General features: G+C 39.5%; 1 protein-coding gene, 1 long non-coding RNA gene and 1 pseudogene across 2 annotated transcripts; all 3 read left to right on the top strand.

Annotated features, from left to right (window-relative positions):
• Window positions 1–33,459: 33,459 nt before the first annotated feature.
• LOC130466779 (auxin-binding protein ABP19a-like) lies at window positions 33,460–34,172 on the top strand (annotated as a pseudogene).
• An 11,824-nt stretch (window positions 34,173–45,996) lies between these two features.
• On the top strand, window positions 45,997–47,663 carry LOC130466778 (uncharacterized). Its single transcript, XR_008926931.1, has 3 exons — window positions 45,997–46,296; window positions 46,964–47,027; window positions 47,448–47,663. It is a non-coding gene; the product is annotated as an uncharacterized lncRNA (long non-coding RNA).
• Window positions 47,664–53,609: 5,946 nt separating this feature from the next.
• LOC110797668 (auxin-binding protein ABP19a-like) lies at window positions 53,610–54,509 on the top strand. Its single transcript, XM_022002773.2, has one exon. It carries the CDS (start codon window positions 53,686–53,688, stop codon window positions 54,310–54,312), a length of 627 nt encoding a protein of 208 aa, XP_021858465.2. The 5' UTR covers window positions 53,610–53,685; the 3' UTR covers window positions 54,313–54,509.
• The last annotated feature ends 17,580 nt before the right edge of the window (window positions 54,510–72,089 follow it).

Below are 72,089 nucleotides of genomic sequence, written 5' to 3'. Positions count from 1 at the left end.
TACAATTTGTGAGCAACAATCGCCCTGAACGAACTACCGCAGAGCTAACCTCCATACAACAGGAACGAGATGAAAGTCTTCGGGACTTCATGGCCAGATTCATGAAAGAATCAACTAACATCCCGAACCTGCAGCCAGACGTAGCAATCTTCGCCATGAAGCACGCACTCTAGGAGGGGAAATTCCGAGATAAACTGTCAATGAAAAACCCCTCCAAAATAGTTGACGTACTTCAAATGGCAGATGCGTTCATCAGAACGGAAGAGTTCAACAAGGCAGCAGCAAGGTTGAAAGGTCCCTCGGATACGAGGGATACCAAGATGAATCAGAGTAAGCCCGAGGGCAACTCGAGAAAGGGGAAAGAGAAGGTGGGCGCGAGAGAGGCAAGCCCAAAGAAAGACGGGAAGAAGGGTGAATTTCAACCCAAGTACACTAACTACACTCCACTCACCATACCCCGAAGAGAAATTTTCAGCCTCCACAAGGACGATGAAAAGTGGAAGCTACCAGACAAGCTCAGATCAAACCCCCTTCGTAGAAACAAGAACAAGTGGTGTGAATTCCACGATGACTTCGGCCATACCACCGAGGAGTGAAACTCGCTGAAGGACAACATCGAGGACCTCATCCGCCGAGGCTACCTAAAGCAATACTTGCTCGACCGAAGAACGGAGAGGGAAGAAAAAGAAAAAGCAACATCTGGAAAACTACAAGAGCAGGCCCAGAGAAGAGTCCATGAGACCGAAGGGCAAAAGAAAAAACCAATTCTCGTGGTGTTCGGAGGACAAAGATCCGGCCACGCCAGCAAGCAACACTTGAGGGCTCTCTCCCACCGAGTCAACTTCAGCACTGTAGGGGAGAACCAGCCTACACCCCCCGAACATGACTTTTACTGCTGATGATTGCCTCGGAACCCAGTACAAACACGACGACCCGTTGGTAATTGAAATGGATCTCAACAACCACAACGTTCACAGAGTACTGGTCGATGGAGGAAGCGCCGTCAACATCATCTTCAGAAACTGCTTCGAGCAACTCATCCTTGAGGAAGGAGAGGAGTCACTGACTAAGGTCAGTTACCCGCTGATCGGCTTCAACGGATCCGCAGCAATTCCACGAGGAAAGATCACCCTCCCCGTTACCATTGGCCAAGGCCTAGCGGCGAGAAACGTCCGTGAAGAGTTCTTAGTGATGGATTGCGATTCGGTATATAATGTCATCATGGGACGAACCATGATTCACAAGATACATGCAATCTCATCCACGTACCACCAGATGATGATGTACGTCTCGGATGCAGGTTTCGCCGAACGGATAAAAGGTGACCAGGAGGTGGCAAGATCAACCTGTCACACTACCATCCGAAAACCGAAGCTAGGAGACAGTCCCAAAGATGAGGATGAGAAAAGTATCCCCCCCGAAAGAGGAAATCATGCAAAGAGGAGAAAGGCGGGGCCGAGCAGTCTGATAAAACCCGTAGAGGTTGATGCTCGACCAGAAACCCTCTCTCCCGAACCAGATCAAGAAATTGAGAACGTCCCCCTGGAAGATGATTCAGACAGAAATGTCCGAATAGGCAGAGGCCTAAGCTCGGGACTCCGAATTGATCTAATCCGGTTGCTGAGGGATCACAAAGACATTTTTGCATGGTCAGCAGCCGATATGCCAGGGATAGATCCGGAGATGATCTGTCACAAGCTGGATGTCAATGTCGAGGCTCGACCAATCAAACAGAAAAAAAGGAATTACTCCTCGGAGAAGAACAAAGCTATCGCCGAAGAGGTGAAGAAACTGCAAGAAGCAGGTTTCATTGAACCATGCATGTACCCCAAGTGGCTAGCCAATGTGGTCATGGTCAAGAAAGCAAACGGCTCGTGGCGCATGTGCGTAGACTTCACGGATCTGAACCGAGCATGCCCGAAAGACTGTTATCCCCTCCTGAGGATAGATCAACTAGTGGACTCTACCAGTGGCCATGCATTGCTTAGCTTCATGGACGCCTTTTCAGGGTACCATCAAGTATTCATGCACCCCGACGATAGAGCAAAAACAGCCTTCATCACAAGCGCGGGAGCGTTCAACTACAGAATGATGCCCTTCGGATTGAAAAATGCCAGGGCCACCTACCAAAGGTTAGTTGATCACGTCTTCGCCGATCAAAAAGGAAGAAACGTCGAGGTTTATGTGGACGATTCCATAGTAAAAAGCGTGAAGGAGGAGGATCACATCAAAGACTTGGCCGAAACCTTCGCCAACCTGAGGAAGTACAAAATGAAGCTGAACCCGAAGAAGTGTGTCTTCGGGGTAAAAGCAGGAAAGTTCCTCGGATTCATGGTGAGAGAAAGGGGAATTGATGGCAACCCGGACAAGGTCCAGGCTGCATTAGACCTACCCGAGCCGAAGACAAAGAGAGACGTGCAGAGGCTAACAGGCAGGTTAGCCGCACTTTCAAGATTCATATCGAAAGCTTCGGACAAGGGGGCACCCTTCTTCAAAGCTCTCAAACCAAAAACCCTTCCAGGAGGAGAAGCAGAACCTATCAAAAAGAAAGGTGTCCCGAGGAAAGTGGACCCCGAGCTGACGTGGGAACAAGAGCAGAAGGATGCATTCCAACAGCTCAGGGCTCACCTGGCCCAACTGCCGACACTAGCCAGGCCGAAGGAAGGGGAAACCTTATACTTATACGTCGCAGTCAGCCCCGGGACAGTAAGCGCAGTACTCCTTCGGGAAGAAGAGAAAAAGCAACAGCCAATCTACTTCACCAGCCGAACTCTAACAGATGCCGAGACTCGGTACCCACTCATTGAGAAAGTAGCATACGCAGTGGTGGTGGCAGCCCAAAAGCTTAGACCCTATTTCGATTCCCATCAAGTAGTGGTGCTAACTGACCAACCACTGGAGAGAGTGCTAACTGACCAACCACTGGAGGTCGGGAAGATTGGCTGCATGGGCTTTCGAGCTATCTGAGTTCGGAATCAAGTATCAGCCGAGGACAGCCATTAAAGCACAAGCACTCGCTGACTTCTTGGCCGAATGCTCATATCAGGAAATGTTGGATGACACCAAAAGAACATGGGAAGTCTACACTGACGGATCTTCCACAGCGAATGGCTCAAGATCCGGAGTGGTGCTGATACCTCCAGTAGGACAAAGCATTGAATATGCCCTGAAGTTCGGTTTTAAGGCTGAAGGAAATAATGCCCTTGGTCCAAGTATGCATTCAATGTTAAGTCTAATAAATGCGGTTCAGTATTAATTAACAAGTTAATAATTCAGTGAGATCAAGTGAGCTGAATGCCTAGCTAGAGGCCGCTTCAGTTCAAGTGGAATTAATGATATTAATCCACAGCTTACTCTTGACTGAACCCGTAGGGTCACACAAATAGTACGTAAACGGATCAAGTATTTAATGGCATTAAATACTCCAACTATGGATATTCGGAATCGACGGATCTTGGTTTCAGTGGGAGCTGAGATCGTCACAGGCAAGAAATGAATACTCCGGAAACGATGATATTGCCGGAAACGGAAATATGGATCGTATCGGAAATATAAATATTATCCAAGTCGTAGATGTTGCCTGAAACGGAAACATGGTACGTATCGGAAAATATTATCGGAAATGGAAATATTGCCGCAATTGGAAATATTGCCGGAAACGGAAATATTGTCAGAATCGGAAATATTATCGGAATCGGAAAATAGTTCCGGAAACGGAAATATTAAATATTTGTTCGAAACGGAAATTAATTCCGGAATCGGAAATATTAAATATTGTTCGTATCGGAAATGAATTCCGGAATCGAGAATTTAATCGGAAGCGCATCGTACGAATTAGCATCGGACGAGGCCTGCCAGACGAAGGCCCAGCACGAAGCCGAGCCATCGCCCAGCAAGCCAAGCGCAACAACCACACGCCAAGCATACGACCAGGCCTAGCGCAAAAGCCAGGCCCAGCCGAAACTTGGGCGCGCGCGCGGGGCTGCGACGAGTGGTCTGGCGCTGTGCGTGGGCCGCAAGGCCTGCGTGCGGTGCTAGCGTATTACTCGAAGTGTGTTACTCGAATCCTAAGGCTACCGGGATTCGTCATATGATTAAATCTAATCCTAAAAGATTTAGTTTATTTAATTAGAGTCCTAGTAGGATTATAATTAAATAAATTAGTATCCTAATAGGATTCCAAATCCTTTTCCATAACTCTATAAATAGGTGCCTAGGGTCACATATTTACAACGAGTTTTCAAGTATTCAAAGTGAGTTTTTGAGAAAAAAATTCAGTCACACGTTTGCCTAAAAGTGCCGAAAATAATGGTACCTTAAGGGCGATTCTAGTTGGTCAATCTTAAGGCGGATCCGGACGTGCTGTGGACTATCTACGGAGGGACGACACTTGGAGTCCTAAAGACTTGTTCTTGTTCGGTTCGGGCGCAGCTAGGGAAGGCACGCAACAAAGAGTATGCATCTAAACTATGCTAAATGATTATGTGTAAATAATATGTATTCCTGGCTTAATGGTTGTTTCCGCATGATTTATGAATTGTCATATGTATCATAACCTAACAGTGGTATCACGAGCCTCTTATTATTTTCATAATCTAAATTGCATGAACATGGTTAAATATTACAAATTTGCAAGAATTAAAAGGGGTGATTAATTTTCGCAATTGTTAATTAATTGCAAATTGCGTTTATTTAATTATACGTACGCAGTTTTTCGGCAGTTTCTTCGTTACTCATCCAAATCGAGTGATTTTTGTGTCAATTCCGCATGTAAAAGGCATTCAAAAATTTTGACAAAAATAGTGTTTTTCTGCCGAACCCAGAATTCTCAAATTCGAAGCCTAACTATGACTTTTCGGAGGTTTTAGTTTTTCGAATGCAAAATTTCGTAAATTTAAGATGTTAAATTAAATATTTGCGATTCTTGTTGATAAATCTTGAATTTTTGATTGACCTACTGTATATGTTTAAAGAGTTTGAATGCCTAGCCTTGTTAATTATGCAATCTAATTTGTAATTATGATTAATTTGTTGAAAATTAGAATAATTTAGAATTAATTTGATTTTCATAATTAATTATAATTTAATTAGATACCTATGATTAAAAACCACCATAAAAATTGTAAATTTATGTTAAATTTTAAATTTTTATGACCTAGACTTGAATCCATGTTAATCGGAAATCAATTGAATAATAAATTTTCGATTTTTCGCCCTAAAATTATGAAATTAATATTATTTATTAATTTGTCATTAATTTTAAATATAAATTTTTAAATTTTATGCGATTCGTTCGTATAACTTGCACGCACAAAGCAATGGACGCTACGTGTTACCCTTAAGGGGTGTTGTATAGTGCGGGCATGTGACGACGAGCAAGGGAGCTCGTCGCCCATGCGGCACGAATGCAATGAGCAAGGCCATGGTGCACGAGCACAAGGCAGCAGCCCTGCCTTGTGTCGTGGGCTGTGAGCAATGGACGAATGGGCAAGGGGGAAAGCAGGCACAGCAGTCGCGTGTGGGCAGCAAGCAAGCTGCGCCACAACGCGCACTGCCTCGCACAAAGCGTGCGGAGCCTCGCGCGCAGCGAGCTCAAGCTCGCGTGCCACGAGTGCTACGCCCAGCGTCGATGCCTCGCGCAGCGAGCGATGGCTCGCAGGATCGAGCGCTGGCAAGCGCGCGCAGCAAGCCCTGGCGAGCGCGCGCAGCGAGCAATGGCCCGCACAAAGCGAGCGTTGGCAAGCGCGAGCAACGAGCGCTGGCGAGCGCGCGCAGCGAGCGCTGGCGAGCGAACGCAGCGAGCGATGGCTCGCGTGCATCGAGCGCTGGCGCGCGCGCAGCGACCACCAGCTCGCGTGATGTCTTGCGAAGGAGAGCAGCAGCAGCGATGCGACGCAGCGCATGGGCTGCGCGCACATGGCCAGCGATGGCTGTGTGTGTGTGGCCCATGGGCGTACGTTGCGTGGGGTTGTTGCGTTGCGATTGGATCGTTTTGAAATTTTAATTTGAAATTTTCAGTTTACGTAATTTTAATTAATTTTAAAATTAATAATTTAAATTATTTTCTTGGATTTTAATTTTTAATATTGTAATTATAATAAATTTTATTTATTCTAATTATTTTACTAAAATTAAAATCATGAATTAATTTAAATACGACTGAAATTAAATTAAACTTTTTGGATTCAATTATAAATTTATATGAGCTTTAAATTTTAATTAAATTTGTATGTTTCCGGTTAGACTAGAAATACATTTTTATGTTTAAAATTAGTAAAGCATATGAATTTATTGGTTTAAGTGGGAGCCCTTTTTAGTCATAAACTCTTGATTAGGTCTACAAATCCTTAAGGTTAAAACAACTTGATTAGAATTAATAAGGACTGAATAATTTGTAGATTATTGGTGCCCTTGATTAATTGCTGCAAATGTTTATGGGATGCATAATGTGTTTTACTAACCAGCTATGTGGGCCATTCATGATAATGAATGGGTGAATGGTGTTAGGTTATGATACATATGATAATTCATAAATCATGCGGAAAAACCATAAACCCAGGAAAACATATTATTTACACATAATCATTTAGCATAGATTAGATGCATACTCTTTGTTGCGTGCCTTCCCTAGCTGCGCCCGAACCGAACAAGAACAAGTCTTTAGGACTCCAAGTGTCGTCCCTCCGTAGATAGTCCACAGCACGTCCGGATCCGCCTTAAGATTGACCAACTAGAATCGCCCTTAAGGTACTATTATTTTCGGCACTTTATAGGCAAATGTGTGACTGAATTTTTCTCTCAAAAACTCACTTTGAATACTTTGAAACTTGTGTTATAAATTGTGAGCCCTAGCCTCATATTTATAGCGGTATGGAAAGGGAATCGAAATCCTATTTAGATACAAATTAATTAAACCTAGAATCCTACAAGAACTCTAATTTAATTAATTTATCAAATAGAATTAGGAATTTAATCATTAACCGAACTCTGCATGTTTTAGGAAACGTGCACGAACACAAACACTTGCACACACACGCACGGCAGCCACGATGGGCCCCCATGCGTGCGCGCGAGCAGCAGCCCACTCAGCGCCCGCGCGCGCTGCGCGCTGCGCGTGCTGTGCGCGCTGCGCGCTGCGCGCAGCCTGCTGGGCCTGGCCTTGCGCTGGGCCTGGCGTGGCTGTTTGTGCGGCGCGCTTGGCTTGCTGGGCGATGGCCTGGCTTCGTGCTGGGCCTCGTCCGGCAGGCCTCGTCCGATGCTTATTCGTACGATGCGCTTCCGATTAAATTTTCCGATTCCGGAATTCATTTCCGATACGAACAATATTTAATATTTCCGATTCCGGAATTAATTTCCGTTTCGAACAAATATTTAATATTTCCGTTTCCGGAATTATTTTCCGATTCCGGTAATATTTCCGATTCTGACAATATTTCCGTTTCCGGCAATATTTCCGATTCTGGCAATATTTCCATTTCCGATAATATTTTCCGACACGTACCATGTTTCCGTTTCCGGCAACATCTACGACTTGGATAATATTTATATTTCCGATACGATCCATATTTCCGTTTCCGGCAATATCATCGTTTCCGGAGTATTCATTCCTTGCCTGTGACGATCTTAGCTCCCACTGAAACCAAGATCCGTCGGTTCCGAATATTCATAGATGGAGTATTTAATGCTATTAAATACTTGATCCGTTTACGTACTATTTGTGTGACCCTACGGGTTCAGTCAAGAGTAAGCTGTGGATTAATATCATTAATTCCACTTGAACTGAAGCGGCCTCTAGCTAGGCATTCAGCTCACTTGATCTCACTGAATTATTAACTTGTTAATTAATACTGAACCGCATTTATTAGACTTAACATAGAATGCATACTTGGACCAAGGGCATTATTTCCTTCAGTCTCCCACTTGTCCTTAGGGACAAGTGTGCATTTCCTAATTCCTTTGTCGCTCGATGCTTGCTCTTGAACATAAGGTAAGAGTTGTCATCCTTATTATGTCCAGAGGTGTTCCTCGGTTTCAGAGTTCAACTGATCAAATAAACAGATAATCATAGCCTATGATTCATCCGAGCACGGCCATGCATTTCACAGTTTCTAGCTCTCCGAGTGGCCTTGTACAACTTTTAAGCATCTCATCCCGATTTATGGGAGGACAATCCCAATCTTGCGATCTTGAGATTAGACTTCGTTTGATAGGTGATTACCTGAGCGTTGCCTTTATAGCCTCCTTTTACGGTGCGACGGTTGGTCAACGTCAAAGCAACCAGTTCTCAAACAAGTAATCTCAAATCACTCAGGTATTGAGGATTTAGTGTCTAATAATTTAATGAAATTTACTTATGACAGACTTTCATCTCTTACAGTAAAGTTTCATAGGTCTTGTCCGATACTAGTCTTCCCAAAGTAAGTATCTATGCAAATGATTATGACATTGCCATGTCCACATAGTTCAAGAAACAGAACTACTAGTCATCTTGCATTCTAATCGTCTAACGTTTTCTATGCGTCCAATTTTATAGAAAACTCCAATTAGGGACCATTTTCAACCTTTGACATTCAAGTTCACTTGATAGACATTTCTTAGTCACAGGACTGGTCCTGACAGTCTATCTTGAATATATCGTCAAATTGAAGGGACTCATCATTTAATACTAAACCAAGATTAAATGGAATATGAAAATACATTTCATATATGATAAATGTTCAACCCCAATGTTTTATAACCATGGGCCTCAAACCCATCTTCTAAAACAATTCATGGAATTCAAAGCTATGCTTGATTTCCAGTGCTACAATGTGAGTGTTGCTTCTCACTTGTTGCATAGGTTTAGTTATCATGCTTTGCCAATCTTAATATCCTTTTCATCGAATGTGCTTCGAGATATGATGATAAGATCTTTTCGAGTTTGTTTATTATGTGATCTAGTCTTTCTTACTTCGATGGTAGTTTTACTCATTTTGCAATGAAGAACCATCAAGTTAGCAGACGTTTTTCTTGCTTCAAGAGTGGTTCTACGCATTTTTCAATGAAGAATCATCAAGCCAGCAGATAGGTGATCTACCCAAGTTCAGTGAAGAACTTTAAACAACCCTGTTTTATTGCTTCTTAGGCAATAATTACTTTTACTTCAACTTTATAGGTTGCTAGTGATGCTTTGTTTGGAATTACTTATCCAAGCAGTTCACAGATATGTGGAATACTCTCAACTATATCTTAGAACATAGAAATCATTATTTTAATTTCCCACGCAACAACTCATGGTCTCCAACCCATGTTGCCATTTCAAAACACGATGCTCTATAGCTCGTCCTTGCCAATGGTTAACTCCAAAGGGGTCTTGCTTGATCCTTTGCCAGTGTTTCTGCGTGTAGCATCAATATTTAGCATATCTTTATTTCCTTGAATCAAGAACTATTCCTATGTACCTTTTCAAGTACCATAAGTATTCTTGATCTCAATTTAGTTGATCTTCACTTAGATCAATAGAGATTGGTATATGTTCGTCATGGCTAAAGTCATACGATACGTTTTTGGCGATCCTCATATTATATCATACATGATAAATTCTTTTGCAGAATAATTCCCAATTGAATTCTATTCATGTAACTTTAGCTTATTCAATTTCAGCAGATACTGAATCCAGCTAAATTCTTTGACATATAATATAGGTTAAGAATCTCATTTAGACTCTTTGATGTTTAACTTAGTAAATGCTTATACATAGTTCAAACATCCTTTAGTTAGATTTATTCACATGGGTCGAATATCTCCAATGGAGACTTTCGTGTTTGATTTAGTAAATGCCATTACTTAATCCAAAACAATATCATAAGATTTCTGTAAATAGATCTTAATACCCAGTATGTACTAAGTTTCGCCATGGTCCATCATTGATGAATTATTTCAAATCTAAGTCATTAGCATTTGAATGTTATTTCACAATAGAGAGATATGTGTGTAATACACATAGGACCAATTAAGTTTTAAGTACTCCCACTAAACTTCTTATATATCTATAAGAATCATGTACATTTTATGAAACTAAAATACTTATTAGCTTCACTAAAATACATTTCTAATTCCCAATTGCTTGCTTAAATCTGTACTTAGATTTCATAAGCTAGCTTTCTTTTTCAAGCATTTATTTGGTTCCACAAATCCTATGACATACCATGTACATAGTTTATTCCAACATTTGATTGAGGAATACGTTTTGTCATCCAATTGCTATATGTACCAATATGCAATCATTGCTTGAATTATAGACTTGAGCATTACGATTATGCATGAGGTTTCAACACAATTCACACCATGAATTTGCTTGTAACCTTTAGCAACTAATCTAGCTTTGTGTGTGAACACAATTCCATGTTTGATGGTTTTTATCCTTAAAACAAACTTGCAACCAATAGGTGTGAAACTATTCTTGCAAATCAACAAAATTTCAATTTTGTCATCAAAACATTGAGTATGTTTTATGGCCTTTAACCAATTAAACATATAGTCTATATATGGCCTCTAACCATTTTAGGGAATCTATATTTCGTCATAGCTTTCTTACAAGTCACAAACTCATTAATCTATATGATAATAGTTTGACTGCAAGTTGTAGGTTTCTTCACTATTTAATAGAAGAATCTCATAGTTTCATTGACCTGATCTCTATGTTTCTTCACTATTTAATAGAAGAATCTCATAGTTTCAGTGACTTGAATTCTATGCCTACTTGGGTATAGAACATCAAACAATAGAATATCAATAGCCACTTGAAAGTCCTTTGAATATTCTGTTCTCCTTGAAGCACTTGTAAAGTCTTCTAAGAGATGTCTATTCTTTAAAGCCACTTCTAAAGTCCTTAAAGAATAAGTTTGGTTTTTCTGAAGCACTTCGAAAAGCCTCCGGAATGTCCGTTTATGTTTGTTGTTCGCCTCGAAGACTTTCGAGGTCTATTTTCTCCCACTTGTCATTTTGGAAACAAATCTCCAAAAGGACATTATTTCGAGCAAACAAACATTATGTTCTCAAAATTCGTGGTAGAAACAATACCCTTGTGTCTCATTTGAATAAATCACAATGAAACATATATCTAGACTTGGGCCTTAGTTTGCTGAATAACAAACACTAAGCTCCCACTGAGTTTAGCAACTCTTTAGATATATATAATTGAAAAGATATCCTGAAATTACTTTTCAATAGCTTTGACGAATTTGGTTTGGTTTGGTGGTAGTTGAGCATTTTGTTTTAGAAATTATAGGAAAAGTCTTTATGATTCATCATTGATCGAATCAAGTACTAATTGACTTCGATCATTCCAACGTAGATATGCCATATCTTATGGAGCTAGATTGTGAAATTACAACACACAATCATTGATGATCATATTTGGTCTCAAGTAATCATCAACATGATCTAACCTAGATCTTTATGATTTCTTGCCGAGTGGATTTTATACTTCTGAATCTTTGAACTAGCCAAACAGATTCAACTTATATCACATTTGAGTAAATAAACCTATATTCACTCAAATCCATGTGAAATAATAAAGTCATAAAACCTTTCTTTAGCTTTGAACTCTATCGTCTAGGCGTTCTAACAATAGTTCATATTCTTTGTTACTTTCAACAAGTAAGACTAGCTTGTCTTAAGTTGATCTAGAAATCAACCAACTTTCAAAAGTCCATTTAAAATAGAGCTTGTGAATGTTAACTTGTTGATATGGTCTAAGCAACAATGCCAAAGATTAGTGGAACTCAAATCAAGGGTTTGATTTGAACCTAGTAAAGTTCTTTAAAGAGTTGTTTGTTTTAATCAAGCATATTGACTCAACCTGTAATTGACCATTTTATTCAAATAAACAAACAAACTGTTTTTGTTTTTCTTGAATGTGAGTCTTTCTGTGTTTGAAGCAGAAAATTTAGGTATGCTGATTATGGAACAAAATAGCCATTAAGTTCCAGCCTTTGAAAGGACTTAAAACAAACTAGATGACCCTACAACTAATGTAGCATTGCCATGCTTCATTTCCCACTTGTAGGTCATTAGTGTATCCTAGCTTCCATTGTTTGAGTTATTACCGAAGTAAGAACCTCAAGCGGTATATGATACCAAGGAAGTTTGATTGCTAGGTCACTCCTCTTTAAACATAAACTTATAGGTAGAAACGGAATCGTAAATTCCTCTCATTTGTTCCTCGTTTTCCTATTTCTTGTACCCTTTCTTATAGTCTTAAGAATTGAATACTTTAGTGTTGAATTTTATACTTGTTAGACATGTCCAATGTCACCCCAACAAGGTTCTTAACATTTAATTTATGTTGAATATTAAGTTTCAACTAGATGATCTTACCAGAAGCTTCTAAAGTTTTCTAAGCATCGATCTATTCGAATGTCTAGGAACTAGACTCATTCGAGAATTAAATGGACAAAGATATTAGGTTGTTAACCATTGGTAAAGCTGAGCGTTTAAGCTTAATGCTTTATGATCTCAAAACTACAGTGTATTTTGAATTCACAAGCACCAATTGGTTTGCCATTCGAATTTGATATTCGAAAACAACCATAAAAGTCGATATAAGAAACGTACATTTTAAATTGCTCACTTTCTCTCTTTTCCGTGAATCGTTCTTGGATTCACTACCAATCGAGGAAATTTACTGTTACCTTTCTAAAAGGATTTATTGCAGTGCAAGATATTTAATTATAAAAAATAATTAAAACATACATTGAAGCATGCAAAGTCTAAACATTTATCATGAATAATAACTTGAAATTAAAGCAACCATGCAATTTAAACAAGTTATTAGCATTTTATTCGATTTTATTGTTCCGGCAGGTGTGAATAAAATGATTCCAAGACCCTAAAACCATTGAAGAATTAAGCACAGTTTGTCGACTCAATTCTAAAACATTTTAGGTAAGCAAAAGCCTTTTGCTAATAGTCTAAAAACTACTCTTGGTTGATAGGTACGTCTAAGAACTTATTAGGTAAACCTATCGATTTTGCCACGACATAAAAGGACTCCTTACTTATATCGTTGAGTTTCACCAAAACTAACATGTACTCACAATTATTTGTGTACCTTGCCCCTTTAGGACCAATAAGTAACACCTCGCTGAGCGAAAACTATTACTAGATTGATGTAAAGGATATCCAAGCAAGTGTATATTTTGGCATGGCACCTTTTAACTCAATTTTTAAGTTTGGAACTTAAGGCTCTTACTATGTTGGTTAGATTTTAAGTGAACTAAAATCCTTAATCATGCAACATAATCAAGCTTTTGATCTCATGCATTTTAAGACATATTTAAAACAATAAATAACTTAAAGCATGCATAAGATAAATGTGATCTAGTATGGCCCGACTTCATCTTGAAGCTTTGACTTCAAAGTCCGTCTTGAAAATCTCCGTGGGAGGCACCATTTTCTTCAAATAGGATAAGCTATAACTAATTACAACTATTTGATGGTTCGCAGACCATATTTGAATTGAAAAACAACTTTGGTACTTTAGACCAATTACATTCAAATTAATGGTACGCAGACCATATTTTCTATCCTATTTGGGCCATACTAGTCACTTCATAACCTGCAAAACAGTACATATACAATATATACCATTCACCCATTCATTATCATGAATGGCCCACATAGCTGGTTAGTAAAACACATTATGCATCACGTAAACATTTGCAGCAATTAATCAAGGGCACCAATAATCTACCAATTATTCAGTCCTTATTAATTCTAATCAAGTTGTTTTAACCTTAAGGATTTGTAGACCTAATCAAGAGTTTATGACTAAAAAGCGCTCCCACTTAAACCAATAAATTCATATGCTTTACCAATTTTAAACATAAAAATGTATTTCTAGTCTAACCGGAAACATACAAATTTAATTAAAATTTAAAGCTCATATAAATTTATAATTGAATCCAAAAAGTTTAATTTAATTTCAGTCGTATTTAAATTAATTCATGATTTTAATTTTAGTAAAATAATTAGAATAAATAACATTTATTATAATTATAATATTCAAAATTAAAATCCAAGAAAATAATTTAAATTATTAATTTTAAAATTAATTAAAATTACGTGAACTGAAATTTTCAAATTAAACATTCAAAACGATCTAATCGTAACGCAAACATCCTACGCGTTGCACGCCCATGGGCCGCACGCACACAGCCATTGCTGGCCATGTGCGCGCAGCCCATGCGCTCGTCGCATAGCTGCTGCATCCCTATCGCAAGCCTCCGCACGCATTGGTGCTCGCTGCGCGCGCCAGCGCTCATCGCACGCGGGCTATCGCTCGCAGTGCGCGCGCGACATCGCTCGCTGGGCGCGCGACATCGCTCGCTGGGCGGGCGACATCGCTCGCTGTGCGCGCGAGCAATGCTAGGCGCAGCGCTCGTGGCACGCGAGCTTGCGCTCGCTGCGCGCGAGGCTGCGCGCTCTTGTGCGAGGCAGCGCGCGTTGTGGCGCAGCTCGCTTGCTGCCCAGACGCGACTGCCTTGGCTCGCCCTACGCCCATGCCCATTCGTCCATTGGTCGTGGCACACGACACAAGGCAGGGCTGCTGCCTTGTGCTCGTGCACTACGCCCTTGCTCATTGCATTCGTGCCGCATGGGCGACGAGCTCCCTTGCTCGTCGTCGCATGCCCGCATTATACAACACCCCTTAAGGGTAACACGAAGCGTCCATTGCTTCGTGCGTGCAAGTTATATGAACGAATCGCATAAAAATTTAAAATTTATATTTAAAATTAATGACAAATTAATAAATAATATTAATTTCATAATTTTAGGGCGAAAAATCGAAAATTTATTATCCAATTGATTTCCGATTGTTATGGATTCAAGTCTAGGTCATAAAAATTTAAAATTTATCGTAAATTTACAATTTTTATGGTGGTTTTTAATCATAGGTTTCTAATTAAATTACAATTAATTATGAAAATCAAATTAATTCTAAATTATTCTAATTTTCAACAAATTAATCATAATTACAAATTAGATTGCATAATTAACAAGACTAGGCATTCAAACTTGTTAAACATATGCAGTAGGTCAATCAAAAATTCAAGATTTATCAACAAGAATCGCAAATATTTAATTTAACATTTTAAATTTACGAAATTTTGCATTCGAAAAACTAAAACCTTCGAAAAGTCATAGTTAGGCTTCGAATTTGAGAATTCTGGGTTCGGCAGAAAAACACTATTTTTGTCAAAATTTTAGAATGCCTTTTACATGCGGAATTGACACAAAAATCACTCAATTCGGATGAGTAACGAAGAAACTGCCGAAAAACTGCGTACGTATAATTAAATAAACGCAATTTGCAATTAATTAACAATTACGAAAATTAATCACCCCTTTTAATTCTTGCAAATTTGTAATATTTAACCATGTTCATGCAATTTAGATTATGAAAATAATAAGGGGCTCGTGATACCACTGTTAGGTTATGATACATATGACAATTCATAAATCATGCGGAAAAACCATAAACCCAGGAAAACATATTATTTACACATAATCATTTAGCATAGATTAGATGCATACTCTTTGTTGCGTGCCTTCCCTAGCTGCGCCCGAACCGAACAAGAACAAGTCTTTAGGACTCCAAGTGTCGTCCCTCCGTAGATAGTCCACAGCACGTCCGGATCCGCCTTAAGATTGACCAACTAGAATCGCCCTTAAGGTACTATTATTTTCGGCACTTTATAGGCAAATGTGTGACTGAATTTTTCTCTCAAAAACTCACTTTGAATACTTTGAAACTTGTGTTATAAATTGTGAGCCCTAGCCTCATATTTATAGCGGTATGGAAAGGGAATCGAAATCCTATTTAGATACAAATTAATTAAACCTAGAATCCTACAAGAACTCTAATTTAATTAATTTATCAAATAGAATTAGGAATTTAATCATTAACCGAACTCTGCATGTTTTAGGAAACGTGCACGAACACAAACACTTGCACACACACGCACGGCAGCCACGATGGGCCCCCATGCGTGCGCGCGAGCAGCAGCCCACTCAGCGCCCGCGCGCGCTGCGCGTGCTGTGCGCGCTGTGCGCGCTGCGCGCAGCCTGCTGGGCCTGGCCTTGCGCTGGGCCTGGCGTAGCTGTTTGTGCGGCGCGCTTGGCTTGCTGGGCGATGGCCTGGCTTCGTGCTGGGCCTCGTCCGGCAGGCCTCGTCCGATGCTTATTCGTACGATGCGCTTCCGATTAAATTTTCCGATTCCGGAATTCATTTCCGATACGAACAATATTTAATATTTCCGATTCGGGAATTAATTTCCGTTTCGAACAAATATTTAATATTTCCGTTTCCGGAATTATTTTCCGATTCCGGTAATATTTCCGATTCTGACAATATTTCCGTTTCCGGCAATATTTCCGATTCTGGCAATATTTCCATTGCCGATAATATTTTCCGACACGTACCATGTTTCCGTTTCCGGCAACATCTACGACTTGGATAATATTTATATTTCCGATACGATCCATATTTCCGTTTCCGGCAATATCATCGTTTCCGGAGTATTCATTCCTTGCCTGTGACGATCTTAGCTCCCACTGAAACCAAGATCCGTCGGTTCCGAATATTCATAGATGGAGTATTTAATGCTATTAAATACTTGATCCGTTTACGTACTATTTGTGTGACCCTACGGGTTCAGTCAAGAGTAAGCTGTGGATTAATATCATTAATTCCACTTGAACTGAAGCGGCCTCTAGCTAGGCATTCAGCTCACTTGATCTCACTGAATTATTAACTTGTTAATTAATACTGAACCGCATTTATTAGACTTAACATAGGTTGCATACTTGGACCAAGGGCATTATTTCCTTCAAATGGTATATATTGTATATGTACTGTTTTGCAGGTTATGAAGTGACTAGTATGGCCCAAATAGGATAGAGAATATGGTCTGCGTACCATTTACTAAATCAAACACGAAAGACTCCATTGGAGATATTCGATCCATATGAATAAATCTAAGTAATGAATGTTTGAACTAAGTATAAGAATTTACTAAGTTAAACATCAAAGAATCTAATGAGATTCTTCACCTATATTATATGTCAAAGAATTTAGTTGGATTCAGTATCTACTGTAACTGAATGAGCTAAAGTTACATGAATAGAATTCAACTGGGAATTATTCTGCAAAAGAATTTATCATGTATATAATATAATATGAGGATCGCCAAAAACGTATCGTATGACTTTAGGCATGACGAACATATACCAATCTCTATTGATCTAAGTGAAGATCAACTAGATTGAGATCAAGAAAAACTTATGGTACTTAAAAAGGTACATAGGAATAGTTCTTGATTCAAGGAAATAAAGATATGCTAAATATTGATGCTACACGCATAAACACTGGCAAAGGATCAAGCAAGATTCCCTTGGAGTTAACCATTGATAAGGACGAGCTATAGAGCATCGTGTTTTGAAATGGCAACATGGGTTGGAGACCATGAGTTGTTGCGTGGGAAATTAAAATATTAATTTCTATGTTCTAAGATACAGCTGGAAAGTCTTCCACATGTCTGTGAACTGCTTGGATAAGTAAAACCAAACCAAAGCATCACTAGCAACCTATACAGTTGAAGTAGAAGTACTTATTGCCTAAGAAGCAATAAAACAGAGTTGTTTATATTAATGAGTTCTTCATTGAACTTGGGTGGATCACATGTCTGCTAACTTGATGGCTCTTCATTGCAAAATGCGTAGAACCACTATCGAAGTAAGAAGACTAGATCACATAATAAACAAACTCAAAAGATCTTATCATCATATCTCGAAGAACATTCGATGAAAAGGATATTAAGATTAGCAAAGCATGATAACTAAACCTATGCAACAAGTGAGAAGCAACACTCACATTGTGGCACCGGAAATCAAGCATAGCTTTGAATTCCATGAATTGTTTTAAAGATGGGTTTGAGGCCCATGGTTGTAAAACATTAGGGGTTGAACATTTATCATATATGAAATGTATTTTCATATTCCATTTAATCTTGGTTTAGTATTAAATGATGAGTCCCTTCAATTTGACGATATATTCAAGATAGACTGTCAGGACCAGTCCTATGACTAAGAAATGTCTATCAAGTGAAGTTGAATGTCAAAGGTTGAAAATGGTCCCTAGTCGGAGTTTTCTATAAAATTGGACGCATAGAAAACGTTAGACGACTAGAATGCAAGATGACTAGTAGTTCTGTTTCTTAAACTATGTGGACATGGCAATGTCATAATCATTTGCATAGATACTTACTTTGGGAAGACTAGTATCGGACAAGACCTATGAAACTTTACTGTAAGAGATGAAAATCTGTCATAAGTAAATTTCATTAAAATTATTAGACACTAAATCCTCAATACCTGAGTGATTTGAGATTACTTGTTTGAGAACTGGTTGCTTTGACGTTGACCAACCGTCGCACCGTAAAAGGAGGCTATAAAGGCAACGCTCAGGTAATCACCTATCAAACGAAGTCTAATCTCAAGATCGCAAGATTGGGATTGTCCTCCCATAAATCGGGATGAGATGCTTAAAAGTTGTACAAGGCCACTCGGAGAGCTAGAAACTGTGAAATGCATGGTCGTGCTCGGATGAATCATAGGCTATGATTATCTTTCTATTTGATCAGTTGAACTCTGAAACCGAGGAACACCTTTGGACATAATAAGGATGACAACTCTTACCTTATGTTCAAGAGCAAGCATCGAGCGACAAAGGAATTAGGAAATGCACACTTGTCCCTAAGGACAAGTGGGAGACTGAAGGAAATAATGCCCTTGGTCCAAGTATGCATTCAATGTTAAGTCTAATAAATGCGGTTCAGTATTAATTAACAAGTTAATAATTCAGTGAGATCAAGTGAGCTGAATGCCTAGCTAGAGGCCGCTTCAGTTCAAGTGGAATTAATGATATTAATCCACAGCTTACTCTTGACTGAACCCGTAGGGTCACACAAATAGTACGTAAACGGATCAACTATTTAATGGCATTAAATACTCCAACTATGGATATTCGGAATCGACGGATCTTGGTTTCGGTGGGAGCTGAGATCGTCAAAGGCAAGAAATGAATACTCCGGAAACGATGATATTGCCGGAAACGGAAATATGGATCGTATCGGAAATATAAATATTATCCAAGTCGTAGATGTTGCCGGAAACGGAAACATGGTACGTATCGGAAAATATTATCGGAAATGGAAATATTGCCGGAATCGGAAATATTGCCGGAAACGGAAATATTGTCAGAATCGGAAATATTATCGGAATCGGAAAATAGTTCCGGAAACGGAAATATGAAATATTTGTTCGAAACGGAAATTAATTCCGGAATCGGAAATATTAAATATTGTTCGTATCGGAAATGAATTCCGGAATCGAGAATTTAATCGGAAGCGCATCGTACGAATTAGCATCGGACGAGGCCTGCCAGACGAAGGCCCAGCACGAAGCCGAGCCATCGCCCAGCAAGCCAAGCGCAAAAACCACACGCCAAGCATACGACCAGGCCTAGCGCAAAAGCCAGGCCCAGCCGAAGCTTGGGCGCGCGCGCGGGGCTGCGACGAGTGGGCTGGCGCTGTGCGTGGGCCGCAAGGCCTGCGTGCGGTGCTAGCGTATTACTCGAAGTGTGTTACTCGAATCCTAAGGCTACCGGGATTCGTCATATGATTAAATCTAATCCTAAAAGATTTAGTTTATTTAATTAGAGTCCTACTAGGATTATAATTAAATAAATTAGTATCCTAATAGGATTCCAAATCCTTTTCCATAACTCTATAAATAGGTGCCTAGGGTCACATATTTACAACGAGTTTTCAAGTATTCAAAGTGAGTTTTTGAGAAAAAAAAATTCAGTCACACATTTTCCTAAAAGTGCCGAAAATAATAGTACCTTAAGGGCGATTCTAGTTGGTCAATCTTAAGGCGGATCCGGACGTGCTGTGGACTATCTACGGAGGGACGACACTTGGAGTCCTAAAGACTTGTTCTTGTTCGGTTCGGGCGCAGCTAGGGAAGGCACGCAACAAAGAGTATGCATCTAAACTATGCTAAATGATTATGTGTAAATAATATGTATTCCTGGCTTAATGGTTGTTTCCGCATGATTTATGAATTGTCATATGTATCATAACCTAACAAAGGCAACCAACAATGAGGCCGAGTATGAGGCCGCGATCGCAGGAATAGAGCTATGCTTATCTCTGGAGGCCGAACATGTTTGTCTCAAAACTGATTCCCAGCTCGTAGCCAACCAAATCCGAGGGGAGTATGAGGCTAAATGGCCAAGTATGACAGCTTACCTAGAAAAAATCAAATCTTTAACGTCAAAGTTTAGATCCTTCTAAGTCATCCTCATCCCCCGAGGTCTGAACACACAAGCAGACGCACTGTCCAAACTTGCAAGCTCAACGCTCATCGACCTAAATAGGTCGGTCCATGTGGAAGTACACCAAGAGAGAAGCATTGACATGCCACCCCCCACAGTCTGCAATCTACGTCCCGAACCAAGCTGGATGGACGCAGTCAATGCATACAAGGAAAGGGGAGAGCTTCCTGAAGATAAGCTGCAAGCAAGAAAGTTAAAAAGATTTAACCAAAGGTTCGTCATTGATGCCAACGGAGAACTCATGAGAAGGTCATTCTCAGCCCCACTGCTGAAATGTGTTGGCCCAACTGATGCCGATTACATCCTAAGGGAAATCCATCTCGGCATATGTGGAAATCACATCGGAGGCAGGGCATTGGCACACAAGGCACTAAGGACCGGGTTCTGGTGGCCCACCATGGTTTCCGAGGCAAAAGCGCTGACAAGAAAGTGCGAGAAATGCCAGAAGTTCGCACCAGCAATCCATCAGCCAGCTCAGACCTTACAATCAACACTCTACCCCTTGCCATTTGCACAATGGGGCTTGGACATCATCGGTCCATTCCCCTCGGCTGTGAACCAGAAGAAATGGTTGATTGTAGGAGTCGATTATTTCAGCAAATGGATTGAAGCCGAAGCAGTTTCCTCCATCACTGAGCCACAAGTCCGCAAATTCATTTGGCAAAACATCATCACAAGGTTTGGTATACCGAGGCTAATGGTTTTCGACCATGGAAAGCAATTTGACAACACACCACTACAGAAGTGGTGCAAACAGTTCAGTATCCACCTCGCCTACTCGGCGGTATGCCATCCTCGGAGCAACGGCCAAGCCGAAGCCGCAAACAAGCTCATACTCAACGCACTCAAGAAAAGAGTCGAGGACGAAAAGAGTAAGTGGCTAGAAGAGCTCCCTGGAACACTCTGGTCCCTTCGGACCACCGAGAAAGAAGCCACGAGACAGACGCCCTTCCACTTGGTATACGGTTCCGAAGCTGTCATCCCTGTAGAGATCGGAACAGAAAGCTTGAGGGTCCAAGCATACAACAAGTATGATGGAACCCAGGGACAAAGCATTGATCAACTTCTGACCAAAGCCCTAGATCTACTAGATGAAGCTCGGGACGAAGCCAGAACTCTCAACGCAGCTTACCAGAAGAGGGTTAGCAAACACTACAACCGAAGAGTCAATGCCAGGCCTCTTAAGGTCGGCGACCTAGTGCTAAGAAACGCTGCCGCAGTTCAGAAGGGAAGGATCCATGGAAAGCTCTCGGCAACGTGGGAAGGGACATACATCATCCACTCTGAAAAGAGAACTGGCACCTTTATGCTTAAACAGTTAGACGGAACAATCTTGAAGAACCATTGGAATGCCGATGTTCTCAAGAAATACTTTGTATGACCTCACCCCCTTTGTAATCCAAGTAAGTTGTTTAATGAGAAGAGGAAAGCCACTGGCACCATGTGTTTCATTAAACATATCTCTATGTCTTTTGTTTTATCGCTATTTTTATATATACATGCATGCAACTTCGGATCTGATCAATCCGAAGCTAAAATCAACCCGAGATAGCTATTCCTTGGAGCTAAAACCCAAGAAATAGCTTACTCAATCAACCCGCAAGGTACCGTCCAGAATCCCCGGATTCGCGATACCCAGGGAAAATCTGTTCACAACAAAGTCTTTCGAATAGTTATGAAGAGTTCGGCTCAGATCCACGGATCCCCGAAGCTCATAACTAAGAGAGACTCGCGACTTCTTGCCCAGGTTTCCGAACCACAAGAAGTCGGAAGAACGGAAAAAGACGTTAAAGAGTTCAAAAGTAGACTCTTAACAGATCCACGGATCTGAAGAGCTCAGAAGCAGACTCTAAACACGTCTACAAACTTTAAAGAGCTCAAAAGTAGACTCAACAGATCCACGGATCTGAAGAGCTCAGAAGCAGACTCTAAACAGATCTACAGACCTAGCAAAGCTTAGAAGGGCTCAAAAGCAAAACGAGTCTCTTAGCAAATCTACGGATTTGAAGAACTCGCAAACAAAGAAAAGCCTTAGCAAAATCTACGGATTCAAAGGCAAAAGAACTAGATACTTCGGAAGTACAAAAAATTAAAATGAAGCAGCCAAAACGAGAAAGCAAAGCCATTTCTTCATTCAATATTTGGGGGAACAAGTACAATCATACCAACTACAGCTCGACACAGCGAGAAATCCTCAAAGATTGAAAGAAAAATGACCTAAAAGCTAAATCGGCAGCCATCAACAGACAAATATCGGCCTACCGAAGTACTAAGAAAAGCAAAAAGAAATTATTAAAGTACGACGCAGCACCGAGGCAAAAGGGGAGAAAGTCAAGCACAAGTTCGGAGGCCCTCAACTGGAACCAACCAACTCTGAAGAAGACGAATGCCCGAGTTCCTAAGGGACATCACCAGCCGGTTCCTGAGGAGTTGCCCTCGGAGAAGCACCAGCAGGTTCCTGAGGAGTTGCCCTCGGAGAAGCGCCCGTAGTAGTGTCACCTTCCGAGCTTGTTGCTCCTTGTCAGCGTCTTCACGCGCCTTAGCAGCGTCATCCCTATCAGCTTGACACTCCACCAAGTTGTCCTCAGCCTCGAGCCACTTGGGCACATGCTCAGCGCACTTGAAGTCAGGCATATGCTTGGCGAACATCCTGCGAGCACCGAGGATCCCCTCCCAGTACATATCCTGGCATTGATCGGCAGTGTACATCTGAGCCTTCTGCTCCTCAAGCTCCCGAACCTGTTCCTTGAGACGGTTGACGTCATCTTTGAGAACGGGGACTCGGTCAACAGAGGCCTGAAGAAGAGTATTACTCTCCCGAAGACTCACAATGGTCTTCTCCTTAGCAGAAGCTTGGCCTCAAAGTCGGTTTTCTCTTCGGCACTCTTCTTCGCCAAAGCCTTGTACTTGAGGGCATCCTCTTCCACTTGGAAGGTCAGAATGCCAACCTCCCTACCGATCTCCACCAGAGCAGCACCCCCTTCCTTGGTGAATTCGGCAACCTCTTGCCTCGCCTTCGCAAGCTCGGACACAAGGAAGCTGAACTTCTGGTCAAGGTTGGGGATGTCCCGAGCATAGAGATCCTCAAACCTCCGAAGCCTTCTCTCGTCGTGGAGTTGGCATACGGCAGCAAAGGAACTCCAATAGGAAGCCTAAGGAAGGGAAGCAAAATTAGTTGAAACCAAAAGAGCAACGAACAAAACAAACAAAAACCCCCAATACATTACCTCGTTCAGATGGTACTGAGCCATCTTAGTTGGATGGTTCGCCACCTCCCCAGGAACACGGAACTGCGGGACCCCGCGCAACAAGTTCTCATGGGCAGCCTCAGGACCAATCATGGAGCCCACGTGAGCTGATGGATCCTCGCCCAGTACAGCAGGGCGAGCGTAACGAGCCATGGTTTCCCGAACCTCCAACGGGATCCTCTTCAAAGGAACATCAGCGCAAGGGTCACCATGGACCAGCCCCTCCAACACAGAGGTTGAGGTTGAACCCAGGGTCTCACGAGGCCTCTTCGTACCACGCCCTTCAAGAGCTCCACCTTCAGAAAGCAGTAGAGTCGAAGGCTGTTCAGCGCCTCCCGCAGCCGAAGGTTGACCATCCGCGGGCTCCGAGTCAGAAAGATCCACCACTATTTTGGGAGGAGTTTTGGGATCCTCCCCCAAACCATCTGCAGCAGCTTCCTCGAAAACAGGAACCTCGACGGAAACCATTGGAACGTCCACCTCCGCCTGCTCCACTTCGAGAGTAATGTCTTGCACAGTCACTCCCACCGGAGTCAGCGGCTTCAGCGGCGAAGGAATGGCAACCTCCTCGACCAAAGGTTGGTCCACAGGTTCATTGGGCACCAACACGGCCAAACTCTTCAGCTTCTGACCAGGGATGGGAATGAAGCAACGGAAGTTCTTAGGAGGACCCATCTCCCTCTGATGCCGAGCAAGATATCGCTCCCCTGCCTCAGCAAGACTCGGATCCGCAGCAACAACCTGTTGAACCCTCCCCTCTGTCAAATAAGGCCGACGGCTCAGAAACTCGAGAACCTCGGGACGAGGGGTTACCTTAGAAAAGAACGAAGACTTCTTCTTCTTCTTCTTCTTCGGAGACCTCTCCCCCGAAACCGACTTTCCCTTCCGAGAAGCTTCTTCTTCCGAAGATTTCCGCTTCTTTAACCTCCACGACTCCTAGAAAGGATGAGAATGAGAAAGCGAGTGGAAAAGAACGAAGAAAAGGAAAAAAGAAGAACGCTTACCTCGGGAATAGCAAAAGAGGGAGGAGACGAAGCAGATGAAATGACCTGGGCAGTAACTGTCACCTCGGGACCCTGCACAAAAGGAAAAGAATAGATCTCCACACCAGGAAAGGCGGGTACTTCATATCCGAACAGACAGAACGAGAAGGTTACCGGATCAGAAGTAGTTACCAGTTCAGGCAGAACAGTCTGTAACCGCTTCTCCAAGACGATTAGCAGACCAAGGGTCAGCTCGGACGTCGTCAAGATGAGCCAAGGCGTGATCCGAAAACTTATAACTCTCTAGCCTCGGCTGCCAAGGATTACTCGCCTTGAAATCGTAAAGAGGGCAGCTAACGAGAATCTCCCCACCTTCCAACTTCTACCCCAACTTCTCGGGGTCAATAGCGGCCTCACCAAACGCTGCACAAGAAAAAAGAAAAGTCAGATACAAACAAAGCCAAGGAGAGGCGAACACCCCAGCCGAAGCACGATCTCAGCACGAGAAATCTCACCCCTATCGTAGATCCTACTAAGACCGGCAGCAGCGAGAAGAGCCTCCTGAGTGATATAATGGAAGTTAGGAAGCCAGTGCAAAGGCTCCCTAGTCGTCTTCGCTCGGAACCACTCCAGAAAAGCAACATGATCCGGATTCCCCGGATCAACCGCACCAACCCTAGACATCTCCGGATCCACCTTTACAAACCAATTCGGTGGTGCGTAGTAATGGGGATGCTTCGGATGCACGGGCACCCGCACTAGAAGCCACTGCTTCTTCCAATTGTGAACCGAAGAAACGTAAGGTAACGCAGTCAGGTACTGCGATTCACCCTTCCGAAGCCGCTTGTTCGTAATGGTCCACCAACCATGTTGCGCATTCTGATTCCTCCCGAGCTCGTGTATCTCCTTGAAAACCTCGATAGATGGGGGATAACCTAGGAAATCGCACATCCAGCGATAGGCGATAATGTGACGCATTGACTTCGGCGTCAACTGGGCCAAGGAAATGTTATACTCCTCCAACACACGGGAAACAAACGGGTCCAAAGGAAACCGAAGCCCGTAGTCAAAATGATGGAGGTACACTACAATGAAACCTGGGGGCGGCTTCGCCACCCGAGCATGCTTCTGAAGTGGAAGCTCACACCAATAACCCAAGGGATACTGAATGCCATAAAGATCCTCGGCAAGCCGATGATAACGCTCCCGACGGGCTTCAACCAACCACTCCCCATCAACGGCCGTGCCGTTTGGACCGGCAATCTCGCTCGGATCGTTGAACAAAGCAGCAAGCCTGCCCTCGGGATCCGCCTCCTCCCACCGCCTCGGAAAGAAAGGACGAACAGCAAAGCGACCAGTAGCGCCAGTTTTATGGCTCGGCCCAGCATGAGCCCCACTCACCGAGCGCTCATCAACCTCGGAAGAGACTTTCATCAATCTTTCCTCGGAACCACTGGATGACGATACCACACCGGACTTCTTTTTCCACCTTCCCCCAGCCATGGCAAAACTCCAAAAAATAGAGTGCCGAAGTGCAAAGAACTGAAGGATAAAGAGAAGAATATGAAACACATTACCTTCCTCGGAGCGAAAACTGCCGATGAATCGAATAGAACAAAGCCCCGAAGCTGATTCCTAACGAATTCACGAAGATCTAAAGAAAACTCACAAGAGAAAGCACTGGAATTTTGGGAAAGCTTAAGAAAGATTTTGGTGAATAAAGTTTTGAATGATGATTTGGGTCAAGTATTTATAGGCCCCAACTCAGTGAACCGCCTAACTTCCGCTTTATTTTGAGCCGTACGATCGATGCCACTTTTGGAGCATCCTTTGGACACCTGTCCCACTAGTGCTTGGGTTCCAACGTCCCTTTTTGAAAAAAGAGAGGGAAAACTTTTCAACTTCTGATATATGGAAACCCGCCCATTTATTTCTAAATGGACCGGGTCTGGGGGGCATGTTGTTTGGGCTCCCGATTGGCTACCAATTGGGCCCTTAAGTCCAAAGCCCAATGGCTCAATACAACAACATCAAACCCACAAACACTCCAAAAAGGCTGTCTAGCCAGCAAGGCCCAAGGCCCACCAAACAATAAATGACCTATGTGGACATTTATTATACAAACACTATAAATAGGCCGCCAAGGCTCACACCTCAAGGTACGTCCAATTTATTTCCTTAAGACTACTCTCTAGAGAACTTCTCTCTCTAGAATCCGAGCACTGTTCTTACTTAGGCATCGGAGGGGCTTTCCTCGGAAACACCCCTGAGGCTAGTAACTTTGTCTTTGTGCAGGTGAATTCGGACATTACTCATTCAAGCTAGCAAGATCTTCAACACACTCAAAAGGGCCTTCATTCGAAGCCCATTGTTCCATCCACTTCAACACCGGAACAAGAATTATACGCAAGTTAATTAAACTGACGGTAGCCCGTATTGGGTTTGGAGTCTAAGCTCGGTTTGTCAATATACTAAATGTAGAGTTGCGAGAAGAATTTTAGTATACGTTGATTTCTTTGTTAAGTCTCCTAACCAAACATGAGTTTTGGAGGTCATGTGGAACCAACAAAGAATCACTACAAGAATTTGTATCTTTTATGACAACCTAATAACGACGGGTAAAAATCCCGTCGTAAAAGGGCTTTTGCGACGGGGATAACAACCCAACAAAGACAGGAACAATCGTCGCAAATGTCTTTTACGATGGGTTAACGACGAGATTTTCCATTAACGACGCCCCCCTTTTATGACAGGTTCGCGACGGAAAATCCCGTCGTTAATCAACAATTATGGGCCTTTAGCGACGGGATTTCCCGTCGTTAATAGTACAATTTCTTATAGTGAATTTAGGCAACTATGTAATTGGTTTTTGGCAAATTCCACATTAGTTTGTTATTATATTACTTTTCTAGATTAATGGTATATGTAATTAGGAAATTGAGATAGATTTTGGTATGCAGGTGAAACTAGAATGTTAGACTTGGGCGGCAAGTTTATATATCCTAGTTTACGAGAGTTTCTAGTTTAGTCTATAAAAGGGGGTTTAAACCTAACTAGAAAATATGAAGGAAAAATACATTGGTGACAGCAATCATCAATTGATGGTTATTGTATTATTTTGAAGAAACTTAATAATACGATATTATTTGAGGGAGAAAATATAAATTTTTTCATAAACACTTGTGTCCTATATTATTGTTTTTATTATTTATTCTACATTATCGTTCGCGGCACGCATTTGATTATAACATTATCAATGTGAAATTGACATTGATATATTATTATTAAAGTGATAAGGAGCGGAGGAAGTAAATTCAATCAAAAAATATTTAAGCTCAATATCTCTATCTTATTTCATGTGTATCTAAAAGTTTTTATTTTTACTTTTTTTTTTTGTCTTAGTTTAAGTTCTCCAAATAACTAAATTAATCAAATGAGAAAAAGAATAACTTTATGGCTTGTTTGGTAAACAAGATTTCATTTGAAATCCTGAATTTGGCCCAATTACATTGTTTGGGAGTGTATGGAATTTGTAATTGGATTTGGGCCAAATCCAAGGCTTTAAAAAAATTAGGCTTAGGTTAAGAATTTGAAATCCAAAGTCAAATCTTGTAATTTGAAATCCATTTTTTTCTCTTTCCCCTACTCACAGCCGTCACTCCTTCATCTTCTTCTTTCTCTCTTCACTTTCTCTCTCCTTAGCTCTTCCATTGATGAACATCCCAAAACTCAATCAACTCTCTCAACCTCCATCAATTTTCTCCTCCACCACTCCTTATATCTACACCATCACCCTCGTTCTCGCAACTTCTTCGTAGCCTCGTTGTCGTCGTCTTCGCCTTGCAATATCATATTCTCATGTCGACGCTAGAAATTTAGTTTAAAAAGTTGATTATTTGGAGAGAAGTGGTTACCGGCGATGGTGCAGCCGCCGGGAGATGAAAACGCCGCCGAGAATGTCAATGGCGGTGGAAGGCGAGAGGTCAATTTCGACGCCATTTTTGACTAAGACGTATCAACTTGTTGAAGATCCTTCAATTGATAACGTAGCTTTATGGAATGATGATGGATCTAGCTTCGCCGTTTTGAAGCTTACGGTTTTGTCATTTTCAAAACAAATATTATTAGGGCTAGGGTTAGGGTTTGGTTTTCCCCAAATTAAGAACTTTGTTAACAAGCTGATTTGATTTTCTATAGCTATTATTGATTAATTGTATAATTACATGAATAAGCTTTGTTCAATCAATACATTTTATTCGATTTTAAGTGTCTATTGAACACCATTATTATCTTGATTATTCATCTGATTTAATTTGTATGTACTAGGGTTGGGTGTATTATTGTAATTTGCTTTCATAATCAGTTTGATATTAACTACAGTTTCTTGGATTATTTTGATGTAATATTCTTTCTCAAAATAAGATAATTAGTTTACTTGCCAAACATATTAAAGTTTGAAATTCTGGATTTCAAATTCTCATATTTCCCAAACACAAAATTTGGAATTGAATTCCAAGATTTCAATTTTGGAAATTGAAATGCATTATTTTAAATGAATTTCATGTTCCAAACGCAACCTAAGGTTCACTCCAATTACAAATTCCATACACTCCCAAACAATGTAATTAGGCCAAATCCAAGATTTCAAATGAAATCCTGTTTACCAAACAGGCTATAAGATACATGTATCTTTACATAATTACGTTTACCTGAAAATACATGAAGGTTCTCGTATAATTTTAGTATAGTACTCCCTCCGTTTCTTTTTGTTGTATCCGTTTCCATTTTAAGCGTTTCATATTGTTGTATCCATTTAGAACTTATTCTATTTTTGGACATACATTTTATCCTATAATACCCTTACATTTCTATCTAATTACCAAAATACCTAAAGATTCTACCCATATTCCCACCTAATTTTCCCCACCCATAATATTTACTTCTTTTCCCTTCCCCATATTCCCACTCTCTCACCTCCTTTATCACCCATCATTATCACTCATCTCTCTTATCTTATTTCTTTATTATTTTCTCACTCCTTTATTTATTATAATCTCTTACACCCAATCATTTCTCTTACACCCAATCATTACACTTATACCCATACAAACTAATATTTCAATTTTCTTAAAAACCACACCAGATTCCAAATGGATACATCAAAAAGAAATGGAGGGAGTATCATCCTATACTTGTTTTGACGTCAATATAGCCATATAGCCATATAGGTGTGCATGATGGTTCACATTGTAGGCACTGCCCCCATTCAGGTTAATTAGGAGGATTCATTTTAATAATAATCAATTTATACAATAATTCATAATACGTTTTCCTGGGTTAGTAGGTTCTTAAAATATTGTCCTATTTGACTTTTTACAGTATTCAAGACAACTTAAAATGTAAGATTCTCAATCTAATTCGATTTGTACGCGTAAAAGTTATAAAAAGTTGATTTTTCAAAAATATATATTGAAACGAATCTTATAAAACCTCACATAACTATATTATTTTTTATAGGCCAGTGAAAGACCCTTCTTTTTCTTGTCCTTCATTCCCAAAGGCATGCATTTACTAAAGATAGAATGAGTCATAATGCTATCAAAAGGGCAACTTGCTCTGACCAAGACTCCACTTTTGACTCGGTATAAATATGAAAACTTCTCTGCCATTTGGATAGCCTAAAGTCCGATACTCAAAAAGTCAAGAAGGGGCCTTTCACGCTACTAGCCATGGATCAATAACTCTATCTACTAATGATGTTACTCGTGCTTATGGGTACGAAATAAACTACGCTATTCCTCCCAGATCAGAATTTTCAAAATTTGACCCAAAAAATTACAATGGAAAAATTAATTAGAGACGAATAGAGTATTAAATTAATACGTACTCTGTATAATGCATACAAACTTGATGGTTTTGGCCGTAGAATAAAAACAAGATGACCTTAGCCGTCTAAGGATGTTCCTACATCAATTCAATTATTCGGACTAGACAAAAAAAAACCTTACAAACTTGATGGCTTTAGTTGGTTGTCAAATTACAGAGTATAAAAAAAGTTGATAGTCTTTGAAAATACAAACTTTTATATAAGACGGTTTTACACAAAAGATCATCTTTGGTATAATATAAGTTAAGCAATGAAATCAATTAGTTAAACACTTAAACTAATTAGTTAAGCACTGAAACCAATTAGTTAAGCAATAGTTGAGCAATGGAATCAACTATTTAAGTAAAATGACCAATTAGTTAAGCAATCAAAGTGGTCTTTTTCGGTAAGGCGGTCTTACACAAAAGTTGCTCAATAATTATTACTCCCTTCGTATTTATTTAAGGGATACACTTGCATTTTCCGGCCGTATTCACTTGCCATTTTTAGCAACTTATCACCCATCATCTAATTTACACTATGACCTACCATCCTATTAAATAAATAATTTCATAAACCCACCCCACCTCCCACTCCCAAAAATGATATGGTCCTCACTTGTTTACTTATTAAAATATTTACCTAACTCCACTTGCTTTATTATTTTATTTCATTCAATTCTTTTTCTTAATACCTGTGCCCAACCAAGTGTATCCCTTAAATAAATACGAATGGAATATGTGAACTCGTAATTAGGTGTACGGTTCACTCAAGAGTACTTTTATATCCATGGGTGATCCCTCTTGCATTTATTTTCCTTACATTTAGAACAAAATGTGAGACGATACACCATACACCTAATATGTTCTAGATGCTTGGCCATCAAATTCCTTAAGGATTGCTTGGCTCAATTGATCATTCCAAAATCATTTCGCAATTTGGCTTTCACATTAATTTCGCAGTTTCGTGCCTTGTTGGGGCTTATTTAAAAGATCTTGCGTGCATTTTATCAGGATAATTTCTACTCATCTTTTTATGTAATTTTTAACATGTTTTGACTAAAAATTAAATAAATTTTACATTGAATCGAGGTAACTTTATAAGGATTTTGATCTAACTTAACATCCACCTTACTATATTTATTGTACATCGATTTTAATTAACAGTTTGTGAGTGGTGAGCCTTATCATTAACTTACATGTTATTTTCCTAAGGACACGCTTGGATTGGGTGTAATGAATTATGGGGGTAATAAAAGTCAAACCACCATAATAAAAGGACAATGAAGGTGAATTGAGGTGGTTGCAAGGAGGGTGGTGTGGTGGTATTGTGATGAGAAATTGTGGTAGTGGTGGTGTTGTGAGGAGAAGGGAGGAAGGGGGGAAGTAATTACCCCCCAAATGAGGGTAATAATCACCCTAGTGGGATGGTGGGTAACTATTCCCCCCAAGATGACGGTATTTGTTCCCCCTTCCCTTTTATTTTCTTCTTGCCAACACTAGCTTGTTCCCTTTGCCACCACTTCATCCCCTCATCATCACCTTCAATTACCTTAGTTTGACTTTTATTACCCTTTAATACATTACCCTCAATCCAAGCATGCCCTAAAAGAAAATATACAATACTTATCCAGTTCTAGATTTCACATACAAAGATATGATTGTAATTCATATCTCGCCTCGAATCCGGATTAACCCTAAGGGTGAACTGGGATGATAACATCAAAAAATAATCCATGTAAAATTCGGGACACGGTCCACTCCCAAAACCCAATCTATACTATATATTAAATAGCGTTTGTAAGAAAGTATGCGCTACACGTGGCTCTCTGTTTACGAGTCTTTCACTCCATGTAAATCTTTATATACATAAAAAATGTTAAACATGGTTTGTATAAAGTTTGAACCCCCAACCTTGATTTTAAACAATAAAACTTTTACAACTAGGACATGACATGTTTCATGTTATTATTGCAAAAAAATCTAACTGAATGTGAAGTTATTAATGTAGTAATTGGGGGCATCGTCCGGGCCCAAAAACTAGTTTTAAGATAAAAAGTCGTGCATGGTTGATATAGTTAATCAAACAGATCTATTACTATATACTAAAAGAGACACCAGGAATGACACGTGTCAATTCCTGGTGTAAAATTTTCCCGCCAAAAACCATTTCCTAAAAAAAAAATCTACTTTATTCTTTTTTATTTTCTTACCTTTTTCATGTTTATATATGGAAAAAATTATAAGATTATGTAATACTCCGTATGACATTATTAGACAATTTTGGTAATATTTTAGTCAAATCTTCATATCAATAGCAGAAAATATTTTTACTCAATATTTTGGTCAAATTAGCATATTAACCATATCAAATATTTTGGTCAAATCATCATATTAAACATTTAAAATATATATTTCGTATAATACTTAGTAGGACGGGCAATGTATATTATAAGATAAAATGATAAAATGAGTAGTTTCGAGATTTATTAATTACGCAATAGATGTAAGGGGTAAATATTTCATATAAAAAAGATGATTAAATAATAATTTTCAAATATCCGTGCGTGCACGGGATTTAATCTAGTGAGAAAATAAAGTGAAGTTTCCATTCAAAGTGTAAGTGTGAATACATATACTTTTAAATTTTGATTGATGCATATTTTATCAAAATAAAATCCATACATAATTGAAAAGACTTCAAATCAATAGAATGATTTTCCATTTCTAGATGTGAAGAATCTTAACAGCTACTTCAGCTCGGTCCTTTTTTGCATACGCAGTTGACTTTTATACCAAGTCAACTCATTTGCTATACAACACGAAGTATCATTTTACATTCCGATAGACCTATAAGTTCTCTATATAAAGGGCACCAAATGTTGCGAAGAAAATGCAAGAAACCAATCCACAATACTAAACCAACCCTATAACACTTAATTCGAAGATCTCGCACCACCTATATATTAGCTAACATAATGAACAATCTTGCATATTTCTCCGTATTTTGCCTCCTAGCCTCTTTTACTCATGCCATAGAACTCGACTTTTGTGTTGGGGATCCTAATCTCCCTAGGGGCCCTGAAGGGTATGTTTGCAAAGACCCTGCCAGTGTCACAACCGATGATTTCGTTTACACTGGTTTCCGTGGTGAAAGAACCATAACAAATATTTTCGGGAATAACGTGACTCTAGCATTTTCAGATGCATTCCCTGCCTTAAATGGTTTAGGCATCTCGATAGCAAGGTTAGACTTTGGCGTTTGTGATAATCCCACTACACTCCCATTGTACATCGGGAGTTCTTATTTTGGTCAAAGGATCAATCATTGCCGGATTTATTGATGCAAACAACACCGCATACTATAAAAGATTACAAGTTGGTGATATCATGGTGTTTCCACAAGCAATGCTTCACTTCCAAATCAATGTTGGTAGAACTCCGGCTACTGCATTTGTGAGTTTGAATGGTGCGAACCCGGCATTGCAACTCACTACTCCCTCTTTGTTTGCTGGTAATTTACCTGCTGATATAGCTGAGCAAATCACACTTTTGAGTCACGAGGAAGTAATGCGGATGAAAAGAATGTTCGGTACAACATAGTATATAGAAATTTATTTCAATGTTCGACCAATAAATATTTCAATTAATATTTTAATAAAGAGTGTATAAATTTTATGATTCTAGTATCTCTATTATATAAGCCAGCTCCTGAGGGCGTTTTAGTAACTTAACTTTTCGTGTCCACTTGCTAAAAGACGAAAATGTTAGGTTATGATACATATGACAATTCATAAATCATGCGGAAAAACCATAAACCCAGGAAAACATATTATTTACACATAATCATTTAGCATAGATTAGATGCATACTCTTTGTTGCGTGCCTTCCCTAGCTGCGCCCGAACCGAACAAGAACAAGTGTTTAGGACTCCAAGTGTCGTCCCTCCGTAGATAGTCCACAGCACGTCCGGATCCGCCTTAAGATTGACCAACTAGAATCGCCCTTAAGGTACTATTATTTTCGGCACTTTATAGGCAAATGTGTGACTGAATTTTTCTCTCAAAAACTCACTTTGAATACTTTGAAACTTGTGTTATAAATTGTGAGCCCTAGCCTCATATTTATAGCGGTATGGAAAGGGAATCGAAATCCTATTCAGATACAAATTAATCAAACCTAGAATCCTACAAGAACTCTAATTTAATTAATTTATCAAATATTAGGAATTTAATCATTAACCGAACTCTGCATGTTTTAGGAAACGTGCACGAACACAAACACTTGCACACACACGCACGGCAGCCACGATGGGCCCCATGCGTGCGCGCGAGCAGCAGCCCACTCAGCGCCCGCGCGCGCTGCGCGTGCTGTGCGCGCTGTGCGCGCTGCGCGCTGCGCGCAGCCTGCTGGGCCTGGCCTTGCGCTGGGCCTGGCGTGGCTGTTTGTGCGGCGCGCTTGGCTTGCTGGGCGATGGCCTGGCTTCGTGCTGGGCCTCGTCCGGCAGGCCTCGTCCGATGCTTATTCGTACGATGCGCTTCCGATTAAATTTTCCGATTCCGGAATTCATTTCCGATACGAACAATATTTAATATTTCCGATTCCGGAATTAATTTCCGTTTCGAACAAATATTTAATATTTCCGTTTCCGGAATTATTTTCCGATTCCGGTAATATTTCCGATTCTGACAATATTTCCGTTTCCGGCAATATTTCCGATTCTGGCAATATTTCCATTTCCGATAATATTTTCCGACACGTACCATGTTTCCGTTTCCGGCAACATCTACGACTTGGATAATATTTATATTTCCGATACGATCCATATTTCCGTTTCCGGCAATATCATCGTTTCCGGAGTATTCATTCCTTGCCTGTGACGATCTTAGCTCCCACTGAAACCAAGATCCGTCGGTTCCGAATATTCATAGATGGAGTATTTAATGCTATTAAATACTTGATCCGTTTACGTACTATTTGTGTGACCCTACGGGTTCAGTCAAGAGTAAGCTGTGGATTAATATCATTAATTCCACTTGAACTGAAGCGGCCTCTAGCTAGGCATTCAGCTCACTTGATCTCACTGAATTATTAACTTGTTAATTAATACTGAACCGCATTTATTAGACTTAACATAGAATGCATACTTGGACCAAGGGCATTATTTCCTTCAGTCTCCCACTTGTCCTTAGGGACAAGTGTGCATTTCCTAATTCCTTTGTCGCTCGATGCTTGCTCTTGAACATAAGGTAAGAGTTGTCATCCTTATTATGTCCAGAGGTGTTCCTCGGTTTCAGAGTTCAACTGATCAAATAAACAGATAATCATAGCCTATGATTCATCCGAGCACGGCCATGCATTTCACAGTTTCTAGCTCTCCGAGTGGCCTTGTACAACTTTTAAGCATCTCATCCCGATTTATGGGAGGACAATCCCAATCTTGCGATCTTGAGATTAGACTTCGTTTGATAGGTGATTACCTGAGCGTTGCCTTTATAGCCTCCTTTTACGGTGCGACGGTTGGTCAACGTCAAAGCAACCAGTTCTCAAACAAGTAATCTCAAATCACTCAGGTATTGAGGATTTAGTGTCTAATAATTTAATGAAATTTACTTATGACAGACTTTCATCTCTTACAGTAAAGTTTCATAGGTCTCGTCCGATACTAGTCTTCCCAAAGTAAGTATCTATGCAAATGATTATGACATTGCCATGTCCACATAGTTCAAGAAACAGAACTACTAGTCATCTTGCATTCTAATCGTCTAACGTTTTCTATGCGTCCAATTTTATAGAAAACTCCGATTAGGGACCATTTTCAACCTTTGACATTCAAGTTCACTTGATAGACATTTCTTAGTCACAGGACTGGTCCTGACAGTCTATCTTGAATATATCGTCAAATTGAAGGGACTCATCATTTAATAAACCACAAATTAAATAGAAAAATGAATTCTTTTTATTTATTGTGAATGATTAACCAATAATGTTTTACAAAGATTTAAACTCTAAAACTTTAAAACATTAAACAGAGACATCAAAGCCATTCTCCAATATGCTTGATTCCCATAGCTGCAGTGTGCGAGTTGTGCTTCGCCTGCGGCAGAGGTTTAGTTAATGGATCTGATATGTTGTCATCAGTTCCAATTTTGCTTATCTCGACTTCTTTTCTTTCAACGAACTCTCGTAGAAGGTGAAATCTACGAAGTACATGCTTGACTCTCTGGTGGTGTCTAGGCTCTTTTGCCTGTGCAATAGCTCCGTTATTATCACAATACAGGGCTATTGGTCCTTTAATGGAGGGGACTACACCAAGTTCTCCTATGAACTTCCTTAGCCATATAGCTTCCTTTGCTGCTTCATGTGCAGCAATGTACTCCGCTTCAGTTGTAGAATCCGCAATGGTGCTTTGCTTAGCACTTTTCCAGCTTACTGCTCCTCCGTTGAGGCAGAAGACAAACCCAGACTGTGATCTGAAATCATCTTTGTCGGTTTGGAAACTTGCGTCCGTATAGCCTTTAACAATTAATTCATCATCTCCACCATAGACCAGGAAGTCATCTTTGTGCCTTTTCAGGTACTTCAGAATGTTCTTGGCAGCAGTCCAATGCGCCTCTCCTGGGTCTGACTGGTATCTGCTCGTAGCACTGAGTGCGTACGCAACATCCGGGCGTGTACATATCATAGCATACATTATTGAACCAATCAATGATGCATATGGAATCCCATTCATTCGTCTACGCTCATCAAGTGTTTTTGGGCACTGAGTCTTGCTTAGAGTCATTCCATGAGACATGGGTAGGTAGCCTCGCTTGGAGTCCGCCATCTTGAACCTATCAAGCACCTTATTGATATAAGTGCTTTGACTAAGTCCAATCATCTTTTTAGATCTATCTCTGTAAATCTTGATGCCCAATATGTACTGTGCTTCTCCTAGATCCTTCATCGAAAAACATTTCCCAAGCCAAATCTTGACAGAGTTCAACATAGGAATGTCATTTCCGATAAGCAATATGTCGTCGACATATAATACTAGGAAAGCAATTTTGCTCCCACTGACCTTCTTGTATACACAAGATTCGTCCGCGTTCTTGATGAAACCAAAGTCACTGACTGCTTCATCAAAACGTATATTCCAGCTCCTGGATGCCTGCTTCAATCCGTAGATTGACTTCTTTAGCTTGCATACCTTTTTAGCATTCTTTGGATCCTCAAAACCTTCAGGCTGTGTCATAAACATAGTTTCTGTTAAAACGCCGTTTAAGAAAGCAGTTTTGACATCCATCTGCCATATTTCGTAATCGTAATATGCAGCGATTGCTAACATTATTCGAATAGACTTTAGCATTGCAACTGGTGAAAAGGTTTCATCGTAATCCACACCGTGGACTTGCCTGTAACCTTTTGCAACCAATCTAGCTTTGAAAACTTCAAGTTTCCCATCCTTGTCCTTTTTCAGTTTGAAAACCCATTTGCTTCCAATGGCTTGGTAGCCATCTGGAAAATCGACCAAATCCCATACTTGGTTTTCAGACATGGAGTCTAATTCAGATTGCATGGCTTCTTGCCATTGCTTGGAGCTAGGGCTCGTCATAGCTTGCTTATAAGTCGCAGGTTCATCACTTTCAAGTAATAGAACGTCATAGCTCTCGTTCGTCAAAATACCTAAGTACCTTTCCGGTTGAGATCTATATCTTTGCGATCTACGCGGGGTAACATTTCTAGATTGACCATGATTCTCACCAGATTCTTCTAAAGATCTCTGAGTTTCATCCTGAATGTCATCTTGAGCATTCTCTAGAGTTTGTTGTTCGACTCGAATTTCTTCGAGGTCTACTTTTCTCCCACTTGTCATTTTGGAAATGTGATTTTTCTCCAAAAAGACACCATCTCGAGCAACAAACACTTTGTTCTCAGATGTATTGTAGAAGTAATACCCCTTTGTTTCCTTTGGATAGCCCACAAGGATACATTTGTCAGATTTTGGATGAAGTTTGTCTGAAATTAATCGTTTGACGTATACTTCACATCCCCAAATCTTAAGAAAAGACACATTTGGAGGCTTTCCAAACCATAATTCGTATGGAGTCTTTTCGACAGCTTTAGACGGAGCTCTATTTATAGTGAGTGCAGCTGTATTTAGTGCATGTCCCCAAAATTCTAATGGAAGTTCGGCCTGACCCATCATTGACCTGACCATGTCTAGCAAGGTTCTGTTCCTCCGTTCTGACACACCGTTCCATTGTGGTGTTCCAGGAGGAGTCAATTCTGATAGAATTCCACATTCTTTCAGATGGTCATCAAATTCATAGCTCAGATATTCACCGCCTCTATCAGACCGCAGTGCCTTGATCTTCTTGCCTAATTGATTCTCTACTTCACTCTGAAATTCCTTGAATTTGTCAAAGGATTCAGACTTATGCTTCATTAGGTAGACATAACCATACCTACTGAAGTCATCAGTGAAAGTGATAAAGTAGCTGAAACCACCTCTAGCATTTGTACTCATTGGTCCACATACATCTGTATGGATTAAACCCAATAGTTCATTTGCTCTTTCTCCAACTTTAGAGAAAGGTTGCTTCGTCATTTTGCCAAGTAAACACGATTCGCATTTACCATAATCCTCTAAGTCAAATGGTTCTAGAATTCCTTCCCTTTGAAGTCTTTCTAAGCGTTTCAAGTTTATATGGCCTAATCGACAATGCCACAGATAGGTGAGATCTGAATCATCCTTTTTGGCCTTTTTGGTATTTATGTTATATACTTGTTTGTCGTGATCTAATAAATAAAGTCCATTGACTAATCTAGCAGATCCATAAAACATCTCTTTAAAATAAAACGAACAACTATTGTCTTTTATTATAAAGGAAAATCCCTTAGCATCTAAGCAAGAAACTGAAATGATGTTTTTAGTAAGACTTGGAACATGGAAACATTCTTCCAGTTCCAAAACTAGCCCGGAGGGCAACGACAAATAGTAAGTTCCTACAGCTAATGCAGCAATCCGTGCTCCATTTCCCACTCGTAGGTCGACTTCACCCTTGCTTAACTTTCTACTTCTTCTTAGTCCCTGTGGATTGGAACATAAGTGTGAGCCACAACCTGTATCTAATACCCAAGAAGTTGAATTAGCAAGTATACAGTCTATAACGAAAATACCTGAAGATGGAACGACTGTTCCGTTCTTCTGATCTTCCTTTAGCTTTGGACATTCTCTTTTGTAATGGCCTATTCCATCACAATAAAGACAGCTTGATGTGGACTTGTCCTGCTTTGATTTAGCATTGCCCTTGGACTTTCCACCTTTCTTGAATGGTCTCTTTCTAGCCTTGAGTAAATCTTTGGCTTCACAGTCCAGTACTATTTCAGCCTTTCTGACAAGGTGAATAAATTCTGCAACTGTTTCTTCTCTTGGTTCACTTAGGTATAGTTGCTTGAAGCGACCAAACCCACTGTGTAGTGAATTGAGCAAGACAGAGACTGCCATCCTTTCGCTTATTGGTGTTCCTAGTAGACTTAGGCGATCAAAATATGAACACATAAGATCCACATGGAACCTCAGTGGGACGCCTACCCTCTGTTTAGTGCGAAGGAGCTGAACATGTGTTTCTTGGACCTCCATCCTATAACACCTGTTGGGAGAACTAACCTTTAGACCAGACATTGATTCAATCAACTCATGGACGTTCAGGTCCCTGTCCTCCGTACTTCCACGACAGATATCCCTCAGATTCTTGATGAGCGTAAAAGGTTCATAGGCTACAAACCTTCTAGCCCAATCATCAGGGATATTGTTCAGCATGAGACTCATAACCTTTTTGAGATCCGCATCCCAGGCGTAAAATCTCTCAGGGATCATGTCTCTGGCATAGTAGCTTGGCATGGGATGTGACAGTACATACTCAAGTCCATTGAGTTTGACTATTTCAACTAGCTTAGCTTCCCATTCAAGAAAATTTGTCAGGTTCAGCTTGACCATAAGCTCAGAACCCATGATGATGTTTTGATTGTTGTTTGCCATATTAAAAACTACAATTGAAAAGAATAAACAAATAAATAACCATTCACAGTTTCTCTTAATAAACTTAAATTCTAGCATACATGCATAATTCAATGTTTATTAAGCATTTTATTCAAGTTATGTGTTCCGGCAGGTGTGAATAAAATGATTCCAAGATCCTAAAATCATTGAAGAACTAAGCACAGTTTGTCGACTTAATTCTAGAACATCTTAGGTAAGCAAAAGCCTTTTGCTAACAGTCTAGAAACTATTCTTGGTTGATAGGTACGTCTAAGAACTTATTAGGTAAACCTATCGAATTTGCCACGACATAAAAGGACTCCTTACTTATATCGTTGAGTTTCACCAAAACTAACATGTACTCACAATTATTTGTGTACCTTGCCCCTTTAGGACCAATAAGTAACACCTCGCTGAGCGAAAACTATTACTAGATTGATGTAAAGGATATCCAAGCAAGTGTATATTTTGGCATGGCACCTTTTAACTCAATTTTTAAGTTTGGAACTTAAGGCTCTTACTATGTTGGTTAGATTTTAAGTGAACTAAAATCCTTAATCATGCAACATAATCAAGCTTTTGATCTCATGCATTTTAAGACATATTTAAAACAATAAATAACTTAAAACATGCATAAGATATTTGTGATCTAGTATGGCCCGACTTCATCTTGAAGCTTTGACTTCAAAGTCCGTCTTGAAAATCTCCGTGGGAGGCACCATTTTCTTCAAATAGGATAAGCTATAACTAATTACAACTATTTGATGGTTCGCAGACCATATTTGAATTGAAAAATAACTTTGGTACTTTAGACCAATTACATTCAAATTAATGGTACGCAGACCATATTTTCTATCCTATTTGGGCCATACTAGTCACTTCATAACCTGCAAAACAGTACATATACAATATATACCATTCACCCATTCATTATCATGAATGGCCCACATAGCTGGTTAGTAAAACACATTATGCATCACGTAAACATTTGCAGTAATTAATCAAGGGCACCAATAATCTACCAATTATTCAGTCCTTATTAATTCTAATCAAGTTGTTTTAACCTTAAGGATTTGTAGACCTAATCAAGAGTTTATGACTAAAAAGCGCTCCCACTTAAACCAATAAATTCATATGCTTTACCAATTTTAAACATAAAAATGTATTTCTAGTCCAACCGGAAACATACAAATTTAATTAAAATTTAAAGCTCATATCAATTTATAATTGAATCCAAAAATTTAATTTAATTTCAGTCGTATTTAAATTAATTCATGATTTTAATTTTAGTAAAATAATTAGAATAAATAACATTTATTATAATTATAATATTCAAAATTAAAATCCAAGAAAATAATTCAAATTATTAATTTTAAAATTAATTAAAATTACGTGAACTGAAATTTTCAAATTAAACATTCAAAACGATCTAATCGTAACGCAAACACCCTACGCGTTGCACGCCCATGGGCTGTACGCACACAGCCATTGCTGGCCATGTGCGCGCAGCCCATGCGCTCGTCGCATAGCTGCTGCTTCCCTATCGCAAGCCTCCGCACGCATTGGTGCTCGCTGCGCGCGCCAACGCTCATCGCACGCGAGCTATCGCTCGCAGTGCGCGCGCGCGACATCGCTCGCTGGGCGCGCGACATCGCTCGCTGGGCGCGCGAGCCATCACTCGCTGGGCGCGCGAGCCATCGCTCGCTGGGCGCGCGACATCGCTCGCTGGGCGCGCGACATCGCTCGCTGTGCGCGCGAGCCATCGCTCGCTGGGGCGCGACATCGCTCGCTGGGCGGGCGACATCGCGCGCTGTGCGCGCGAGTAATGCTGGGCGCAGCGCTCGTGGCACGCGAGCTTGCGCTCGCTGCGCGCGAGGCTGCGCGCTCTTGTGCGAGGCAGCGCGCGTTGTGGCGCAGCTCGCTTGCTGCCCACACGCGACTGCCTTGGCTCGCCCTTCGCCTATGCCCATTCGTTCATTGCTCGTGGCACACGACACAAGGCAGGGCTGCTGCCTTGTGCTCGTGCACTACGCCCTTGCTCATTGCATTCGTGCCGCACGGGCGACGAGCTCCCTTGCTCGTCGTCGCATGCCCGCATTATACAACACCCCTTAAGGGTAACACGAAGCGTCCATTGCTTCGTGCGTGCAAGTTTTATGAACGAATCGCATAAAAATTTAAAATTTATATTTAAAATTAATGACAAATTAATAAATAATATTAATTTCATAATTTTAGGGCGAAAAATCGAAAATTTATTATCCAATTGATTTCTGATTGTTATGGATTCAAGTCTAGGTCAATAAAATTTAAAATTTATCGTAAATTTACAATTTTTATGGTGGTTTTTAATCATAGGTTTCTAATTAAATTACAATTAATTATGAAAATCAAATTAATTCTAAATTATTCTAATTTTCAACAAATTAATCATAATTACAAATTAGATTGCATAATTAACAAGACTAGGCATTCAAACTTGTTAAACATATGCAGTAGGTCAATCAAAAATTCAAGATTTATCAACAAGAATCGCAAATATTTAATTTAACATCTTAAATTTACGAAATTTTGCATTCGAAAAACTAAAACCTTCGAAAAGTCATAGTTAGGCTTCGAATTTGAGAATTCTGGGTTCGGCAGAAAAATACTATTTTTGTCAAAATTTTAGAATGCCTTTTACATGCGGAATTGACACAAAAATCACTCGATTCGGATGAGTAACGAAGAAACTGCCGAAAAACTGCGTACGTATAATTAAATAAACGCAATTTGCAATTAATTAACAATTACGAAAATTAATCACCCCTTTTAATTCTTGCAAATTTGTAATATTTAACCATGTTCATGCAATTTAGATTATGAAAATAATAAGGGGCTCGGGATACCACTGTTAGGTTATGATACATATGACAATTCATAAATCATGCGGAAAAATCATAAACCCAGGAAAACATATTATTTACACATAATCATTTAGCATAGATTAGATGCATACTCTTTGTTGCGTGCCTTCCCTAGCTGCGCCCGAACCGAACAAGAACAAGTGTTTAGGACTCCAAGTGTCGTCCCTCCGTAGATAGTCCACAGCACGTCCGGATCCGCCTTAAGATTGACCAACTAGAATCGCCCTTAAGGTACTATTATTTTCGGCACTTTATAGGCAAATGTGTGACTGAATTTTTCTCTCAAAAACTCACTTTGAATACTTTGAAACTTGTGTTATAAATTGTGAGCCCTAGCCTCATATTTATAGCGGTATGGAAAGGGAATCGAAATCCTATTCAGATACAAATTAATCAAACCTAGAATCCTACAAGAACTCTAATTTAATTAATTTATCAAATATTAGGAATTTAATCATTAACCGAACTCTGCATGTTTTAGGAAACGTGCACGAACACAAACACTTGCACACACACGCACGACAGCCACGATGGGCCCCATGCGTGCGCGCGAGCAGCAGCCCACTCAGCGCCCGCGCGCGCTGCGCGTGCTGTGCGCGCTGTGCGCGCTGCGCGCTGCGCGCAGCCTGCTGGGCCTGGCCTTGCGCTGGGCCTGGCGTGGCTGTTTGTGCGGCGCGCTTGGCTTGCTGGGCGATGGCCTGGCTTCGTGCTGGGCCTCGTCCGGCAGGCCTCGTCCGATGCTTATTCGTACGATGCGCTTCCGATTAAATTTTCCGATTCCGGAATTCATTTCCGATACGAACAATATTTAATATTTCCGATTCCGGAATTAATTTCCGTTTCGAACAAATATTTAATATTTCCGTTTCCGGAATTATTTTCCGATTCCGGTAATATTTCCGATTCTGACAATATTTCCGTTTCCGGCAATATTTCCGATTCTGGCAATATTTCCATTTCCGATAATATTTTCCGACACGTACCATGTTTCCGTTTCCGGCAACATCTACGACTTGGATAATATTTATATTTCCGATACGATCCATATTTCCGTTTCCGGCAATATCATCGTTTCCGGAGTATTCATTCCTTGCCTGTGACGATCTTAGCTCCCACTGAAACCAAGATCCGTCGGTTCCGAATATTCATAGATGGAGTATTTAATGCTATTAAATACTTGATCCGTTTACGTACTATTTGTGTGACCCTACGGGTTCAGTCAAGAGTAAGCTGTGGATTAATATCATTAATTCCACTTGAACTGAAGCGGCCTCTAGCTAGGCATTCAGCTCACTTGATCTCACTGAATTATTAACTTGTTAATTAATACTGAACCGCATTTATTAGACTTAACATAGAATGCATACTTGGACCAAGGGCATTATTTCCTTCAGAAAATACCCTTGGTTTTGATGTTTACGGGTGCTTCACTGTTTGCTGAGCCCCTCACTTTCGTTTCTAGGGTTAGAGTTCCTAGCTTCTTCACTCTCGCCTCCCTTCACTCTCGCCTCCCTTCACTCAATCCCTCATCTTCCATCTCTCATACAATCAATTCCTTTTCTTTTTTTAATCAAATGTGTTTCGTTACTTCTCAGCAAATGCGATTCTACTTAGAGATTATTTTGTACAAAAATTACGACAAATGTAGGAGTTGATGAATTTGGGGTTGCATTTGAATTCCAGGTTTTCAAAACGCATTTGAATCGACAAATTGATTTCGCTGGTAATCGGTTCACAATGACGCGATCCTCATTGAAAATCAGGTTGTTTTCCTCTTTCCTCTTGATTTTCCTTTGCTTAATTTCTCATAATATCTGATGAAATGTATGTTATATATTCATAGAAATTCTGGAATTTTTCGAAATGATTTTATTTCTCATCAATGGTAAGCAAATTTTCGAAATGATTTTACTTCTAGGGTTTGTCGGCTATCATCTATTGTTAACTGATTTGCTTTAGAAAGATTCGATTGGTATGAATTCGATTAAACCAAAGTCGAAGTCGATTGGTATGAATCAGCAACTGTACCAGGGCAATCCACATTTGGGGATTTATCAGCGTTTTAGAGATAACTTTTATTCAATCAAAAACCCAAATTCAATTTTTTGGTAATCCGCGGCTCGGTTGTACACTTACTTGCTTTACTCTATTTCCTATGTATTTATCTTTCATTTATGATTACTGCGTCTCCCATTCTATCTCCTTCATTTTTGAATTGAATTTTAACTGAAATTTTGTTTCTTTTCTTTTGAAAATTTGACAGTCCGAAGCCATTAGAAGTCACATAATCGGTTTGTCGTTGATGAAGTCGTCGTGGCCCGTCAGTCATGACAAATTGACAATGTAATTGCAATTGTTGTTATGTATTTGATACAATGGAAAAACTTAAGCTCTTTCGCAGCAATAATTTTATAATCAAGGTATAATTTTTAGCATTGATCTGTGTTTATTTGGTTATATATAATTTCTGTTGTTTCTATTGTTGGGTTCCAATTTTGTTATGATTCTGTTATTTCTATTCCGCGGCTCGGTTGTACACTTACTTGCTTTACTCTATTCCCTATGTATTTATCTTTCATTTATGATTACTGCGTCTCCCATTCTATCTCCTTCATTTTTGAATTGAATTTTAACTGAAATTTTGTTTCTTTTCTTTTGAAAATTTGACAGTCCGAAGCCATTAGAAGTCACATAATCGGTTTGTCGTTGATGAAGTCGTCGTGGCCCGTCAGTGATGAAAAATTGACAATGTAATTGCAATTGTTGTTATGTATTTGATACAATGGAAAAACTTAAGCTCTTTCGCAGCAATAATTTTATAATCAAGGTATAATTTTTAGCATTGATCTGTGTTTATTTGGTTATATTGTTATAATTTCTGTTGTTTCTATTGTTGGGTTCCAAGTTTGTTATGATTCTGAGAATTTTATGTCTATTAAAGGTATGCTGGTAATATGGTTTGTTTATAACTTTATTATATGGTTATTGTGATTTTGTTAGGACTGTTTGTGATTTTGGTTGTTGGGACTCAGAAGTTTCCCCTTTATTGAAGGATTTGGAGGAATTTTACTAAAAACGTTATTTAATTTACATTTCAATTACTGAGAAGAACACAATTGTTTTGGGTCTCCAATGGTGCATCATTATGTGTCACTGTTTGGTGTTAAGCTGTGAAACAAATGGAAAATGAAAAGGAGTCTATAGGCAGGACCCCTGGCTTCTCTTGCGGTTATCGAAAAATATATTGCGGTTCATTAATTTAATCTTAGGCTCCTAACTGGTAAGATCTAAAGTGAAAAAGATGGGTAAGGTAAAGACATGAAAATTGCAGAGGAGGGTTTATTGAGATTCTTTTTTCATTTTGATCCACTATCTGCTGTTTTCTGATGGTTTCGTTGTTGAGGCATGTTTGTTTTTATTTTCCCCTTAATTTTTAGTTTTAGTTTTAAATTTGAGGAATTAATTTGATTTTAATTGATCATTTTATTATGCAGTAATACTTCAGAGATTAAAGATTTGAAAGCTGGGGCGGAGCTGCTTGATATTATTCTTTCAAAGGTTAATTCTTTTATGATAATCTTTATTTATTTCATTTATTTTCCGTGTGATTATTTTTAAAATATTGATAATTATTAAAATATCAGGCTTTACTATGATTATTATTGAAATTGTATGATCTGATTCAATGCAATCTTGCGTAAGTTGTTTTTCCTTCACTATTTACTTCATTTTGATGACTGATTACGGTTTTTGATGCCATAGTATCACGTTAATTATGTTTGTGGAAAGTCCTCGATTTTGGGTTTGTGATATGGAGTTTAATTGAATTGGTTTGTGAACGAAATTTCTAGAAACATATTGATTTGGGTTTCTCTTGAATGGCTGCTTTTAATTGACCTGAAAATTCAAAAGGGTTTTAGTCTTCTGATGTTGAATTTGGTAACAAATCACTAATGCAAGTGTTTTCCTGTATGATAGTCCCAGAGAATGGGCATGGAGCCTCAAAGAGCTGCAGTGGGGAAGTAGAACCACTGTCAGGTTCAATATACCCAGCAGGCTCACCTCGAGCAGCAGACACAGTGAGGAGAATAATCGGCACAATGAAGAAACCAGCAGGCTTACCTGCTTAGATTTTTCGATTTCAAATTTTTAAATCTTTCGACGAAATCGAGTTCAGATTTGATGATGCATTCAAGCGAGATCCAAATGCTGCTGAGGTAGAAACAATATTTGATACTCCCTTGGAAATGTTCATCAAGGTTTGCTCTTTGGTTTAAGATCTTCCTTCAAGATACATGTTTTTGCGTGCTTTCTTTCTTTTGACATATTCTGTTGGAATCTTATCTCAAGATGAAAATCACAGAGCAGAGGAAAGAGAATGGATGTGATTCAAGTACTTGATTCATTAGTTTGATTATGAAACAGTTAACAAAGAGTATGGGATATGGGGTCTAACTGCTGGGATCTTGATTCAAGTTGCATCAGTCGTTTATCAAAGACCACCACCAATTGTGGAGCAGAATCCCAAATTTAAGGTTCCTGCAAACCAGTTTGATGATTAGGTATTTATTACGCCATGAATTTTGATCTGGGTGTCGTTCTTTGAGTTTGGTGTTTTGCATCTGGAATTCTAAGTTAATCGAATTTTGGAGAAATTTGATGCTTGATTTCGCCAATTTTTTTTTAAAATTAGCAGCTTCCACCGTTTAATCGGATTTCATTTTCTATTGATTTTTTAAATTTGTGGTCTTTGGATGCTGGTGATTATGTCTCAAATTTATGTACTAATATCATCAAACTTTGCCGAGTTTAACATTACTGATTTGATTCTGATGTTATTAGGTTCAAGTGGTAATTTGGATTGTAATTTTGATTTGAATTTGGATTTTAGAAGTTTTCATCTGGGTTTGTTTGATTGGTTCTGATTTTGATGAACAGATTTTCTTTTTGGAAGAAAAGCAGACTAATATATGTATGATGAACAAATTTGCTTTTGAAGATTATTCCACAACATGCTATTATTCCACAATCTAATAAAGTTGGACCAAGATTAAAACGAACCCGGGTAATTTCCCCACTCATTAAGTCAATGGAGGTGTTATTTTTATGTTGAGATGTTCCTTGGTCCTGACATTTTAGTCTTCTTCCAGACAACGTTCCCGGTTATACTATGGGCTCTGCAAGGATTTTTGGCGTACATCAAGAATGTTTACAACAATCCTCCTCAAGAATGAAAATGGTTCTGAACTTGACTAATGTCATCAATCTTAAATGAAGAACAACTATTACTACCACTTCTGATTTTGTTGCTGATTGTCAACTATTGCTTCCCTATTTTGCTTCATTTTGTCTATGGTGGTTCTCTTAAGGATATGTGACCAAGTTTTCGGTAACTTATTTGCTTTAATTCTTGCATTGTCAAAATTGTGCATATATTGTTAACAGGTGTACCTTGACTGCACAAATACTCTGAACTAGCATATCATGGCTTTAACAATCGGTCTAATATCTCTATAATATAGCTTGGATATGGTGGATAGTGACTATGGCTTGATGGAATGGGTTGAAGCCTTTGCAAAGAGCGGTCCTGGGAAACATTTATGATGTTCACTTGGCAAAACTGGAATAAACGTAACACATGGGTGTTTGAGAAGAAGAGGACTGATTTTCACATTCTCTGCACGAGAACAATGGTCTACCTGGGCGAATTCGATGCTGCAATAAAACGTGATGCTGACCCGCAATAGCCTCCCCCCCAAGTAACTCATACCCGGTTGCCGCCTCAAACAGTGATTGATAAACTCAATACGGACGCAGCTGTGAGGAATGACGGTAGAGTTGGTTTGGGCATGATCCTAAGAAATAGTGTGGGGGATATGTCTCATGGCAGCAGGCAGGAACCTTGAGAGTGCAATGGATGCACAACAGGCTGAAGCTGGCATACGAAGCAGCCTCACTTTGGTCAACCTCTTCCAAGCAAAATGAAGTGAAAGCTCCACTACTCAAGTAATAGTGAATGATATTAACAATTTTGTTACTTGCTTTGATTTATGTAGCTTTAATTTCGCAAACAGGAATTGTAGCAAGGAAAAATTACTTAATGTTGTATATCATGCATTCTAAAAATTCACTTGCTTTGATACTATGTTACGATAATAAATGTTAATTTCTTAATGTTGTATTTCATGCATTCTAAAAATTCACGCACGCATCGCGTGCATAAAATACTAGTTACATATAGCTTTTCCCATTAGTTTGATATTTTTCCCATTAGTTTGATATTTTTCCCATTAGTTTGAATTTCATGATGTATACATAGATTCTAATTGATGATTAATAAAATACTTTCATTTTCCTCTAATTAAATTAATGGTTATATACTTAATAAATATCATGCATGTACTTTAATCAGATTCTAATTGTGTAATTGACAATATATATAGTGTGATTATATCATGATTCATGCATGTACTTCAATTACATAATAACCGCTCCAACCTTCTTCGACTTGTTAAGCACACTACTTACACAAATAAAGCACATATGTCAAATAAGCAAGATTTTCAAAGAGATAATAGGAGGAAAAAAAAGTTCCCTAAGCTTCATACCTTCATTTGTAAGAACTGTATGTTTTATGACTCAACACTCTGTTTATCATCTTCAAGATTGGTCCAATAAATTATATAAGCCCTACATATAAACAATAATTGAAACCTTATAACTTTCATTTCTCAGGGGGTGGAGTGGAAGAATTAAACACGTATGCTAGGCCGAAGATAAGATCAATCACGATAAGAACCCAATGATTATATTCCTTGTACACGCCTAAAAAGTGTCTCCCCGACCAAAAGTGTCATACGACTAGACTAACCGTGTTTGTTTAATTGGTCCGACCCTTAATCATATCCCCCCGCATGCACTAATTGGACAAACAAACCGTTTTTGCATTTTCATAAAAACAATATTAACACTAAGCCTTAAATTAAACGCGTTTTACCTCAGATTAACCTAATTTAATCCGCCGCTAAAATTATTTTGCACATTTAAGTATGCGGCCCACGCCGGAGCCAAGCGTGAACCGCCTGCACCAAGCGGCCTCCGCTTGGCTCGCCTGCCTTGGCGGGTCACATTTTCTTCCTTAATTCTATTGTTTTGCTATAAATACAATGTTTCTCAACGTAATTAACTCAACACGTTGTTTTATCATTCATTCTTGACATAATTAATTTAGTTATTATTATCATCTACATTTAGTTCATATATTATTATGCTTGAAATCTTTTGATTTGTGTTAATGGTATAGGTACGAAAAAGACGTGTTTAATATTATTAATGGCCTGTTTGGAAACTGTCATTTCATTTAAAATGATAGAGTTGGCCCAAATATCTTGTTTGGGAATTAAAAGAATTTGTATTTGGAATTGGCCCTAATCCAACCCTATGTAAATTAAGCCCAACATTTTGTCATTTGAAATCCACTTACAATAGCCGTCATTTGAAATCCAACAAAGACAACCTCTCTTTCTTTCCCCTTCCTCTCTCCTCTGCTCTCCCAAACTCTCCAAGCTTCATTAACAAATCGACGCCATTGAAGATGAAGTAATCAGGTTGAACCTTGCTCTCATCGTTTTTAATGTTCTTCGACATCTTCTTTGTGTCAATCAACAACCTTCTTAACTCCTTGTTATTCTTAACGCTATTAATTCAATATCGTAGATGTTGTAGTCGAGAAGATTAGCCATGGCTGCAACAAGTGTTGATTTTCCACGCTTCCATAGCCTTCCGATTCCCGCTAATAATCTTTCGAGCTCTTGAACCGTATAGTTTTCTCTCTCCTTAGCCGTAGACAAATTCGACGTCTTCGTCAAATTAGGTTTTGATTCATTTGGGGATTCGCCGCAAGGCCTCGGATTGTTATCCCGCCGCTGATTCGCAACCTTTGTCGCCACCGTTTCCAGACACCATGGCGAGATTAGACAATGAAATTTGAAAAGTTAGGGTTCAGGGTTTCCCCTAATTCTAATGTTCTAATTAACAAGTTAATTTGATTTCTGTTCTACAATGTTGATTAATCAAATAATTTTAAGAATTAATATATTTAATTGTTGTTGAATTGTCGCCACCATTAATGAAATAATTTGTTTACCTGCCAAACATTTGATGCAATAAAAATTCTAGATATTATAATTCCTTTGTTTTCCAAACAACTTACTAAAATTTGAAATTCTGGATTTGAAATTCTTACGTTTCCCAAACACTAAATTAGGAATTGAATTCCAAAATTTCAATTCCAAAAATTGAATTCCATTATTTGAAATGAATTACATGTTCCAAACACAACCTAACATCAATTTTCTTGTGGTTTTTGAAGGCATAATTACTAAATGATTCGTGTATGAATTATTGAATTATAACTAGCTTCTGAGTCCTTTCAATGAACGGGCAATTATATAGCAGTTGTTAAGCGGTCTTTTAAAGTGCTAATTTTGTTGAGGGATTGTGACTTCAGTGAGTTAAAAGTTGAAAAAATATACAAATTAGATGGTGGATTAATATCGAGTGTTAAAGAAGAAACTAAGATGGGGTGGAAGAGGTTAAAATGAATTAAATGGTGAATTGATGTTGAATGAGGAAGATGAAGTGCGGTGTTAAAGCTGTAAAATACTTCGGATAACAAACAACAAAAGGAAAAATTAATGGTGGAAAGATGTGATGACACATGTCATCTAATAATTTATGGTCTTCCTTTTTAAATACTAGGTATATATTGTTTTGTAATGCATCTTGTTTCGTTTTGTAGGTTAATTAACACACAAATCATGCATTTAATTACGCGCTTAATTGCATTTTGGCTCAACTAACAATTTTATGTGCCGACGTTTTGTTTTGGAAGGAAGCGCTACTCGCCAGAAGTATGTGTTTCATGCTTGAAGAAATAAATATTTTTGGAAAAAAGTTTTTTGGCGGGAAAATTTTGTACCAGAAAGTGATATGCGTCATTCCTCATGTCTGTTTTAGTATGGAGTTACTCCCTCAGTCCCTTAATACTCAACCTGTTTTGACCGGATACGCTTGCCAATGCACAACTTTGACCACCAATTTCTTTAACTACATATAATAAATACTTATAAAAATACTAATATTTTGAAAGTATATATATTAAGATGAAGCCAACAATATATTATATACTAACATTTATTTTCATATACTATAAATAAAATAGGGTGAAAGTGAATTACGTGAATAGTGCAAAAAGTCAAAACAGGTCGAGTATTAAGGGACGAAGGGAGTACTAGATTTATATGCACACGATGCGTGCCTGTAATTTAAAAATGCATACACAATTATACTTAAATGGCTATTACTCCATGCTCTTTTTATTGATATTTGTTTCTAGTTAATTTAGTTTTCGTGATTTTGGTAAATATCTTTTATTCCCGATGTCAATAAAACCTTTTATATTCATTCCCTTTTATGTTGTAATACAAAAGGTTTTTACATTTAATTTATTTTTATTTTTCTTATTTAAATAAAGGGTAAAAGAGGTAAATATTTTTTTGACTCCGCCTCAGACATCCCTTTATGTAATAGAGATAGATGGTATAGAAAAATAAAATAAAAAGTTATAGTTAAAAAGTTATACTACGCACTATTGATTCTCAAAATACTGTAAAATATTAAAAGTTGTGCAAAAAGGTAAGCGTAAACAACTTAAAAGAACAGATGGAGAATAGCAAAAGGCGGTAATTTTTTTTGCAATAATTAACAAGTCGTGCATAGTTGATATAGTTGACAACTTGACATACTACAACTACGTACTTAATTAATCAGATGAGAAATTAAGGTGAAGTTTCCATTTATGGTAAGTGTCAGGCTCAAAGACTAAATACTTTGAAGTTTTAATTTGATGCGTATTTGTCGTGTCTACTCTCGTATGAAAATTTTGACCATATTTGAAAGACTTCAAGATGTCAAGAGCCACGACATTTCGGTCCATTTTTGCATACGACGTTAACTTTCACACCAACTCAACTTATTATTTGGTAAACACTACGGAGTATCATTCTAAATTCCTATAGGACTCTAAGTTCTCTATATAATGGGTTATGGGTACCAAATGTTGTTAAGAAAATGCAAGAAACCAATCCACAATACAAATTCAACCCTTTTAACCTTACATCAACGATCTCGGAACACCTATATATTTGCTTACAAAATGAACAATCTCGCTTATTTCTTCGTCTTTTGCCTCCTAGCATCTTTTTCTCATGCCATAGAACTCGACTTTTGCGTTGGGGATTCTAGTCTCCCTAGGGGCCCTGAAGGGTATACTTGTAAAGATCCTGCTAGAGTCACAACTGATGATTTCGTTTACACTGGCTTCCGTGGTGAAAGAACCATCACAAACGTATTCGGAAACAATGTGACTCTAGCATTTTCAGATGCATTCCCAGCTTTAAATGGTTTAGGCATCTCGATGGCAAGGTTAGACTTTGGCGTTGGTGGAGTAATCCCACTACACTCCCATCGTACATCAGAAGTTCTTATTTTGGCAAAAGGATCAATCATCGCTGGATTTATTGATGCAAACAACACCGCATACTATAAAAGATTACAAGTTGGTGATGTCATGGTCTTTCCACAAGCAATGCTTCACTTCCAAATCAATGTTGGTAGAACTTCGGCTACTGCGTTTGTTAGTTTGAATGGTGCAAACCCAGCATTGCAACTCACTACTCCCTCTTTGTTTGCTGGTAATTTACCTGCTGATATAGCTGAGCAAATCACACTTCTGAGTCATGAGGAAGTAATACGGATGAAAAGAATGTTCGGTACAGCATAATAAGACCCATAAAGAAAATTATTCCAATGTTCAACCAATTAATTTTTCAATTAAATATTTTAATAAAGAGTGTATAAATATTTATGCCTCTAGTATTACACATTTACACGTAGAATTTTCCATTAGTTTGATCATTTTTTTTATATTGATAGTTGAATTTCATGATGTATACTAGCTCATATTCTGATTGATAATTAATAAAGTACTCTCGTTTTATTTTTATACCCTTCCTCCAAATTAGTGGTTACCTTATTTGTAGAACTTATTTTTCACAATTTAAAATTTGACAACAAATATTTCGACTCTCTAACAATTTTGTACAAAATTTTATTTAGTATTCCCTGTTCCTAATTTATATTATTGTCAATCTAGCATTTGCACATTAATTTAGGTGGAGGAAAAGTAGAATTTCTTTTGTCTTATACAAAGTAAGTAATTAAAATCATTATTTGAAGGCATTGGTTCCATGGCATAGTAATAGTTGGAGTTCTCTTGGAAATATTGTTCCTCGATCATATATAAATTTCTCTTAAAAATACTCTAATTTCTCTTAAAAATATGCATATCTTTATTATTATAATTCATTTTCTTAATAGTATTTTCGTGCAATTAATTAAACTATCAATGTGAAAGTAACATTGATATTATAAAATTGATAATGAAACGAAGGAATTAAGCCAGCGCTGGAAAATTTCAGGGCTGTCAGCCCGAGCGCTGTTATTTTTCAGCGCTCGTCTGCTTATTCCTCGCATTTAAGTCTGCACATAAGAACTTGAAAGTTTAGAATCCATTCTATCGTGCAACCAATTTGTAACACCAAAATACGTATCTGCCTTAAACATTACGTAGATCTGGCTGAAAATACCAAATTCATGAATTGAGAATTTAGGAACAAAGGGAGTAAAATCTACTTCCCTCTTTCTTTTCTAAACCCATTTCGGTACCCCTGACTTAATACGTACACAAGTTTGTTGTACAACATGATGGACTAGGCTTTCATTAAGTTAAATCTCACTTATATCTATCTATATCTATCCTCTATAAAAAAGCCGAACGATCTTACAAGTTTTGCGGTAATTTATATACCGATTATACCCTCCTATTTATTAATTTAATTACTCCCTCCGTCTCGTTTTGTTTTTTACGTTTTTCTTTTTTGGTGTTTCAAAATATTCTTTACATTTCCTTTTATATTATCACATAAATGATTTAATATTCTATCAAAATTTGTACCCAATTATTATATCAACCAATTAAATCAATTGCAATCCCACTTGTATGGACCCGGTCCATGCTATGATTCGCGTGGACCAGGGTATTTCTGTAAATTAGCGCGCGTGAATCTGCTAATATGCACAAGACGGATTTCGAGGTCACGAGTTTATCGGCGTTATCCCCAAACCGATCGCCACCACTGCACAGTCTGCACCATTCTTGACAGGTTGGTAGATACGGGCTGAAACACCCGGTGAAACTTCGGCGTCTTGGAGGTGACAAGGGTGGCGGAATCGAACGACGGCGGAAGAGCGTGGGCTTTAAGGAGGGAGAAATCACGGAGTAGAAACCTCCCCTTTCTCTCACCTTATATTTCTCCATCGATTAGTGTTTTGAGGTCACATCTTTTCTTCGTCCGATCATCATGAGAGCCAAGTGGAAGAAGAAGCGTATGAGGAGGTTGAACAGGAAGCGTCGAAAAATGAGACAACGATCTAAGTAGAGCTAATCGTCAGATGCTATGTTCGCGTTTTCCGTCTTATTTCGCCAAACTATTAGCTATTTTTGTAGCTACTTGACTGGTTTTAGGCTTTTAGCCTTTTAGGTACTCAGTTTTATGTATTGGTACGTTTTGTTAGACATGATTTTATCAGTAATTTTACTTGATTAAAAAATAAATATGGAGTATTTCTGGCGATATTGGAACTTCCATTAAGTTTTAAAATTGAATTGTAACGTAATGGACTAATCACTAATGGCAGGATGTGTTGGGAGGTTTTGTAAAAGGGAAAAGGGTAAGGGCCAAACTTCTCATTCTCATTTATAGAAATAGTTATTCTCTATATCATATAGTAACTCTTTTTATTTTATAGTTACTATTATAATCATATAGTTAATGTTATCAGAAAGAGTAACTATATAAAAAATAAGAGTAATTATATATTCATTCTTGCAGATAAAAAAAAGAAAATTATAGAAACTATAGGTTCTGTAAAGTTACTATATCTTCAGAATAGTAACTATATATAAAAAAAATATAGTCATTTCGATAAAAAATAACTATTCTATTCAAAGAGTAACTATATCATAAGAAAAGTAATTTTAACTGTAGAACAATTACTATTATAAAATACAATAATAATAATAGTATAGTCATTTCGATAAAAATAATTATTTTATCAAAAGAGTAACTATATCATATAGAAAAGTAATTTTAACTGTAAAACAATTACTATAAAAATAAGAATAATTACATATTCATTCTTGCAGACATAAAGAGTAAATTATAGAAACTGTAGGCTCTGTAAAGAAACTATATCTTCAGAATAGTAACTATGAAAAAATAATAATAATAATAATAATATAGTCATTTCGATAAGAATAACTATTTTACCAAAAAAGTAACTATATCATATAGAAAAGTAATTTTAACTGTAAAACAATTAGTATAAAAATAAGAATAATTATATATTCATTCTTGCAGACAGAAGGAGTAAATTATAGAAACTATAGGCTCTATAAAGTAACTATATCTTCAAAATAGTAACTATATATTTAAATAATAATAATAATAATAATTATTATTATTATTATTATTATTATTATAAGAAAACACCAAAACGTTAGATGCTTAACAAGCTACAAGATCAAGTGGACTACAAGAAGTTGGAGGGGAGCCGAGATACAATCTGGGCCCCCACTCCTCTAGCTATGGCGAACCCGATCCTGCTGAAAATGTGGGCAGCAGCCCGCGCCCCAATGTCTTGAGCCCTGGAGTACGCCTGGACCCGCTTCAGCAAAGAAACTGCCCCTTTCTCTAATTCCCCAAAAGAAGAGAAGGAAAAAGGAAAGAAACCGTAACCCAAAGCCCTACAACGTGCCGCATACTTATCCAGCTTCCGCTGCGCTGCAACCGCCACAACCCGACCCGGAACGAAGCCTGACAACCCAGATTGCGTCATAGGAGAAGACCCAGTCAAGTCAACACACACATCTAGACCGCCATCCCATGAATAAAGCAATATATCTGCAGGACGAAGAGCTCCATCACCCTCACTAGTCAGCCCAACATCAACCTCCTTGCGAGCAGAAATCCCCGACCGATAGCAAATATCCAAAAGGGTATCACGAACAACATTATGCCGATGTTTGATACCCACGATCCCAGCACAAGACACGGCATGATCCCCATAAATGTCCCCATCAAAAACCCGAGAGCAAGCAGAACACGACGCCGAATCAGAGAACAAAGGAATACCCAACCGATAGCAAAGAACCGAACGATAAGTCTTACCGTTCATAGTCTGGCCCAAACCTGAGATGGGGACTGCCCGCAACCAAGCTGAGGAGTGATCCCCCTGCTGTGATTTCCATAAGGCAACATGACGTGAAGATAAGGAGTAGGCGGATACCGCATCATCCGTAACCTTCGTGAAATATATGTCTGCCAATTTCTTCATGAGTGTGGGGGCAGCGATCTCACTAGGGCTACTCATAAGGTCGGTATCCACGGTCCTATTGAAAAGACCAAGAGCATCATCAAAGGCCGGTCCCCGACCATCAACACCTGAAAGCCGAAGAAGCGAATCCTGCAAACCAGAAGACTGCAAACGGGATGCAAGAAAAGCATAATACCGAACATCACCAGCTGAATAAACACCCAATCCTCCATAAGAATAAGGCAAGGTGGCAAGACGCCATTGCCAGTCACCGAACCCAGGTCCCGAATCAGTCACGATACGCTCTAAAGAAGCCCGAAGAGCCACATCAAAGGATAATTGGGCCGCTTCGAAAAGATGAGGCGGACAAGTGCGCATAGCAAAGTAGAGTTTAGAGACTCCAGTACACGCACGAAGAAGCAACAACTCACACTGGGGATCATTAAGCTTAGCCACAGCATCCATCAACACAACAGTCTTCGACACACGCTGCGAAACCAACTCCTTACAAAAAGAGGAATCCGTACTGACTGGACCACCAAGCAACTTAACACCAAGCGCTGAACGAGCAATATCCGAAGGAAAGACACCCTCTAGACGACTACGTGGGTCCTCCGAGGGCCAGAAAACCTCTGTCTTCTCAACATTAACATGGAGACCTAAATGAGGACCCTCTTCCAAAATCAACTCCAAGACCTTTCCAACCACCAAAGTATCACCAACGATAGTGCCATCGTCCAAGTACCAAGCCTGAAGAGATAGATCAAAAGAGTCTCTGATTCGACACACCAGTGGATGTAGAACCAGAGAGAAAAGCAAAGGGCCGAGAGGATCCCCTTGCTGCACACCTTGACAAGACCACAAGGTATGCTCCCCATAGTACAGCCGTGCTGGAGAAGAGTAGCAGAATTCAACCCAACACGAAAGAGCAGGACAGTGTAGCCGAACCTCACGCAACAAAGCCGATCGATCAACTAAATTGAACGCATTCCGAAAATCCACCAATAACATAGAGAGGCCAACATCAGCCCCACGAGCCTCAACCAAACGATTGACAGCATGGAGAATAGCCTCACCACCAGCTGGAACCCCAACACCAAACTGAAGCCCTCCGAAGTAGTTTCCTAAACGCGGACCAATCAAAACAGCCCCGACCTTAGAAACAAGGCGCCTCCAAACAGTTCCCACAACAATAGGCCGAATACCACCACCAGGCTTAACAAGCGGCGTAAGAGGAGCACTAGCAATATATCCTCCAAGCTCACCAGGACACTTTCCAGCAAGAAAGAGATTAACTACCTGAGTAATAGCATCCACCAACTCATCAGAAACAGCTACAGCAGCACCACCCAAGCAATCCAAAAGGTGTTGAGCACGCAAGCCATCTCTACCGCACGAAGTACCCCGCGGAAAGTCCCTAATCTGCTCCAACACAACAGCGGACGAAGCAGTAAGGTGATGATCAACAGGGATATCCGGTAAGGTAGGGACCGGAAAGGAAGGGTGTTTTTCTTGCAAATCAGCCAGAGTAGCACCACAGTAAGGAGCAAGGCCAGAGGACGAAAGAACTCTAACAGCAGCAGTGTAGTGACCGTCAGAAATCTTTCTCTTGCATTGCTTAATATTACGCTCCGCCAAATCATGGTCTTCGTCAACATCCAATGGAGACACGCTAGCCAATGTGTCGATGACAAGCTGCTCAAAACCACCAGGCTCACCCCAAGAACGAATAGCAGAGGTGATACTCTCTTCCTGTCGCCGCCGCCTAACACCAGAGGAACACTCGCGATTACTCCGCGGAGAAAAAGTCGAGAGCACACAAAGAGGCAACACAAGCAACTGAACCCAACAAGCAATGTCATCTGGTCTGCAAATCACCTTATCAAGCGCCCCTTTTAGAACTCGCGAAAAACCCAAACGACATTTGGGAGGGATGGATTTCACAGAACGCAACCGCTTAGACAATAAAGTGTCTAGAAGAGCAACATCAAAAGAAAAATGATGTTCTCGAGGCGCATCAGAAGAAGACAGCTCGGCAGTAGGAGCTTGAGGCTTTTGAATACCGTAGAGAATAAAACGAATAATACCATCCCCAGAATTAGGTGGGTCCACAAAAACAGTACTAGAACCACTGCCATGTCGACACCTAGTACGATGAGTATGCGTCTTGAAACAATCTCCACACAGCCAAATTCCCATACGACGAAAAGTCACCTCAGCTGCAGAAAAAACCTGCAAATTGGTAGTAAGGGAATGACGGGTTACATCCCGCACACCAGAGCAACAATGACGATCCCGTAAGTGAGTGATCAGAGAACTCCTTACCATACCACGCCCACCTCCATCCTGGCACCCGCTAAGACCCACAAAAGGGCAATGAAATTTCTCCACGGAAGCCGCCATATCGAAGCACTTCAACCAAAAAGTAACACCAACGTACCCACTACCAACAATGAATAAACAATGACACCCACAATGCACTGACACCAATAAAATATGAACAGACACCAACAAATAACCACTGCCGAAATTAAGACCCAACCGATAGCAAAGAACCGAACGATAAGTCTTACCGTTCATAGTCTGGCCTAACCCCGAGATGGGGACTGCCCGCAACCAAGCTGAGGAGTGATCCCCCTGCTGAGATTTCCATAGGGCAACAAGACGTGAAGATAAGGAGTAGGCGGATTCCGCATCAGCAATAACCTTCGTGAAATATATGTCTGCCAATTTCTTCATGAGTCTGGGGGCAGCGATCTCACTAGGGCTACGCATAAGGTCGGTCTCCACGGTCCTGTTGAAAAGACCAAGAGCATCATCAAAGGCCGGTCCCGGACCTTCAACACCTGAAAGCCGAAGAAGCGAATCCTGCAAACCAGAAGACTGCAAACGGGATGCAAGAAAAGCATAATGCAGAACATCACCAGCTGAATAAACACCCAATCCTCCATAAGAATAAGGCAAGGTGGCAAGGCGCCATTGCCAGTCACCGAACCCAGGTCCCGAAGCAACCACGATGCGCTCTAAAGAAGCCCGCAGAGCCATATCAAAAGATAATTGGGCCGCTTCGAAAAGATGAGGCGCACAAGTGCGCATAGCAAAGTAGAGTTTAGAAACTCCAGTACACGCACGAAGAAGCAACAACTCACACTGGGGATCATTAAGCTTGGCTACAGCATCCATCAACACAACAGTCTTCGACACACGCTGCGAAACAACCTCCTTACAAAAAGAGGAATCCGTACTGACTGGGCCACCAAGCAACTTAACAACAAGCTCAGGACGAGCAATATCCGTAGGAAAGACACCCTCTAGACGACAGCGTGGGTCCTCCGAAGGCCAGAAAACCTCCGTCTTCTCAACATTAACATGGAGACCTAAACGAGGACCCTCCTCCAAAATCAACTCCAAGACCTGCCCAACCACCAAAGTGTCACCAACAATAGTGCCATCGTCCAAGTACCATGCCTGAAGAGATAGATCAAATGAGTCTCGAATTCGACACACCAATGGATGTAGAACAAAAGAAAAAAGCAACGGGCCGAGAGGATCCCCTTGCTGCACACCCTGACAAGACCACAAGGTATGCTCCCCATAATACAGCCGCGCTGGAGAAGAGTAGCAGAATTCAACCCAACGCGAAAGAGCAGGACAATGGAGCCGAACCTCACGCAACAAAGCCGATCGATCAACTAAATTAAAAGCATTCTGAAAATCCACCAATAACATAGATAGGCCAACATCGGCCCCACGAGCCTCAACCAACCGATTGACAGCATGGAGAATGGCCTCACCACCTGTTGGAACCCCAACTCCAAACTGCAGACCTCCAAAGTAGTTTCCTAAACGCGGACCAATCAAAGCAGCCCCGACCTTAGAAACAAGGCGCCTCCAAATAGTACCCACAGCAATAGGCCGAACACCCCCACCAGGCTTAACCAATGGCGTAAGAGGAGCACTAGCAATGTATCCTCCAAGCTCAGCGGGACACTTTCCAGCAAGAAAGAGATTAACTACCTGAGTTATAGCATCCACCAACTCATCAGAAACAGCTACAGCAACACCACCCAAGCAATCCAAAAGGTGCTGAGCACGCAAGCCATCTCTACCGCACGAAGTACCACGCGGAAAGCCCATAATCTGCTCCAAAACAACAGCGGAGGAAGCAGAAAGGTAATGATCAACAGGGATATCCGGTAAGGTAGGGACCGGAACGGAAGGGTGCTTTGCTTGTAAATCTGCAAGAGTAGCATCATCGTAAGGGGCAAGACCTGAGGAAGAAAGAACCCTAACGGCAGCAGTGTAGTGACCGTCAGAAATCTTTCTCTTGCATTGCTTAATATTACGCTCCGCCAAATCATGGTCATCGTCAACATCCAATAGAGAGGGAGACACGCTAGCCAATGTGTCTATGACAAGTTGCTCAGAACCGCCACACACCCCAAGAACGAATAGCAGAGGTGATACACTCCTCCTGTTGCAGCCGCCTAACACCGGAGGAACACTCACGATTACTTCGTGGAGAAAAAGTCTTGAGGACACAAAGAGGTAACACGAGCAACTGAACCCAACAAGCGATGTCATCTGGTCTGCAAATCACCTTATCAAGCGCCCCTTTCAGAACTCGCGAAAAACCCAAACGACATTTGGGAGGGATGGATTTCACAGAACGCAACCGCTTAGACCATAAAGTGTCCAGAAGAGAAACATCAAAAGAAAAATATTGTTATAGTTATTATTATTATTATTATTATTATTATTATTATTATTATTATTATTATTCTATCCAAAGAGTAACTATATCATATAGAAAAGTAACTTTAGCTGTAGAACAATTACTATATTATAAAATAAACAATATGATATAGATGCTTTAGAGGTCATATATATAGTAAATTTTTCTATTATATAGGTACCATTGTATTGTATATCACATAATTACTGAAATAAAAAAGAGTAACTATATCAAAAGAACAATAATTATAACTCTTGAACAATAATAAAGAAATCATTCACTACTTGGTTAGTTGTTTTAGCTACAACATTCTAATTATTTGCATCTATTTAATAAACCATGTTAAACTCAAATAATTTTTGAACTAAAAAATACTAATCGACACGTCCACGTCTCTTTTTTCCACCAGCACGTCCTCTCCTTCCTCTACCACGTCCTTGGTTTCCATTGTTGTCAGGATTTTCTTCTTCTCCTGCTTTTGTTTTCCTTGCAGAATTTATTCTTTGCACGACTTCAATTTTGGGTGCATCATCTTTGTATTTCTAAATCAATAATATTTAAACTAAGTTAATAATTTAACATTTAAATATGAAAAAATAACATAGTAACTATGTAAAACATATAGTTTCTATTATGCATCATATAATAACTCTTAGAATTAACGACGGTAAGATACTCGCAGAATTGCAGATATAGTTATTGTTATTGTTATAGTCATATAGTTACTGTCATAATAATATAGTCACTTTTATTACTAATAACGTAGAGTACAAAGAAAGAACACAAAAAGAACATAATGATAACATAGTAACTATTAAAAACATATAGTTACTATTATACATGATATAGTATCTTTTAATATTAATGATAGTCATATACGAGCAGGGTTGCAGATATGGTTATCGTTATGATTATATAGTTATTGTGATCATAACATAGTAACTCTTATTACTAATAACATAGAGGACAACAAAAAACATAAAAATAACATTATAATATATATATAAAACTATACCAAACATATAGTTACTATAATACAAGATATAGTACCTATAAATATTATTGATGGTCATTAGTCACAGAGTTGCAGACATAGTTGGTGGGATAATAATATAGTAACTCGATCCATAATATAGTAACTAGCTATATCATTAAAAATATAGAATAACATAATAAACTAACATAGTACCTATTTCAAACATATAGTAAATATATAAAACATATAATAACTATTGAAGAAAATAAACATATGATATCATGATAAATTTAACATAATACCTATTTCAAACATATAGTAACTATATAAATAATATAGTAACTATTGAAGAAAATAAACATATGGTAACAAATCATGATAAAATAAACATAGTACATATTTCAAATATATAGTAACTATATATATAAAACATATAGTGACTATTATTATAATACAGTAACTATTGTACACATATAGTAACCATTATAATCATATAGTCACTATCTAAGATACGGACAAAAACATACTTTAAATAACATAGTATATAATGTAATCGTATAGTAACTATTATTTATCAAAAAGTCACTATAAACTGTTCATAACATAATAACTATCTTAAACACATAGTTACTGTTTAAACTTATAATAATTTTCTAAAAAATATAGTAACTATTTTAAACACATAGTTACTGTTTTAAAGTTATAGTAACTTTTTAAAAGATATAGTTACTCTAAAAACTATTACTAACATAAACACAACGAATATTCCAGTGACTATTAAAAACACTATTTCGCAACATAAATTAAAGGTGACTATATCATTTATATACTAACTATGTGAAACAATAACCCTAATTTCAACAAAACAACAAACATTCCAAATCACTCAACAAAATAATAACTATTGTACACATATAGTAACCATTAAAATAATTTAGTAACTATTGTACACATATAGTAACCATTAAAATTACATAGTACCTCTTTAAACCATATAGTTACTGTATTACTCATATAGTTACTATTTAAAATCGTTAAGTCACTGATCGAATTCGCGAAGTGAAAACGATATTTCGGTAAAACACAAACATTAATTTCTTCAAAACAACAAATATTTTCAATTTTAAATAAAAATAGACTTAAAATTCTTTAAAAAACAACAAACCGAGATATGATCTCTAAAAATTATTGCGAAGATTTGTAGGCGAGCGCAAATTCTTCGCGCGATTCGATTTCGGCAACGACGAACCTCCTTCTTGATCTACTACTTCCTCCAATTTTTCCTCATCTAATAGATCCAATTATAAGAATTATAAGATAATTACGAAGAAAATCGAACAAAACCTAGAAATTTGGGCTCAATTTTGAAAAGCATAGAGAGAAAATGAAGAGAGAGAAAATGAAAGAGAATGAACAGAATGTAGATCTGAAATTTTGAAAAATAAAAAAGTTTAAAACGTATATAAAGTGGGCTAGACATAAATCGCATTAAAACTCTACAAAACACATAGTAACTCTTTAAAACACATAGTTACTGTAATACGCATATAGTTACTATTTAAAATCACAAAATAACTGTCACGTGACAGTTACATATGTTGCCCATACAAATTACTATGTTGCCCTGGTCCAGCTAAGTTACCATGTTATTTAATCCCTCACACTTTTTCATAAAGACATTAACTTTTTCTCATTTTCCCCATATTAGAATTTTGATAAGAGTAAATACATTATAAATAAATGTAATTTACTCGTTTACATAAAAAACTTAGAAGAATCTCAATGCACATTAATTAGTCGTTAAAACGCGTGCAAAATACCAAACCTAAAAAACAAAAAGAGACGGAGTGAGTACTTGACAAAATCATGCATGCCTCTTCGTTTACAAACAACTGCCATTTCTAATGATGCATGGAAGACATTTGGCATGTTGGATCAAGGATGACTCTTCTCATTCTTCATCTACAGATTATCAACAACTTTCAACTATTCTACCTTAAAAATTAATTCACTATCTCTTTCTCTCTCTTAAGCTAAAAGGAATAAGGAAGAAACGATTTTAATATAGGTATGGTTTCACTTCCTTCTTAATTGTTGTATTGTGAAATTATGTTATATTGTCAAATATTGTGCAATCTCGTATCATTCTCATTAATAACACACGTATATATAGTACAACTCAGTTACCTAAACCCTAGGTACACATTAGGTAACTTACCATAGTTAGGACTCTACAGAATATTCACAGAATAATATCTAATATCTTAACATATCTTAACATCCCCCCTCAAGGTGGAGCATGTAGATCTCGAATGCCCATCTTGTTCAAAAAAAACTCAAATTGCGCCTTCCCCAACGCTTTGGTGAAGATATCTGCTAACTGAACCTTCGTCGACACGTACGACGGACTGATGATCCCTTCCTTGATTGCATCTCGAATGAAATGACAATCTGACTCGATGTGTTTTGTCCTTTCATGGAACACCGGATTCTGTGCAATATGCAACGCAAACTGACTGTCGCAATACATCCTCATGCCTTGGTCGTGTGTCACCCCCAAGTCGCGTAGTAGTTGTTTCAACCACTTCAACTCACACGTCAGAGCTGCCATCGACCGATATTCTGCCTCAGCAGACGACCGAGAAACAGTATGCTGTTTCTTGGTCTTCCAAGAAACTGGCGACATACCAAGTGACACAAACCATCCAGTCACCGACCGACGCGTCATTGGACACCCTGCCCAATCCGAGTCGCACCACCCCTCCAACTGCAACGCACTGTCCGACCGAAGTAGTATACCTTGACCCGGACACTTCTTCAAATATCTCACTACTCGCAAAGCTGCTTCCCAATGTGCCTCCTTTGGTGCTTGCATAAATTGAGATAGGACATGTACAGAGTAGGCAACGTCTGGTCGCGTGACAGCCAAATAAACCAGACGTCCGATCAGACGCCTATACTGCTCACCGTCCGACAGGTCTGGCCCGTCTGCCAATGCCAACCTATGATTCTGTTCCATGGGAAAGTACACAGGCTTTGCTCCCAACAATCCGGCCTCTGAGATGATGTCGAGGGCATATTTTCTCTGACATACATAGAACCCTTGACTACTTCGTGCCACCTCTAACCCAAGGAAGTACTTCAGAGCCCCGAGGTCTTTCATTTTAAAACACTCCTTCAAGTATGCCTTAAAACTCTCAAGCGCAAACTTGTTATTGTCCGCGATAATCATGTCGTCCACATAAATGAGCACACTCAGCTGCAACGTACCTTTAGACAGAGTAAAGAGCGAATAATCGGACAGCGACTGTCGAAATCCATAGTGCGTCAATGCCGTCGACAACTTCTGGAACCAACATCTAGGTGCTTGTTTCAACCCATACAACGACTTTCTCATTCGACACACTTTGTCAGAGTGATTCTTCTGGAATCCAGGAGGAATCTTCATATAGATCTCTTCCTCCAAGTCACCGTGCAAGAACGCATTGTGGACGTCCATCTGATGCACGTCCCACTGTTTGACAGCTGCGACAGCTAGGAAAGTTCGAACTGTCGCCATCTTCGCGACGGGAGCAAATGTCTCATTATAATCCAACCCTTCCTCCTGATGGTTCCCTAAACATACCAATCGAGCCTTCAGTCTCAACAAATTCCCATCCTCATCACGCTTCTCAGTATACACCCATTTACTCCCCAGTGCTTTCTTCCCTTCCGGTAAATTTTCCAACGTCCATGTCCCCTGTTCCTCCAACGCGTCGATTTCAGCAGCCATTGCCTGACGCCACCCCTCATGCTGCATCGCTTGTTTAAAACTCTTAGGAACTTGCCCTTCTTGCAATGCTGCTATATAATGCCTGTGCTTTGACGAAAAACGCTCATAATTAACAAAATATGTGATAGGATAAGGAGTACCTGAGAGTGATGACGTCGTAGGTGTTTTGTCGGAAGTACTATATTTTTCCCGTATTGTATGTATCACACAGTCTTTCAGCTTTGTCGACGGAAACTTCGCACGCTTCCCCCTTCCTAACTCCGTATCCTCCACACACTGCCTTGTCTCACTCTCGTCACTACCCGTCGTCTCCTATACACCTGTCTGTGAGGAGACGACGTCTGAATCCACTCGACTAGGTGTTTCATGTTGTTGTTCCTCCCTCACAGGCGACGACACTCCCCTGTCGTCGCCACTGGTCAATGACACCCCCTCATCAGCTCCCGGATGCGACAACACTCCCTCAGTATCACCTGTAGGCGGCGACACCCCAGCAGTATCACCTGCAGGCGACGACACGGTCTCAGGACCCGTAGTCCCACTCTCATCCAAACTCCAATGGTCAAGCCCCCCATGACCATCATGCACCAGTGGTAACACATCCGATTCATCTACAAAAGGAAACGTCCCTTCATGAAACTTGACATCCCGTGAGACGAAGAACTCATGTGTCTCTAGATCATAAAGTTGCCATCCCTTCCTGCCAAACGGATAACCCAAAAACACACATCGGCGACTCCGAGACTCAAACTTATCCCCTTTACACCGGAGATTATATGCATAACACAGACACCCAAACACGCGGATAGGCACATACGATGGTGGTTTACCAAACAACATCTCATAAGGTGTTTTATTGTCAAGGATCGGGGTAGGTGTACGGTTTATCAAGTAACAGGCGGCCAAAATACATTCCCCCCAAAATTTTATTGGAAGATTTCCTTGAAAACGTAACGCCCTCCCAACATTCAAAATATGTTGGTGTTTTCTCTCGACTCTCCCATTTTGTTGAGGCGTCCCAACACACGACGACTCAAACAGAATCCCATGTTGACGAAAATAATTTTGTAAGCAATTGAATTCAGTACCATTATCACTGCGTACTACTCGAAGGGATCTATTAAACTGACACTTAATCATGGCAACAAAATTAAGAAATGTCGATGCAACTTCCATTTTATTACTCAGTAAATAAATCCACACACCTCTAGAATAATCGTCAACAATGGTAAAAAAATACTTTGCCCCACAAGACGAGGGAGTCTTGTAGGGTCCCCATAAATCAAGATGAACCAATTCAAATGTGCGACTAGCACGACTAACACTAACTGGAAAACTCTCCCTACATTGTCTCGCCCGCGGACATACATCACAAATTGTTTTATTCTTCCTAATCTTATGACTCACATGAGGAAGTAACTGCAACACTTTTTCCGACGGATGCCCCATCCGTTGATGCCACAAGTCGACCACACACTCCACTGCTAGCACACGAACCTTTGGAGCCCCACGGAAAAAATATAGTCCTTCCTGTCGATCACCTACGCCAATCACCATCCTCGTCGAGCGGTCCTGAAGAACACACATTTTGTTAGTAAATTGAGCAGCACAATGTAATTCGTCACTTAATTGAGTTACAGAAATTAAATTGCAGTTCAATTTAGGCACAAATAGAACATTATCGAGCACGAAACCATCCTCCAAGACCACCGAACCATATTGGTTTGAATTTGCAGGTTGACCGTCCGGCAACACAACCTGTTGATTTCTTGATGTCTTGATATTTCTCAGGATTGAAATATCACCCGTCACATGACGTGATTGAAGGAAATAATGCCCTTGGTCCAAGTATGCATTCTATGTTAAGTCTAATAAATGCGGTTCAGTATTAATTAACAAGTTAATAATTCAGTGAGATCAAGTGAGCTGAATGCCTAGCTAGAGGCCGCTTCAGTTCAAGTGGAATTAATGATATTAATCCACAGCTTACTCTTGACTGAACCCGTAGGGTCACACAAATAGTACGTAAACGGATCAAGTATTTAATGGCATTAAATACTCCATCTATGAATATTCGGAACCGACGGATCTTGGTTTCAGTGGGAGCTAAGATCGTCGCAGGCAAGAAATGAATACTCCGGAAACGATGATATTGCCGGAAACGGAAATATGGATCGTATCGGAAATATGAATATTATCCAAGTCGTAGATGTTGCCGGAAACGGAAACATGGTACGTATCGGAAAATATTATTGGAAATGGAAATATTACCAGAATCGGAAATATTGCCGGAAACGGAAATATTGTCAGAATCGGAAATATTGCCGGAATCGGAAAATAATTCCGGAAACGGAAATATTAAATATTTGTTCGAAACGGAAATTAATTCCGGAATCGGAAATATTAAATATTGTTCGTATCGGAAATAGATTCCGGAAATGGAAATTTAATCGGAAGCGTATCGTACGAATTAGCATCGGACGAGGCCTGCCGGACGAAGGCCCAGCACGAAGCCAGGCCGTCGCCCAGCAAGCACGCACGCCACAAGCCCAGCGCGCGCCAAGGCCACGGATGCGTGGGCCTTGCTGCGTGGGCTGCAGCTCGCACGCATGGGCAGTCCTTGTGGCTGCCGTGTGTGTGTGAGTTTGTGCTCATGCATGATTCCTGAATCTGCAAGAGTCAGTGTATGATTAAATGTCTATTCCTAATTGGATAAATTAATTAAATAGAATTCATGTAGGATTCTAATTCCAATTAATTCGCATCCTAATAGGATTACGATTCCTTTTCCATAACTCTATAAATAAAGGCCTAGGGGTCATAATTTATATACAAGTTTCAAAGTATTCAAAAGTGAGTTTTTTGAGAGAAAATTAAAACACATCTTGCTCATAAAAGTGCCGAATTTTCTAGTACCTTAAGGGCGATTCTAGTTGGTCAATCTTAAGGCGGATCCGGACGTGCTGTGGACTATCTACGGAGGGACGACATTTGGAGTCCTAAAAGACTTGTTCTTGTTCGGTTCGGGCGCAGCTAGGGAGGGCACGCAACAAAGAGTATGCATCTAATTATGCTATATGATTATGTGTAAATAATATGTTTCCTGGGTTAATGGTTGTTTCCGCATGATCTATGTAAATGTCATATGTATCATAACCTAACAGTGGTATCACGAGCCCCTTATTATTTTCATAATCTAAATTGCATGAACATGGTTAAATATTACAAATTTGCAAGAATTAAAAGGGGTGATTAATTTTCGTAATTGTTAATTAATTGCAAATTGCGTTTATTTAATTATATGTACGCAGTTTTTCGGCAGTTTCTTCATTACTCATCCGAATTGAGTGATTTTTGTGTCAATTCCGCATGTAAAAGGCATTCTAAAATTTTCAAATTCTCAAATTCTCAAATTCGAAGCCTAACTATGACTTTTCGAAGGTTTTAGTTTTTCGGATGCAAAATTTCGTAAATTTAAGATGTTAAATTAAATATTTGCGATTCCTGTTGATAAATCTTGAATTTTTGATTGACCTACTGCATATGTTTAACAAGTTTGAATGCCTAGTCTTGTTAATTATGCAATCTAATTTGTAATTATGATTAATTTGTTGAAAATTAGAATAATTTAGAATTAATTTGATTTTCATAATTAATTGTAATTTAATTAGAAACCTATGATTAAAAACCACCATAAAAAATTGTAAATTTACGATAAATTTTAAATTTTTATGACCTAGACTTGAATCCATATCAATCGGAAATCAATTGGATAATAAATTTTCGATTTTTTCGCCCTAAAATTATGAAATTAATAATATTTATTAATTTGTCATTAATTTTAAATATAAATTTTAAATTTTTATGCGATTCGTTCAAATAACTTGCACGCACGAAGCAATGGACGCTTCGTGTTACCCTTAAGGGGTGTTGTATAATGCGGGCATGCGACGACGAGCAAGGGAGCTCGTCGCCCGTGCGGCACGAATGCAATGAGCAAGGGCGTAGTGCACGAGCGCAAGGCAGCAGCCCTGCCTTGTGTCGTGTGCCACGAGCAATGAACGTATGGGCATGGGCGAGGGGCGAGCCAAGGCAGTCGCGTGTGGGCAGCAAGCGAGCTGCGCCACAACGCGCGCTGCCTCGCACAAGTGCGCGCAGCCTCGCGCGCAGCGAGCGCAAGCTCGCGTGCCACGAGCGCTGCGCACAGCATCACTCGCGCGCACAGCGCGCGACGTCGCCCGCCCAGCGAGCGATGTCGCGCACCAGCGAGCGATGGCTCGCGCGCGCGCAGCGAGCGATCTCGCGCGCCAGCGAGCGATCTCGCGCCCCAGCGAGCGATGGCTCGCGCGCGCGCAGCGAGCGATCTCGCGCGCCAGCGAGCGATCTCGCGCGCCAGCGAGCGAGCCAGCGCGCCCAGCGAGCGATCTCGCGCGCGCACTGCGAGCGATAGCTCGCGTGCGATGGGGCGCTGTGCGGAGGCTTGCGTTGGGACAGCAGCAGCTATGCTACGAGCGCATGGGCTGCGCGCACATGGCCAGCTATGGCTGTGTGCGTACGGCCCATGGGCGTGCAACGCGTAGGGTGTTTGCGTTTCGATTAGATCGTTTTGAATGTTTAATTTGAAAATTTCAGTTCACGTAA

Source organism: Spinacia oleracea, chromosome 2 (assembly GCF_020520425.1).
Source record: "Spinacia oleracea cultivar Varoflay chromosome 2, BTI_SOV_V1, whole genome shotgun sequence".
Classification (NCBI taxonomy): Eukaryota; Viridiplantae; Streptophyta; class Magnoliopsida; order Caryophyllales; family Amaranthaceae; genus Spinacia; species Spinacia oleracea.
Note: the sequence above shows the minus strand (reverse complement) of the source record. Positions and strands in the feature narration are given on the sequence as shown.

Excerpts from the sequence above, each read along its gene's own strand:
- LOC110797668 (XM_022002773.2), top strand. The coding sequence starts at position 53,686 with ATGAACAATCTCGCTTATTTCTTCGTCTTTTGCCTCCTAGCATCTTTT.